General features: G+C 34.9%; 3 protein-coding genes and 1 non-coding gene across 4 annotated transcripts; all 4 read right to left on the bottom strand.

Moving 5' to 3' along the window:
• Positions 1 to 449: 449 nt before the first annotated feature.
• On the bottom strand, positions 450 to 3,062 carry LOC116123006 (formin-E-like). The gene is made up of 5 exons (XM_031408805.1): positions 2,899 to 3,062; positions 2,095 to 2,207; positions 1,723 to 1,805; positions 1,422 to 1,529; positions 450 to 607 (listed from the first exon to the last, which is right to left on the bottom strand). The coding sequence occupies exons 1-5, from the start codon at positions 3,060 to 3,062 to the stop codon at positions 566 to 568; spliced, it is 510 nt and encodes a 169-aa protein (XP_031264665.1). The 3' UTR covers positions 450 to 565.
• A 27,115-nt stretch (positions 3,063 to 30,177) lies between these two features.
• LOC116123005 (G-type lectin S-receptor-like serine/threonine-protein kinase At1g11410) lies at positions 30,178 to 33,480 on the bottom strand. The gene is made up of 7 exons (XM_031408804.1): positions 32,205 to 33,480; positions 31,992 to 32,108; positions 31,671 to 31,873; positions 31,288 to 31,498; positions 30,950 to 31,187; positions 30,664 to 30,817; positions 30,178 to 30,590 (listed from the first exon to the last, which is right to left on the bottom strand). Exons 1-7 carry the CDS (start codon positions 33,478 to 33,480, stop codon positions 30,288 to 30,290), a joined length of 2,502 nt encoding a protein of 833 aa, XP_031264664.1. The 3' UTR covers positions 30,178 to 30,287.
• Positions 33,481 to 44,430: 10,950 nt separating this feature from the next.
• Positions 44,431 to 46,703, bottom strand: LOC116123004 (G-type lectin S-receptor-like serine/threonine-protein kinase RKS1). Its single transcript, XM_031408803.1, has 4 exons — positions 45,428 to 46,703; positions 45,215 to 45,331; positions 44,894 to 45,096; positions 44,431 to 44,511 (listed from the first exon to the last, which is right to left on the bottom strand). Exons 1-4 carry the CDS (start codon positions 46,701 to 46,703, stop codon positions 44,431 to 44,433), a joined length of 1,677 nt encoding a protein of 558 aa, XP_031264663.1.
• An 11,850-nt stretch (positions 46,704 to 58,553) lies between these two features.
• On the bottom strand, positions 58,554 to 58,660 carry LOC116123013. The gene has a single exon (XR_004126981.1). It is a non-coding gene; the product is annotated as a small nucleolar RNA R71 (small nucleolar RNA).
• Positions 58,661 to 72,089: the final 13,429 nt, after the last annotated feature.

The raw sequence follows: 72,089 nt of genomic DNA, 5'->3' as shown, positions 1-72,089 counted from the left end.
GTAACTAATCTGTAGCATTCATTTCCAAATCTGACAGCAGGAATAGTGTCGTACATGTGAAAAAAGAAAAATAAAAATTAGGGCATCAAACCTTTTCACTTTAAAGATCGACTAACTGCATGTGTAATTGTCTAATATCACTCCTACATTAGTTGATACTTCAAGGGGGTTTTACCTGGAATGAAAGAAGAAAAATGAATGGATTCATGAAGGTTTAATTACTGAAGCACTTCCCAATGGTATGCTCCGGGTTCGTTTATATACTGAAGTCAGATTCGAAGTTATGTTTCAGGAAGGGCTCGACACAGTTTTATACGTATACTATCTGGAGATAGAGCCTAAAGAGTCAAAATTGAAGTAAGTCGTTATGGTTCAAATGGAGGGAGTATAATTTATAGACTCCACAACAAGGATTCGAATGATTAGGCGGTTTATCAACATTCCTTTCCAGTCTTTTCACAGATTAATCAGGTTTGATATTTCCTGTAACTTATTTAACACTTCAGCAAATTGACTCTCTCTCTGTCTTCCTCTGGTGCACATCCTCCAATTGTGGAATAATGATTTAAAGTTTTTCCTTCAAATTTCCACCAGCCTTTCGATCACACTGAAGTCCTCAACCAACACATACAAATTATCAACCACTTAAAAAATTTCACTATATTAACTAAGAAGTATAGTTACAGCATTAGTCTTGTTTCTTCAATCCAAAAGGAACATACATTCACAGGTTGCTCTCCCCCAATGAAGAACATATACTAGCAATTTCAGATTCAGAAAGAGCAATTGCTCTCTGAAGTTGAGCTCTAGAAGTTTTTGCCTCATCTATTTTTCTCCCATATACTGCCAAGCACTCCTGTTCAATCTCCATTATTGTCTGATCCCTTTCAATATCAGGCTCTCCAAATTCATCCCATATTTTCTAATTTCAAAAATAATTAACAGAAAAGACTGCCAACATTACGATCCACCAACAGAACAAACACCAACAAAAATGTTGGAATATAATAGTAGCATCAACCAAGTAAATTCATTCTAAAATACTAAAACTAACAAATGATTTTAAATGGTTTGAATTGTGAGTTAAATTCATTTTCCAAGCTTTCCCATCTCTTTTATAAACAACAAAAGTTTTTTGAATAATGCAAGCTACAAATAAAGGCAAGACAACATTATAATATGTTAAACACTTGGTCACCTTTCTTCTACTGGGAACTCCCCACCAAAAAACAATGAGAAAACCCCAAAAGGCATCAAAAAGATGAGAACACGATTCATCCATGATTATGTGATAACTTCGACCCCAAAAGATGCAACCAAAAAAAAAAAAAAAAAACATAATTATTCAAGATCAACTCAACCAACATGGCAAATAGCCTTGTCATTAGTTAATCATGACCTTATTTCATTAAAATTAATACCTTCTCAGTATTAGAAGCTGAAGCCTCAAGCTGTCCATTCCTCTCCTCCAATGTCTTCTGCAATCTACAAATCTCCTCCTCCATGTTCTTAGCCTTTGTTTCTGCCTCCTGTGAAAAACCATAAACAAATTAAACTCAATTCTAATAAACAATTTCAAACTCACCCCACTTGACCCCACAAACAAAAAGTTCCCCAAAAGGCAAAAATGATTGAATCCAAGGCTTGAACAAAAAGAAACCCTTATGAATTGATCATCAAAACAACACAAAAAGAATTCAAATCAAGAATCAAATTACAAACCTGTCTTGTTAGGTTCTCTTTAACAAAAGACTGCTCTTGAGATGCCAAACGGCTCCTAACCTCCTTCAACAAACAGCTTTCAACTATCTCACAGATTGTAACATTCCACAAATCAAAACCCTTACATGAGACAAAGTGCTTTCTGTAATAGAAAAGCACTTCCGAATAGCAAAAATCCCTTTTGTATTTTTCAGCTAAAATAAGACATAAGTGCTTTATCAAACTTATAACAATAAGTGTGATCCATAAGTTTTAAAATGAAATCAAACCCACCATAAAAAATGCAAAATCAGAAAGTTATAATCAGATTTGAGCATCGAAGCGTTCAAATTATCATAAAAATTGAAGTGTGATTAATGATAAAAGAGGTACCTTTTGAGGACGAAAACTTGGTTATTGGTGGTGGTGGTGGTGGTGGTGGAAGGCGGTTGTTCAGATCGGCGAATGGCGTCGTGGACTTTTTCAAGAGAGGTTTGGGGTTTCGACTGTTTTCCAAATGCAAGCGGGAACTGAGCTCGGATTCCGTCGTATATCTCTGCTTAGTCTTCCATTATTGGCTATATAATTAGAGAGATGGGTCGTGTAACGAAGAAGATAGAAGAGGAAACGTAAGGAGAGTAATTTGAAGGTGAACGCTTCGACTGTTTAAGAGACGGTTGGAACAAAATTTTTTCACGTCATTCGTTGTATAGTTTCTATGCACAGATTCGATATACAACTTTCGATAAGATATCATTTTTCCTTTTAGAATACGCATTAATATCTTATTAAAGGACACATCCGCGTGCTAGGTAATTTTGGAATATCAATGGAAGCATTAATATTTTATTAAATTATTAATAAAGTTATTAATATTTAGAGTAAACAACATGTTCCCACCCGAGGTTTGACGAAATCCAAAAGTAATACCACTGGTTTCATTTATTCCAGATTGCCACCATTAAACTAACAGTGTTAGTCACTGTTGGATTCAGAAGAGGGCAATTACCAAACTGCCCTCCCATCTTCGTCTTCTTCTTCATCTCCCCCTTCTTCTCTTCTGCCGCTTCTCTCTCCCTCCCACAGCCACAGCACAGCCACCACCACGCTCCTCTCTCCCTCCCGAAACCCCAAAGCCACCACCACCACCACCACCCATCGCCATTCCACCCATCTACCGCCATTGCAATCCCTCACCACCGCCCGATCTTTGTCTTCTTCTTCTTCTCCCCCTTTTTCTCTTCTGCCGCTTCTCTCTCCCTCCCACAGCCACAGCCATAGCCATAACCACGCTCCTCTTTCCCTCCCGAAACCCCAAAGTCACCACCACCACCACCACCACCCACCACCATTCCACCCATTTACCGCCATTGCAATCCCTCACCACCACCCGATTTCGGTCCCATTTGGCTCGATCTCGGCTTTGTTGGTCGTCCTCATCATCACCACAAACACCACCACCCTTCCACCTCCAAAACCTCCATTTTCCCCGATAGTGGTAGAGGGGAAGCAGTTGGTGGAGAGAAGAGAGGAAGAAAAAGAGGAGAAGAAAAAGAAGAAGAGGAAGAATCTGGTGGAGAGAAGAGAAGAAGAAAGAGAGAAGAAAAAAGGAGAAGAAGAAAAAGAGAAAGAATCTGGAAGAGAAGAGAAGAAGAAAAAGAAAAAGAAAAGGAAAAGGCAAAAGGAAAAGAGGAGAAGAAGAAGGAAAGCAGTCAACGGTGGTGTGTTGAGAGAAATGGGTTTTGACACTTTTACCCTTAACCTTTTAAAATAAAACAAACAGTGTTAAATTAAGGGTGGGTATCCGGAATAAATCAAACCAAGGGTATTAACCTTGGATTTCGGTAAACCATAGGTGGGAACATGTCGTTTGCTCTAATATTTATTATTAATAATGAACAATATCAAATACCAATTATAATAAGTTACATAAGCGTCAAGTCTAATTTATCAATCTATGCCACCTCATTACCAATAATATTTAACCAAATGTCAAGAATTCATATCATCACCAATCAAATACAATCATGTATTGGATAATCTATAGATGTGGCAAAATAAAAGAATTATAGGTTGTGTTTAGCTTATTATTTCTGTCAATATTCTCAATCTTATTCTCCAAATAATGTTTGACATATTATTCCATAAATATTAGCCTATTTTTTAATTACTTTTAGACTCCATAAGGTTATTAATTTTATTAAATATCCCATAAAAAAAAGTTTAAAAAGTAACAAAAACATTCCTACGATCCATACTTGTCAGATTCTGACAACCATCATCGGTGGTAGCCAGAATCTGTTACAACAGTGAATTACCGACTGGAACTGACCGATAATTCACCGATCTGGCCTTTTTTAAAAGGCCAGATCTGGCCGTCAGTGACGGCCAAAGAAATGGCTGTCGTTGACAGTCAACGACGGCCAAATCTTGGCCATCATTGACCGATAACGACGGCCAAAGATGGCCTTCTTTGGCCTTTTCCGGCCGTCAACGGCCACATATGGCAGTAGATCTGGCCTTTTTCGGCCAGATCCGGCCGGTATGTGTTGTTATGCAATTTTTCGGCCAGATTCCAGCGGTGGTGGCCGGAATCTGGCAATGCGAGTGTTGGGGTTTTTTTTGTCATTTTACATATTTTTATATATTGGGTTATTTATTAAATTAGCAAACTTAGAGAGTTTTTTTATAAATTTTTAAATTTTATCTCGTAATACTCCCATATTCAATTATCTAATATTATCTTCAAAATCCTATCCAAAATAATAAACCAAACGTACCCATAGCTTCTTAAAATAACAATCATATAACTTATGTTTCAGGATATTTTATTTTTATATATATAAGCCTTCAAATTGTGTCGTTTTCGGCTTTAGTGATGCGCTGTTGTTTCAAACAAAATCTCTTTTGCATTCTTGGCCATTGATCTGTGACTAATTCAACTGCTGAAAATCCTCTCGTGGTCAACGGTATAAAAGCAAAAGTTTTTCCAGTTTGCACAGTTCACTTCAATTGTAAAAATTGTGATATAAAATCCTCTGCTAAGGTTCTTCATCTTTTATTGTTCTCTTATGTAAATCGGGTTGTTAATCCACCAAAAATTGTGTTTCTTTTGAGGGTAGAGAATCGGGGATAGATTTCTCTATATGATTTTAAATTTACAGTGACAAGAGAGAAGAGAGATTGTGGTTCTTGCGAGTGAGTGTTTAAGTATGTGATTGAGGATTATAATATGTAATTTCGTGGTAATAATAGTACAGCGAGTTTCTATATTCTGAATCTTAACATGGATATAACTTATTCAATAACAAATGAACCACGATATTCTTCTTTTACTTGCGTTCGGTTGATTAGCTTTCTAATCTTGATTAGACAGCTTCAATTTATAACAGTATGTTTGTCAGACTGTACACTCTTTACTGCCGGTTTTAGTGTTCTATTCCAAAATTATTGACGTTTCCACTACTTGGAAATCTGCTGTGCTGACATGTTGTGCCCTTCTCTGTCTTTCTCTATATATAAAAATGAACGAAATTATGGGTACAGGAAAATTTTACATCGAAAATATATATCCATTTACATATATGCGTAACTTAATTTTTTTATGAATATTTTTCTAATAAATATCCATCTATCAAATATGGACAATCATTAACTAAAAAATATTTATAAAAAAATCGAGTCATACATATACATAAATTAATATATATTTTTGATGTAAAATTTTTAATGTTCGTAATTTTGTTGCGTAAAAATTATATTTCTTCAAATTTGTGATACTCCATCAAAGAAAAAAAAAATGGTTCTTGTCTTATCAAGGTACAAATCAGTGGCCTCACCTCCTCATGGATGTCAGACGTGGTCTTCTGTCAATAAGGTTCGAATTCGGAATTTCTTTAAAATTTTCTTTTGTAGAATTTTAGTGTGCCCACAAAATTTTTTAGTTGTTTTAATGAATTAATGACTTACGTGTATTTATCTTGACATTGACATTTCTAATAGACTTAGAAATTTGTTCTGAACTTTCAAAATATATTCCTTTTTATATCTTCAGCTGCAGATATATTTAAGTTTTAAATTCCCCTTTCTCTCTCTCTCTCTCTCTCTCTCATTTTAATCTTATACATTTTTTTCCAAAATAATTATCGTTTGGCCAAATGCATTTATCGAAGTATACCTTTATCTCCTCCCTCTATTTCCCTCACCCATCATCTCCTCTCTCTCTCTCTTTCAAAAGTCATTTAATACAACAATAACATTACAGACACCAAAAAAATTATACCAAAATTTTGTATCAATCTACGTGTAACACGCATCTAAATTTTTTTATAATTTTTTTCTAGTGAACGTTTGGACGGCCGTTTACTCACATAGACGCCCGTCCATATTATATAGACGGGCGTCCATATACAAGGGACAAACGTCTCCATTTAAAAGACGCCCGTCCATAAATAAAATACAATAAAAAAATTTACAAAACATTATGGACGGCCATTCATAGGTTGTGGACGGCCGTCCCTTAATTTTAGACGGGCGTCCGCAAATACGGAACGCCCGTCCAAACTTAATTTGTTTTAAAAAATAAAATAAAAAATTTGGACGCCCGTCCATAAATTATGGACGGGCGTCCCTTAAGTTTGGACGGATGCCCACAAATAATGGACGCCCGTCCTTGACCCAAATATGAAAAAAAAAAAAAAAAAAAAACTTGGGGACGCTCGTCCACCAATTGTGGACGACCGTCCATCAATTTTGACGACCGTCCCTTACATTTGGACGGGCGTCCATTACATTTGGACGCCCGTCCATACTTTTAATAATAAAAAAAATTTTAAACAAAAACCCATTCTTCTGTTGCAAACATCTTCGTCTTCATTCCCCATCTCCTCTCTTTTTCTTCGTCTTCATTGCCAGTGGTGCGTCCATTTCACTGCCCAAATATGACTGTGGGGTTAGAGTTTTTGATATGGAAAAGTGTCAACTCTCTAAGCATTTCCATTTTCCTTGGCGAGTGATGTAAGTTAGTTACATTCAACAGTCCATCTGTCCATATAGTATGTGGTGCCTTTGTTGACAGGAGGGTTTTGTGCTTCATTTTCGGGGCAATATATGAAGCACTTGCAGGCTGAAGCTTTCAATTGATTTTTTTTTTTTTTTATTTTGTGCTTTTCAGCATACTTCGCTGAGTCCTGATGGTAAACTTCTAATAATTGTTGGAGACAACCCAGAGGGTATGTTGGTGGATTCTACACTGGAAAGGTAATTATCTATACTGTTGTCCATATATCTTTTTCCCTTCCTTTTTTCATTTATTTTTCTGGAAGCTGATAAAAAAATGACTTGGTGTCTACTGGTGCATGATACTAGATCCTGCAAATAGAAATTAAGCTTTACTGATTTATATTTGTAATTTTCACAGACCGTCAATCAGTTGTCTGGGCACTTGGATTTCTCGTTTGCATCAGCATGGCAACTAGACGAAGAAAAGAAGGAGGAATGAAGACGAAGAAGAAGAATAATGGTTTTTTGTTTAGGTTTTTTTTTTTTTTTTTTATTAAAAGTATGGACGAATGGACGGCCGTCCAAATGTAAGGGACGGGTCCAAATGTAATGGACGCCCATCCAAACATAAATTTATGGGCGGCCATCCCCAAAGTTTTTTTTTTTTTTTTTAACATTTGGGTCAAGGACGGACGTCCATTATTTGTGGGCGCCCGTCCAAACTAATTGTGGACGGGCATCCAAATTTTTTATTTTATTTTTTAAAACAAATTAAGTTTGGACGGACGTCCATTCCTTATGGACGCCCGTCCAAACTTAATGGACGGGTGTCCCGTATTTACGGACGCCCGTCCAAAATTAAGGGACGGCCGTCCACAACCTATGAACGGCCGTCCATAATGTTTTACAAATTTTTTTATTGTATTTTATTTATGGACGGGTGTCCTTTAAATAGAGACGCCCGTTCCTTGTATATGGACATCCGTCCATATATGGATGAGCGTCCATGTGAGTGAACGGTCGTCCAAATTTAATGGACGGTCGTTCACTAGAAAAATATTATAAAAAAATTTAGACACGCATTACACGTAAGCTGATATAAAATTTTGGTGTAATATTTTCGATGTCCGTAGTGTTATTGATAATACAATCATCATTGCTTTTTCTTCTTCCATTTCCCACTCACTGTCAGAGGGAGAAGCAAAGAGAAAAAAATTTTACATTAAAAAATTAGTTTATTAAAAAACGTATAATAACTTACAACTACTTTTATTTCGAAAACGGAGGGTGTATTTGACTGTCATAAATTATATAGCTTGTTATGTAACACTTAGAACATTCTCCCTAAGAAATGGATGATGAGAAATTCTTTTGCTTAAGAATTTTTTATTCAGATTCTTTTATGTATATATTTAATTTTATCACAATTTTTTATTAGTTAAATAGAATTTGAATAAAAAATTGTTTAACAAAAAACTTAGAAACTTAGCCGTTTCTTTATTATCCAGTATCTTTACAAGTATGTATTTGATTGTCAAGTATGTACAAGGAAATATGAATCTTATTCTTATAATTACCTTGTTTGGTTTAACCACTTAACCAATGAATCGAAATTTTAATCCCTTAAAAGCTCCATATGGTCATTCCACCCAAAATTGTCAGGAATGGCAATCCATTATTTTATACTTGTTAAATAAAATAAATTGACTTTTCAAAAGAAAAAATAAAAAAATTGAAGGGTATTCTGTTTTGATAATAACAAACTTTTTTCCATCCCATCAACAATCCTAATCACAAGCAAACAAGATAATCCCATTTTATTTATTCATAATTCTTTCGTCCCATTGATTTCTATCCATAATACTTTCATTCCATTAATTTCTAATCCACAAACCAAACATGACTTTAGTTCTTGTGTTCCTTTAAGTTTATTTATTTATTACTATTTAAAATTCTATACAAATTCTTTTTAATTGCATTACCATCATAAAGTCTTTCCCTTTTCTTTTTTCTCTGTCTACCTTAACCACTCTTTTGAAATTTGAACAATAAGCCTTTAATTAAGTTTTTTTTTTCCTATTATTTTTTGGTTGCATTATTGAATCATAGTAGACAATATAGAATGATATTTTTTGTATTTTATTTAGGGTAATTTGTTTACATCAAAGTATAGAAGATGGAAGAGTGTCGTGAAAAAAACTTAGGGAACTCTTCCTCTCAATACATTGTCATTGAGGTACTTTTTTCTTTCTCTTTTTCTCTTTTAAATTTTTTTTTTTGGTATTATTATAATGGACTTTCAAATCTCTTCAATATTAAAACAAAGCTCATTAGGATCAAATTAAAGGTGTGTTTTCTTAACCCTTTGAAACCAAGCTATTTTAAAAAGGCATTTTTAGTGGGCTATAATGTGAAATGTTATAGTATCCAATAAGAATTAGGTTCATTTGGGAACCTTGATTAGATACTTTGGATTTAATAAGAAACCAAAGTCTGTTTTAGAAATTAAAGCTTAAAGTCAAAATTCTTTTAAATTAGTTTTGAAAAAATTATAACAAACTCCCAAAACAATATTTTATGCAAATATTGTGTTTACTTATACATTTAAACGTTAAAAATTTTCATGGTTTATGAATATCAAAGTCCGTTTTTGACTTATTTTCAACTTTTATTCTTGATTTTATAAGGTTACTTTTTTCATTGATTTATATTTTCTAAAATCTTTAAATATTTAAAAATGATCAATTTTCAATTTCAGAATTTATTTTTTATATTTTATTTTATATTAATTTGCTATTTTAGCTGATTAGGTTTTTGTTTTAATTTAAAATCTTTTCAAAGAACGTTAAAACCCAATTTATTTTGTTAAAACCCTTCTTAATTGATTTATTTTGTGAAATCCACTGATTTATTTTATTTAAATTTTATTTCTTCAAAATTCACTGAAAACTGAAAAGCCCATTTTTATTCAAATGATACCGTTTTGCTTATTTTTCTTCATTATTGTAGGACTGAAATCATGTGCTTAGATCGGTGGTTTTACGTAGGGAATTAACTAATAACTATTACGAGAAACAGTTTCCGAAACGACACTTTCCGTTTCTTGTTTTAACGTTCTTTTAATGGTTTCGAGTTTCATAAAATTCTCAGATTCGATATATAAAATCCGACATAGACACCACAATACCACGTGATTTAAGCTGCTTGTGTTGACTAATTGATTTTTGGGTCGGCTTCTGGTTGAAAACTAAACACGTTTATTAATTGAGTTAGGTTCAGGTAGATGATTCTCAATCTGTGAACCTGTTTATGACAAGATTAATAATATTAATAATTATAATCTTAATAATAATAAAAAAAAAAATGGCATAATTGAAATTTAAAAAAAAAAAAAAACATATATAATTAGTTAAAATTTTAAAAATAAAATACATTAAGACAAATTGAAAATGAGAAATATAATTAAAACGAAGTTTGTTAAACTTTATGCTATTTTATTATGACAATATTAATCAACTTACTATATTGGTTATAATTTATAGGTATGAATAATATACATATACACATATATAGTTACCTTGCAGTTACCAAGGTAACTTCTTGGATTTGGATGTGAGCAGTTACCACTTTCCTCATAGGTGGGTTCCATCATGGATGTCCCATCGGAGGTGTTTAACATCAACTGTATAAAGAAAAAAATGACTAAACAGACTAAAGGGTGTGTTAGAAGATTGAATGACAACATAGAAATCATACATATTAATATTTGTGGACCGTTCACTCATTGTTTAAATGGTTAGAGATATTTTATCTCTTTCATTGATGACCATTCAAGATATATGTATCTCTATTTCTACATCATAAAGACGAAGCATTAAATTCTTTTAAGATATACAAGACAGAAGTATAGAAACAAAGGGAAAAAATGATCAAAATTGTAAGATTAGATAAAGGTAGAGAATATTACGATAAAACCATAGAATATGGCCAATCACCCTATTAGATAGCATATGGCCAATCACCTTGTTAGTTTGCATAGTACCTTTAAGAGCAAGGTATTCAAGCACAATATACTATGCTTGGATCGCTAGATCAAAATGGCATTGCTGAAAGAAGGAACCATACTCTCATGGACACGGTTATAAGTATGATATGCAACTTTGATTTAAATTCAAACCTATGGAGTGAAGCTATTAAAACAACTGTATACATTTTGAACAGGGTACTATTTAAAGCAGTTCCTAAAACTCCATTTGAGTTATGGAAATGATGGAAACTTAGTTTGAGACACACTTGAGTGTGGGGTTGTCCAGCTGAAATAAGTATATATAATCCACAACTTTGAAAATTAGACTTAAGGCAATCAATGGATACTTTATTGGTTATTCTGAAAAATCAAAGGGTTACAAGTTCTATTGTCCCTTAAATTCCTTAACAATTGGGAATCAAAGGTTGCTAAGTTTCTAGAAAATGACAATAACACTGAGAGTGTTCAACCTTGAAACATTGATCTCAATGGTTCAGAGGCAACTGAAATTTCTCCTACAACTGAAGGTGAAGGATTAATCCTTTTACCTGTGGCTCGTGAATAAAAAATTCATGATACATCACCACGTCAAGAGCAAGTTGTTGTCAAACCAGTTGTTCAAATTCAAGAAAATGAAAATTTGGAACAAGGTTTAAGGAGATCTTCAAGAACTAGAAAGTCAACAATCTCTCCAAATTATCAAGTATATCTCCAAGAATCAGAAATAAATGTGGGTGTTAATGAAGATCCAACATCTTTTTTGAAAGCAATGAAATGTAGAGATTCCATTTCATGGTATAATGCCATGAAAGATGAAATGGAATATATGGCAAAGAACCAAGTTTGGGATCTTGTTGGTCTACATAAAAATACTTCCACTGTTGGGTGTAAGTGGGTCTACAAAACAAAACATGACTCACAAGATAGATTTTGATCCGCCTACAGGTTAACTTCCAGTAGATTCTCCCACATCTAATGATATTCCACCAAGATCCTCTGTTTTGACTCTAGAGCCAGTACCTAGGGTTGCGAAAATCCGGTTAACCGAACCGGTTTGGTCTTTTTTTGAACTAGACCAGAAAACTGGGTCAAGCAAAAATGCAAACTGAAACCGAACCGGTTTTGAACCAAACCGAATAAGAAATCTGGTTAATTAGTTTTGAACCAGTTTTTAAAAAAATCACATTTAATTGCTAATTTTGTGTTGGTTGGTGCAGAGTCTATAGACTACAGTCCATTTCCTAACGCAAATTGCAATGTTCTCCATTCACTAAATTATATTTTGCACTGTAGACTACTTTCTAGACATCTCAATTAAATTACCAGTAATAAACCAAGAAATTTTATTTTTGCCACGCAATTAAAAATGGCTAAACAAATCAGAGTAAAGATATGCTACATCATTCAATCAACTAGAACAAGTAAAAAAATTGGATATTTTCAATTGTTTATCCTCTCCTTATCTTTTCAACTACAAGTTGAAAAATAGAGCACTTTTCATATAAGCCTGTGCCCTCTGGAAAATTTCTTTAATCCAAATGAAAACACCTCAATGTTTCAGCTTCAAATTCAAATCTGAAGGTTGAGGATCATGTATTCCAAGATGCTTGGTAAAGATTATTAAAAGTGAAGCTCAAAAAACGATGTCATATGGGGCATATGTGTATGTTGACGTTTTAATCTCTTGCACTATGAATCTTGACCATTGCTTCCTCTTCTAATCCAACGGCTGCCATCAATTCCCTTGATCAACAATATATAAACAATTGAATCTCCAGATTGCAATCAACAAGTCGTCTTTTCTTTTGTGAACAATCTGCTCTACTATGGTTTTTCACATTTAGCTTAAATCTTATAGTTTCTTTGAGTGATTATCTAAATCATTCAGTGAGGGTTGATTTTTCTTCAAGTTTAGAGAATCCAGTGTGAGTTTCTCTTAGGATAGAAATTATTCTGTTGTATTTGGGTGGTTAGTGACAGTAAGAGATATTGATCTGATGTTTTGTAATCTGTAAGTATTGAACGATTAGTGTAGTGAGCCCCTTTATTTTGGAGCTCAACATGGAGGTAGTCTATCTAATCTTGGATAGGTGAACCATGGTAAAAATCTCTATGTCTCGTTTATATTTTGTGTGTGTGCAGATTCTTGATTGTGTGTTTTGGTAAGAATAAAATTGATAACAAGGCTTAGATCATAACAATGGTATTAGAGCTCAGGTGTCGTGTTAAGTGAATTTAGAATCTAGGATTTCTTGATTTGACAGTTTCGTGATTTCACGGGTTTGTCAAAATTTTAGGGTTCGTGATCTGTCAACTTCTTAGTTTTCCTAGGGTTAGTTTAATTTCGCGAGTCTTGTTATCAATCTGTTTGAAATTAGAAATCAGTTTTGATTTCTAGGGCTCTCTCTTACTTAAAGTTCAAACATGAGCATTACATGCATGGAGATTGCCCAGTGTGGAAAATTGATTTCAATAGTTGGAAGAAGAAGATGAAAACACTGCTTTGTGAATAAAGTGGTTGTTGCACTGGAGAAAGATTTCATGAAATAGCTAGAAGAAAAGCTCAAGAAGAAGTCAGAAGTCGATGAGGAGGCTTACAATCTCATCATAATGAATCTTTCTGACAACGTGCCGAGGAAAGTGGATGGCCTAGAAACTCCAATCGCTCTATAGGGTAAACTCGAAACCTTATGTGCTTAACAATCTGCTCCTAATCTTACTTTCTTGAAAGGTGCTTTATTCTCATATAAAGTGGATAGTTTTAAGTTTATAGAGGATAACCTTGATGAATTCCTAAAAATGACACTAATATTGAAAGGCACAGATAAAGAGTTAGGAGATACTAATTTACCTATGATACTTTCTAATTCGTTGCCTGAAGAATATCAAGTTGTAAAAAATGCTTTACAATATAGTGGCACTATTCCCAATGTTGAATTAATCGTTGCTGGGTTAAAATCTAGAGAGTTAGAATTGAAAGTCCAAAAAGGAAATGGAAACAATCTGTTTGTAAAGGGTAAGGTGGATTTTGGTCAGTTAGGAAAAAAGTTAGGAAAAGGTTCACAATATAACTCAAGTTTCAATAATAAAAAGAAAGGAAAGGGAAGTAGTAAACTTAAGGGGGAAACAAGAAAATGCTTCCATTCTAATAAAACTGGACATCTTAAGAAGAATTGATATGAAGGGATCAAAAAATAGAAACAAGCTAATACTGAGAGTAATTTGGCATGTATTAGTGATAGTATTGAGTTTTCTGAAGCTCTTACCATGTCTAACTCTGTCTGTGCTAAAGAATAAGTATTAGATTCAGGGTGTTCCTTTCATATGAGTGCTAATAGAGACTAGTTTCAAGAATTTAAAAAGAATGAGCATGAAACTGTGTTTATGGGTAATAATCATTCTTGTAAGGTTCAGGGAATTGGTAACGTAACCATTAAATTGAATGATGGTAAGATAATCATGTTAACTAAGGTTAGGCACATACCTGAGTTGAAATGAAATTTGATCTCATTAGGAACTCTTGATGAGTCTGGTTGCTGTTATAAGACTCATAATGGATGCATCATAGTGTACAAAAATAACAGTATACTTCTTAAAGGAATAAAAAGAAATGGATTATATATACTATGTGGTCATTACTATCTTGGTATCTTGAATTCTGCACTTGTTTCTACTAACATTTCTATAACAGAGAAGTGGCATTTGAGAATGGGCCATATGAGTCAAAAGGGAATGAATATTCTCAATCAACAAGGCTTATTTGGTAATGATTTCATTTCAGCTCTTGAATTCTGTGAAACTTGTGTCATGGGTAAACAACACAGATTGAGTTTCACTCATCTGGCTACTAATTGTCTTAAATATCTGCATGCTGATTTGTGGGGACCTGAAAAGGTTAGGTCACATGGAAGGAATAGTTACTTCTTATCCATTGTAGATGACTATAGTAGGAAAGTGTGGGTGTATCTTTTAAGTCTAAGGATAAAGCCTTAACCAAGTTTAAAAACTAGAAGCTTTTGGTGGAAAACCAAACTGATAAGAGGGTTAAGGCACTCATAATTGACAATGGCCTAGAGTTTTGTAACTCTGAATTTGACAAATATTGTAGTGACCAAGGAATACTTAGGCATAAGACTAAATAACCCCTTAGCAAAATGGTGTGGCTGAGAGGATGAATAAGACTTTATTAGAAAAAGTCAGATGCCTTTTATTCACTTCAGGATTACCTAAAACCTTTTGGGGGGAAGCTTTAACCATTGTAGCTTATTTAGTTAATAGAAGCCCTTCTAGTGCCATAGAGTTTAAATGTCCAAAGGAAAAATGGTCCAATAGATAGAAAACCTAATCTAAGCATCTTAGGGTGTTTGGATGTGTTGCTTATGCACACACAAGTGATGGAAAATTAAAGCCTAGGTTTATAAGATGTGTATTCTTGGGATATCAAGAAGGAACCAAATGTTATAGGTTGTGGGAAAAGGATGTATAGGGGGTTAGAGTCATAATTAGTAGAGATGTAGTTTTCAATGAAAATGTATTTCCTTGCAAATCTACTAACATTAAAGCAGGCACCTCCAAAAGTGATCTTTCAAACTCAAATCAAATTGACACCACTCAAGTTGAGGTGGAGCTAGTAAGACAGCAAACTAAGCTGGTTAATCCCAATGAAGAAACTGAACCAACAGATGAGCCAATGATAGCTGATATTTGTTAGAGTAGGTGCCCTAGAGCCAATCCATTTTGTAAATGTTGACTCTTACAAATAATGTTTATAATTAATAAAAGCATTTTCTACATTATGTAATTTGTATTTATTGTATGTTATAATGTATGTCCTTAGAATGGTAGAACCATGACAAGAGTATCGAGTGTTTCAAATCTCGATCGTGAGGACTTTATGATCACATATGGTGGCCATTCTAAAATTGTCTGTGGCTCTAGTATTATTTTGAATAAGGACATAGATAATACGGTAAGGCTATCATAGTGTTGAACGACCTTGTCAAAAGATTGTGATTAATCTCACTTGTCAAGGTTGTTTATTGACAACTTGGTGCAACGCATGGGTGCTTGTCATATGCAAGTTCATTGGATGAACCTACCAGAGGATTCTACATAGATGGTAACCCCAATGTCTGTAGAATAAATCCTCTAATGAATAGTGGTGCATGTGATCCTTAGACTTGAGATCACTGGAGCACCTTGTGCACCAATTGGTGTAGTTTGATACTAACCCAATGTAGTTCTATTCAGAGCTATCAGAATAGTAGTAATTGGCTACATCGAGAAGTGTATCAAGACTATGGTGGATTGACAAAGGATTCATGACCCACGGGTATGGGAGAAATTAGCTCACTAAGCAATTTGGTAAATGGCAACGACACTAAATCTGTGGCCACATTGGGATTGACTTGTAGCTCAATCCAATCTATTTCCTGTCGTTGGTCCAATAATTGAATACCGAGATATCAAGGATATCCGAGGTTGACACTACTTTTGTACCTCGACCTTGATGAGATAATGGATGATGAAAGGATTGGATTGCACGATAACCATATTGTTGATAGGTAAGCTGTTTTATCAAATCTGAATCTATTGGGTGGCCATGATGCCTTGCTAGAGACCAATCTTGGTCTGTGTTTAGTGAGATGATTGATTGAGTGTCAATCACGCTACTACTTACTACCGATATGATGAGGAGTCTTTGGGTCACATACATAGAAGACAAATTAAGGATAAACAAGTGAGAGAGGTATTTTCATTTTTCAAGATGAAAGGGCATTTTGGTAATCTCACAATACAATTAAATTTGCTAAGGTTGTTGCCTACATTTAATTTCATATGAAAATTAAAATTAGTGAGATTATGTATTTAAATATATAGTTTATATATACAATCTTCATTAATATTAATATCAACAAATATTAATATTATATAATAATATATTTAAATATTATATAAATATTATTATATGATATTAATATTTGTTAATATTAATATTAATGAAGATAATATATATTATATATATAATATATATATATATATATATATATAATATATATTTGAAAAATGCCACGTGAAATTAATTGTGATGGTAATAAATATTGATAATCTATTATGGAATATATTAATTCAAATTTCATAACAAATTGGGTTTTAGATTTGCACTATTAAGTGCAACTAAAAATAAAATCAAAAACACTAGAATTCTAAACCCCTAGCCATCACTCCTCTCTCTCTCTCTCTCTCTCTCTCTCTCTCTCTCTCTCTCACTATCCAAAGTCGTGGTCAACCATTGCTTGTGAAGGAGAATCCTTAATCCTTGCGGTTTCGATTGGCATTTCGAATCGCTAGGTGATCGTTGACCTGTCTTCGTGTGGATATCGAGAGTTCACTCTCGTCTTAGAGTGGGAGCGATTCATATAAAAGGAGCCTCCAAACGCTAGTATGAAATATGCAATGTATTGTTTTAATTTCATTTTATATGCTAATAACGTAAAAACGCAGTATAAGATCTAGGGCTTATGGTTGTTGATGGGGATTATTTTAATTTCCGCTGCATAAACCCCATACAACAACTAATACTAGTATCAGAGCCTTCTTATACCTTTTTACGTTATTTTATAATGTTTGGATGTATTGGGTTTGATTTGTATCAATTAGGATTTTTGCAATTTTGTAAAATCTAAAAAAAAAAAAAAATTGATTGTAAAAACTGTTTTGGTTGATGTGTTGCTAATCTGATTTTTTTGCATTTGTTTGTGATGAATTGAAATCAAATAAAAGTTGATTTTGATCTGTTCTGGATGCTGCCGTGGAGGGTGGCGTGTTGCTGCTATGCGCTGTCATGCACGACAGCAGCGGTAGTGCACAAATGTGCGTTACCGTTGGACAAATTGTGTGCAGTAGCGCACAACAACTTTGTTATTGCACGTTGCTGTGCATGGAGGAATGATGGCCGCATGCTCTAGCATGTGGCCTTGGATTGTGTTGTCGCAAACGGCACAGTAGTAGCCTTGTGCGCCAGCACAAAGGCTGTTGCCGTACGCAGCAGCAGAGTAGGCAAATGCACCGCTGCTGTCCTCTCGTGAGCTGCTGTTTCGTGGCTGCCTCGTGGTGGCTGAGTGCTCCCTGCACTTGGCCTTGGTTGGCACTTGATTTTTCAGCCAAGGGCCTGATCTGGTGCGCGTTTAAACGTGCATCAAATATGAATTTTTTGGGCAGCCCACTTAAAGATGCAATGGGCTGAATTTTGGGCTGTGATAGTGTTTTTAGGGCAATACTTTTAAGCCATAATTTTTCTAAAATGTTACTGCATGTTAGAAGTATTGAGGAGGCCCAATTGAGTGATGCCCGTTAACAAGGGACTAAAATAAAAATTTTAAAACTTGTTGGACTTAACAAAGATATCAAAGGGTAACTTGTAATTTACCAACCAATTTTAAATTTGACTTTTTATGCATGATTATTGTTTGTGAATCTGCATGGTGCATAAGCCTACAAACCTAGTTTTATTGTTTTGGGTTATGTAATTTTAAATAGGGTCTGCGTGTCCTGCCTTTCTGTATATTCTCCATTGTAACTTCTCTCTCTCATCTCACTCCCCTCAAATGTAACTCAAGGATTCTTTTCAATAATGTAAAATGTAATTTTATTTTTGAAAGTTGTGTAATGTTCAAGAAGAATAAGCAAAGGAAAGGAAGAAGGCAAAATTACTTGAAAAATCCTTTTACCTTTAAATCTAGGTTGACCTACCGATTCCTCCAGGTTTGAGGAAATCGGTTTTAGTTAAGGCTATGCACCAACACATTTCCTTAATGCTTAGTATGCATGCTAAGGGTGTATGTTATGACTATAACATGCTAATAGGATAAAATTGGTGAGAAATAAAATAAAAACCTCTCAATTAAAGTATATTAAGTAAATCAATTGAAACACCTTCCATCACCATGGGTTTGACCAAAATGCTTTTTGACGAAACCTTGTTCACTAAAGCGAAGGGTGCACCTCTATCGTGGGAGGTCAAACATCATTGGAGTTTTCCTTAATAGTGATGGGTTGACTTAAATGATGTGTTTTGCTTGTTCGCCAAAGCGAAGGTTGATAAGCACAACATAGGTATAGTAAGAGAAGTACACTTGTTATGTGTACGTGGTGACATGTAATGTCCACTCTATAGATACTGAGAGTTACACTCGAGAACAATGGTTTGAGCCATTGAATTATGTAATTGGTTTGTTGGCTTGGTTTACATTAGAGGTTGGTAGTGGGAGCTATCAACTGGTGTAAGTTAAGTTTGTTGACCTACCTAATCAACCCATTTTGGCTTGTTCACTAAAGCGAAGGTTTGAAGTGGGCTAGATGGGATCTCGATCCATTAGGAAAGCCAACGGGGTTTCTTGAGTTAATAGTGAGGGCTATTGGCTTGAGGAAAATAGTGAGAGTAATTATTTAATAAAAGACCTTATTAAATAATAATAAACATTATAATGAATTTTGTTTTTTTTGCATATGCAGATCTGTTAAAATGAGCCATACCAACCTATCACTACGATCGATAATCGAGACACAAAACAGACTGGATGGATCCAATTTCTCGGACTGGTACCGAAATCTTTGGATTGTTTAGAAGTCCAAAAGGAAATTGTATGTCTTGGATAAGCCTTATCTGGCTGAGCCTACACCTGATACCACTCAGGAGGTCAAGGACACTTATAAAAAGTTCCTTGATGATGTTGATAATGTCCAATGCATTATGCTAGCATTGATGACATCTAAGCTGCAAAAGCAACATGAGAATATGGATGCACATGCCATAATTCTGCACCTCAAGGAGCTAGATCAAAAGAATGTTTGACATGAGAGGTATGAGGTGTCAAAGGCATTATTCAGGAGCCGAAAGGCCGAGGGAGCCCAAGTTGGTCCTCATGTGCTCAAGATGATTGGTTACACAGAAAGGCTTGAGCCTGTGGGTTTTGGTGTGGATGCAAACTTACAAGTGGATTTAATTTTGTAGTCACTACCAGTTTCTTATTCACCGTTCATTATGAACACAATAGTGAAGTCCCTATTAGATCTCCTAAACATGCTGAGGACTACGGAGCAGGACTTAAAAAAGTCCAAACCTGTTTTACTAGTTGCTACTAATAAAGGCAAAGGTAAGGGTAAGGGAAAGGCCAAGGTCTATCCCAAGTCCAAACTCAAAGGACATAATGCTCTACAGTCCAAGGGTAGCATTGGTAAAGGTGGAAAGATAGTTTGCTTCTACTGTGGCAAGCTTGGCCACTAAAGGAAACATTACAAGGTTTTCCTCACAAGTAAGCAGAAGTTAGATGCTTTAACTTTAGGTATGTATATGATTGAGATTAACTTCTCCCCTTCAACATCTTAGGTCACTAACACAGAATGTGGTACTCCTATTTGTACTAATGTGTAAGGACTAAGGTAGAGTAGATTGCTCTCTAAGGGAGAGGTGGACCTACGAGTTGGAAATTGAGCACATGTGGCTACATTGGCTGTAGGATCTTATTGTTTTTCTTTGCCTACGAGCTTATTGTTAGAACTCAATAATTGTTATTTTGTACCTTTCATTTCAAGAAACATTATATCAGTATCCGTTTTGGATGATATGAGATATCGTTTTGAGATTTCTAATGGATTGTTGTCCTTTAGTTTGAATGGTATTCTATGTGGAAATGCAAGGTTACACAATAGATTATATGTTCTAGACTTAAACAATAAAGATAGAATAATACTACACAAACAAGCTTCTCTCACAACCCTAACATGGCAGCTCGCAATTGGTTAGTTCACAATGGGTCTCACATGGGTCTCGAATGGGTCCCACTAATTAATTGCGAGCTGGCCAATTGCGAGTTGCCATGTTAGGAGAGAAAGTTTATGAGAAAAGGGTTGTTGGTGTAGTATTACTCATAAGGTTATTCTCAATAGTCAATATGGAAACAAAGAAAGCTAAACATAGCGATCAAACCCAAACATGCCTCTAGCATTGTAGATTGAGTCATGTTAATTAGACTCGCATTGCAAAACTTCAAAGGGATGAAGTTTTGGACCTTTAAGTTATGCCTTTTAGGTAAGATGACCAAGTTGCATTTCACAGGACAAAGTGAAAGGGCTACTAAATTGTTAGGCATCATCCATAGTGATGTATGTGGTCCACTAATAATTGAAGCCAGAGGTGGATATTCGTATTTCATCACATTTACTAATGACCTTAGTAGATATGGTTATGTCTATCTTATGAGACATAAATATAAAGCCTTGGATAAATTTAAAGAATTCAGGAGTGAAGTACATAATATGTTAGGCAAGAGTATTAAAGCTCTTCGGTCAGATTGAGAAGGTGAATTCTTGAGCTCCGAGTTTTTTGAATACCTGAAGGAGTGTGGGTAGTATTACAACTCACCCCTCCGTATAAACCCCGACATAATGATGTGTCCAAAAGAAAGAATAGGACCTTACTTGATATGATTAGGTCTATGATGAGTTTTAGGCATTATTCTGGGGTTATGCCCTAGAGACAGTGACTCACATACTTAATCGTGTGCCGTCAAAGTTTGTAGATAAGACTCCATATGAACTATGGAGTGGGTAAAAGCCCAACTTGTCTTATCTGAAGATTTGAGGTTGCGAAGCTTATGTCAAGAAATTGACTTCGAACAAGTTGAGCCCAAAATCTAATAAATGCATATTTGTGGGGTATCCTAAGTAGACCAAAGGATATTATTTCTACCACTTAGAAGAGCACAAAGTTTTTTTCGCTTGTATTAGTATCTTCTTAAAGAAGGAAGTTCTTCTAAGAGATACTAGTGGGAGAAAAGTAGAACTCGATAAAGTTCTAGAACCATAGGATACGTTATACGAAGGACGTGATGATGTGCCATAAGAAATGGTTAAACGTTGTGACGAGGTTACTCCACAATATGTGGATCAAAGTGAACCACCTGAAGTAGCACAAGTGCTACGTAGGTTTGGAAGAGTACATCATGAGCTCGAGAGATATGATTTTCTCATGACTTAGTATGGTGACATATTGGTCTACGAACACAATGAACCCAAGACCTACGATGATGCTATATCAGATTCAGATTCCATTAAATGGCTTGAAGCCATGAAATCTGAGATGGACTCCATGTACCAGAACCAAGTGTGGTCTTTGGTGGATCCACCTGAAAGGGTAAAACCCATAGTGTGTAAATGGGTCTTTAAGAAGAAGATTGACATGGATGGCAAGGTGCATACCTATAAGGCACGACCGGTTGCCAAAGGTTTCAAACAAATTCATGGCATTGACTATGAAAAAACCTTTTCATTGGTTGCCATGATAAAGTCTATCTGAATTATGCCTACGATTGCTACATATCACAACTATGAGATTTGGCAGATGGATGTCAAAATAGCTTTCCTAAACAGAAACCTTGAAGAGGATGTGTATATGACACAACTTGATGGTTGTGTTCTTGAGGGACAAGCTGATAAAAAATGCAAGTTGCAGAGGTCCATTTATGGACTCAAGCAAGCTTTAAGAAGTTGGAACGTTCATTTTTGATGAAGTTGTAAAAGACTTCGGTTTCATCAAGAACGAAGATGAGCCTTGTGTTTAGAAGAAAGTAAGTGGGAGCAGTGGCATTCTTGGTGTTGTATGTCGATGACATACTTTTGATCGAGAATGATATATCGAATTTGTAGTCGGTAAAGACTTGGTTATCCAAGTGCTTCTCCATGAAGGACTTAGGAGAAACGTCCTACATTCTCGGAATAAATATCTATCGTGATAGATCATGTAGGTGCTTGGCCTAAGTTTGAGTACGTATATAGACAAGGTACTGAAGAGATTTAGTATGGAAGAATCCAAGAAGAGACTTCTTCTGATGTCACGTGGTGTCTATCTCTCTAAGGATATGTGTCCTAAAACACACAATGAGAGAGATAAAATGAAGAGGATCCCATATGCATCAGCAATTGGATCCATCATGTATGCCATGTTGTGTACTTGGATTGATGTCTCATATGCATTAAGCACTTGTAGTAGATATCAATCGGATCCAAGTGAGCATCATTGGATAGTTGTCAAAAACATCCTTAAGTACCTGAAAAGGACTTAGGATATGTTCTTGGCTTATAAAGGGGAGGATGAGCTCAATATAAGAGGATACAGTAATGCTAGTTTCCAAACGGATAAAGATGATTATCGCTCGCAATCTGGGTTTGTATTTTATCTCAATGGAGTTGCAGTGAGCTAGAAGAGCTCCAAGCAAAGCACTGTAGCAGACTCTACAATGGACACTGAGTATATTGCATTATCCAATGCAGCTAAGGAGACAGTTGGGACTAAGAAGTTCGTCACCGAACTTGGTGTGGTTTCCAACGAAGCGATAGCTCAAGCGAAGGAACCACAGTCTTACTAAAAATCCAAACAATTACTCAGGCGATTTCATCTCATCACACAAATGGTTGAAAGGAAAGATGTATAGATTTACAAAGTACATACTGATGACAATCTCGTAGATCCACAGACTAAGGTTCTATTGCTGCAAAAGCATGAAAGACACTTGAGGTCATTCGATATTAAATGTATGAATGATTGGCTATAGTGCAATTGGGAGATTGTTAGAGTATGTGGCTTAGAGCCAATCCATTCTGTAAATGTTGACACTTGTAAATAATGTTTATAATTAATAAAGGCATTTTCTGCATTATGTAATTCGTATTTACTGTATGTTATAATGTATGTCCTTAGAATGGTAGAACCATGACAAGGGTATCGAGTGTTTCAAATCTCGATCGTGAGGACCCTATGATCACATATGGTAGCCATTCTAGTATCGTCCGTAGCCCTAGTATGATTTTGAATAAGAACACAGATAACACAGTAAGGCTATCATAGTGTTGAATGACCCTGTCGAAAGAAAGTGACTGATCTCACTTGTCAAGGTTGTTTATCGACAACTTGGTGCAACACATGGGTGTTTGTCATAAGCGAGTTCACTAGATGAACCCCTAGAGGATTCCATATAGATGGTAACCCCAATGTTTGTGGAATAAATCCTCTAACGAATGGCGGTACATGTGATCCTTAGACTTGAGATCATTGGAGCGCCTTGTGTACAAATTGGTGTAGTTTAACACCAGCCCAATGTAGTTCTATTCAGAGCTATCAGAACAGTAGTGACTGGCTACACCGAGAAGTGTATCAAGACTATGGTGGATTAACAAATGATTCATCACTCCCGGGTATGAGAGAAATTATCTCACTGAGCAATTTGGTAAATGGCAACGACACTAAATTTGTGGCCATAGTGGGATTGAATTGTAGCTCAATCTAATCTATTTTCAGTTGTTGGTCCAATAACTGAATACCAAGATATTAAGGATACCCGAGGTTGACATTACTTCTATACCTCGGCCTTGATGAGATAATGGATGATGAAAGGATTAGATTGCACAGTAGCCATATCATTGATAGGTAAGTTGTTTCGCTGAATCCGAATCTATCAGGTTGCCATAATGCCTTGCTAAAGGCCAATTTTGATTTGTTTTTAGTGAGGCAATTGATTGAGTGTCAATCGCGATACTACTCACTGCCGATATGGTAAGAAGCCTTCGGGTTACACATATAGAAGACAAATTAAGGATAAACAAGTGAGAAGGGTATTTTCGTCTTTTAAGATGAAAGGAAATTTTGGTAATCTGACAGTGCAATTAAATTTTCTGAGGTTGTTGCCTACATTTAATTTTATATGAAAATTAAAATTAGCGAGATTATGTGTATATGTATATAAATTCATATTTAAATTTGAATTTGAAATAGCCATGTGGAAATACCTTGTGATGGTAATTAAATATTTGATTAATCTATTATGGAATATATTAATTCAAATTCCATAATAGATTAAGATGTTAGATTTGCACGATTTAAGTGCAACTAAAAATAAAATCAAATAACACTAGAATTCTAAAAACCCTAGCCGACCACTCTCTCTCTCTCTCTCTCAAGTTGTGGTCAACCAGTGCTTGTGAAAAAGAATCCTTGATCCTTGCGATTTTGGCTAGCACTTTGAATCGCTAGGTGATCGTTGTCGTGTCTTCGTGTGGATACCAAGAGTTCACTCTCGTCTCAGAGTGGGAGCGATTCACATCAAAGAAAGAGCCTCCAAACGCTAGTATGAAATCTGGACTGTATTGTTTTAATTTCATTTTATATGCTAATAGCGTAAAAATGGAGTACAAGGATCTACGACTTATGGTTGTTGATGGGGATTGTTTTAATTTCCGCTGCGTAAACCCCATACATCAACTAACAATATTCACCAAGGTGCTGAAGATGAAGGTGTAGAGAATGTTGGGAGGTCTCAACATGATGAACTCTCACAATATCAGTTGGCAAGAGACAGAGCCAGGAGAGAAATTAGGCCCCCTGCCAGATACAGTTATGCAGACTTGATTTTCACTGCTTTGATTGCTGGAGTTAAGGTTCAGAGGTCTGAACCTGATACCTATGAAGAAGCCTTGAGTTCTAAGGACAGCAAGAAGTGGTTGGCTGCCATGGAAGAAGAAATGCATTCCTTGAAGGTGAATGGTACTTAGTCACTGGTTCATAAACCTAAAGATTAGAAACTTGTGGAGTGCATATGGTTGTTTAAGCTTAAGGAAGGTATGACTCATCTTGACCCTCCTAGGTATAAGGGTAGATTAGTAGCAAAAGGCTACACACAAAGCCAAGGTATAGATTTCAATGAAATTTTCTCTCCTGTAGTTAAATTTAAAATAATTAGATTAATGCTATTTGTTGTTGCTCATCATGACCTAGAATTAACAATTAGATGTGAAAACTGCTTTGTTGCATGGTAAATTAGAAGAGAAATTTTTCATGAGTCAACCTGCTGGATTTAAAGATAAAAATCTGCCCAATCATGTGTGTTTCTTACATAAATCATTGTATGGCCTTAAGCAATCCCCTAGGCAGTGGTATAAAATATTTGATTCTTTTATAGTTAGCATTGGATTTAGTAGAAGTAAATATGATAATTGTTTCTATTTTGCATTCGCTGTACTTGTTGTTATATGTTGATGACATGTTGAGAAGTGAGTCTAAGTCTAAAATAGATGATTTAAAGGAAAAATTGAATGTTGAATTTGATATAAAAGACTTAGGATGTGCAAAGAAGATATTAGGAATGGTGATAGAAAGAAATAGAAAGTTTAATCAGCCGAAAATTCACCAAATGTCATATTTACAAAAACCTACCTCTAAGTTTAACATGTCTGATTCTAAACTAGTTACTATGCCATTAGCAAGCCACTTTCTTCTAACTAATCTGCAATGTCCCAAGACAGATGCTGAAATGATAAAAATGGAGAATATACCTTATTCTAATGCAATAGGCTCAGTCCTGTATGCCATGATTAGTACTAGGTCAGACCTATCATTTGCAATTTCTTTATTGAGTTGATTCATGTCTAATCTCGAAATTGAGCATTGGATTGCATTGAAATGGTTATTAAGGTATATTAGTAGCTCCTTACATAGCGGTTTGGATTATTGTAAAAGAGGTGATACACTTGATCTTATGGGGTATGTAGACTTCGATTTTGTAGGTGACAGAGATACAAGGAAGTCCACCACATCTTACTATTTCACATTGGGAGGAAATTGTGTCAGTTGGAGTCACAACTTTAACCATTGGTTGCACTATCCACAACAGAGTTTGAATATGTGGCTGTAACTGATGCTTTCAAAGAAGCTATATGGCTACAAGGGATCTTGAAAGAAGCTAAGCTACTGGATGGGTTGGTGACTGTATACTCTAACAGTCAAAGTGCCATACACTTATGAAAAAATTCAGTTTACCATGAGAGAACCAAACATGTAGATGTTAGGTTCCATTTTGTTAGAGATCTCATCACAAGAGGAGAAGTGAATCTGAAGAAGAATCCAACCGACATGGGCACTAAAGTGGTAACAGCTGCTAAGTTCAAGCACTGTTTGGACTTATTGTTTATAAGATAGTATGATGAAGCTGAGAAGGAATAGTTGAATGGCCTGCTGCACTAATGAAGATGTTGTACTAATGGTGGTTTTTGGCTTCAAGGTGGAGATTGTTAAAAGTGAAGCTCAAAAAACGATGTCGTATGGAACGTATGTGTACATCGACGTTTTAATTTCTTGCACTATGAATCTTGACCATTGCTTCCTCTTCTAATCCAACTGCTGCCATCAATTCCCTTGGTCAACAACATATTAACAAATGAATCTCCCGATTGCAGTCAACAAGTTGTCTTCTCTTTTGTGAACAATCTGCTCTACTAAGGTTTTTCACATTTAGCTCAAATCTTGTAATTTCTTTGAGTGATTATCTGAATCATTCAGTGAGGGTTGAGTTTCCTTCAAGTTTAGAGAGTCCAGTGTGGGTTTCTCTTAGGATAGAAATTACTCTATTGTATTTGGGTGGTTAGTGACGGTAACAGAGATTGATCTGATGTTCTTGTAATATGTAAGTATTGAACGATTAGTGCAGTGAGCCCCTCTATTCTGGAGCTCAACGTGGATTTAGTTTATCCAATCTTGGATAGGTGAACCACGGTAAAAATCCTTGTGTCTCCTTTATATTGTGTGTGTGTGTGTGTGCAGATTCTTGATTGTGTGTTTTGGTAAGAATCAAATTGATAATAAGGCTCAAATCATAACAAAAATCATCCTGCATTTAAGGATCAAGGATGCACATATCAAGTTTTATACTATTTAATATGATTTAACTTCCAGATTTGTAATGTAAAACAACTACTATGTATTTTGTTTAATACAATTGTGTATGCTGATAAATGATCCCAAAATGACAGTTGACCTTAATCACTCAACACAAACTTGGAGTTGTCTTTTCATAGTGGTAGATAGTATTAATAGCCCATTTAAGACAGGAAACTAAATGTTGGAGATGGAATTTCAAAAAACTATTAATACTATTTACCAACCCAAACAATATTTTAGCAAAAAAATTAGAACTGGTTCGTTCTATTTTTTACAAAATATAAACAGATGTAGTGTTCTTGTTCAGTTAACCAGAGAAACTTACAACATACTTGAAAATATACATGATATAGATCTGTTTGGATTTTGAAAATGGTGATCGAAGAGTGAAGGAACTCAGCACTAGGTTGGCACTTGGAGACCGCAGCACAATAGCAGGCAAAATATGAAAATGGTTTAGGTTTAGGGTAAAATTAGGTTTTAGGATATTATTTTTAAAAACCAATTTTTTTATCCGGTTATAAAATATGGCTAAATCGTTAACCGAACCGGAAAATCTATTTAGCCATTTTTTAAAACCGAAGCCAAACTAGTTTTGAGAAAACTGATTGTTCTGTTTGATTTCGGTTCGGTTTTCCAATTCGGTTTAGTTTTCATATTTTTTTGCCATCCCTACCAATACCTCCACGTCAGTCCTCTTGGGTCTCTTGACCTCTTGTTTGGACGACTGATTATGTGTGTCCAACCATCCTAGAGCCCTCAGGTACTCCTTATCCCACCTCAAATTATGTCAGTTTTGATTGGCTCTTTCCTACCCACTAGATTTGTGTTAGTAAGATATTTGTCGACAGAGAACCCTCTTGTTACTCTAAACCTATTCAACACTCTCATTGGCATTAGGCCATAGCCAATGAACTCAATGTTCTTGCCCAAAACCACACTTGGGACTTGGTACCTCGTCCTGCACACCGCAAACCTATTGGCTATAAATGGGTCTACAAAATCAAGTTTCATGTTGATGGCTCTATTGAATGCTATAAAGCCTGGTTGGTGGCCAAAGGGTTTTACTCAACAAGAAGGTTTTGATTGTCAGGAGACCTTTTCCCCTATTGCTAAGCATGTTACTGTTATGAAGTTTTGCTTCTATCCGTGGTTGGTCATTGCATCAAATGGATGTCCACATGTGTTTCTTCATGGGGATCTTCATGAGGAGACTTATATGGATCTCCCTCAGGGTATTCGCAGACACGAGGAGAATAAAGTATGTCATCTGTGAAGATTTCTTTACTGTTTAAAACAAGCATCCTGGCAATGGAATGCTAAGTTCACATAAGCACTCACTAGCATAGGTTTCATTTAGTACAAGCATGATTATGCACTCTTCTCTTACATCGAGGTAAATCATTCATTGCTCTCATTATTTATGTCGATGATATCCTGATCATAGGGAATGATGAAGTGGGAATTGGTAACTTAAAAGAGCATCTCAATAAACATTTTCATATAAAAGATCTTGGAGAACTGAAATATTTTTTGGGAATAGAAATTGTGAGATCTCTAGCTAGTACATCTCTTAGCCAACGCAAATATGTCTTAGAGCTCATATCAGACTCTGGATTATTAGCTTGCAAACCAAATGCTATCCTTGTCAAACAAAACACCAGACTCACTATCCTAGAATATGATAGTGGGATATCATCTCCAGATATTGGTCCACCTTTTGAAGATCCGTCACATTATCTAAGACTTGTGGGACGTCTGATTTATCTCATGATGACACGACCAGATATCAGTTATGCTGTTTACATTCTTAGTCAGGTCATGCATGGGCCAAAACAATCTCACATGGACGCAGCTATAAAGGTTCTAAAATATTTGAAAAGATGTCTTGGTCTTGGGCTTCTCTTACCTCGGAATGGAAATTTGGATTTGATAGCTTATTGTGATTCAGATTGGGGTACTTGTCCTATGATGAGAAAGTCTCTCACGGGGTTTTGTGTTAAACTTGAAGGATCTCTCATATCTTGGAAAACAAAGAAGCAATCGACAATTTCTCTTTCATCAGCAAAAGCTGAATATAGAGCTATGGCTAATACCACATGCGAAATCACTTGCATTCTCGGGCTCCTAAAGAACTTAGAAGTTCAGGTTGAAAAACCAATCATTTTATACTGTGACACAAGGCGACGTATGATATCGTAGCAAATCCAATGTTTCATGAGAGACTAGCACATAGAAATCGACTGCACTTTGTAAGAGAAAAAATCCAAGAAGGCATGATCAAGACTATGCACATTCGAACTTCAGAACAGTCAACCTACATTTTTACTAAGTCTTTATGTAATAGACAACGTTCACATTTACTTCGCAAGCTTAAAGTTTATGACATATACAAACCACGAGTTTAAAAGGGGAGTGATGACGATAATCATGGAGTGATTGGAGTGATTGATATTTTCCCTTGAATGAATATTCCATTAGCATAATTAGTGTGATTAGGCCTTTATGGCATGATTGTATTTCCTTTCTTTACTGTTACAAATGTGTATACATTGAACATTGTACAGACACACAAAATACAATTGAATACAGGAAACATTTCTGCATCTCTTTCTCTTCTCTTGGCATGCTCTGGCAGTTTATTTCTGCTTCTCTTGCCTTCTTCAAACTCTGACACAAGCTTCTCCTCTGCCTATATATTAAGGAGTGTTACCCATTTAATCTTGAATCAGATAAATAATGGGGTTCGCCTGATATAGTTTCTGTCAGTCCAAAATTACAAGGAGCTTGCTGTTAGCGCCCTTGAAACATACTAATTGTCACCTCATTTACAGAACCAACTCCTTCACTAGTCGATGAGCCAGCCACAAAGGAGATTTTGTTCCCAATAAAAGCCGGTTGTTTTGGAGAAGGAAGGCCATTGACATTGCCTAACATGAAAATAACTGCGGACATAGTTGGCCGATCTATCGCCTGTTCTTGCACGCACAGGAGCCCAATTTGAATGCATCTCAATACTTCATCAGCAGGATATGATTCACCCAATGCTTTGTCAACTATCTCTATGCTTTTACCTTCATTCCATAGGTTCCAAACCTAACAAAATACAAACTTGTCAACATTTTTGGTTGAAAAACTAAAGGTAAATTAGTTTTATAGTTTCCCTTACATGTCCAACCAAATATGAAGAGGCAGAATCTTCAACAAGAAATTTACTGTTCTTTCTACCGGTGATGATCTCCAACATTAAGATCCCAAAACTATAAACATCAGACTTCACTGAAATTAACCCTTGCATTGCATACTCTGGTGACATGTAACCACTGCAACATCATAATAAGAAAGAAACTACTTACCTTAACAAATGGTGAACGAAGATAGAAATCTTCACTGCACTAATTCGATCCATATGCTGGAAAATAGCTGAGGAAATTTTTTTGAGGGTGGGGACTTACTATGTTCCAACAACTCGATTGGTATTTGCTTCAATTTGATCCCCTCCAAATATCCTAGCCATACCAAAATCTGAAATTTTTGGGTTCATTGTAGCATCCAGTAGAACATTGCTGGCCTTTAGATCTCTATGGATGATTCTGAATCTTGAGTCTTGATGTAGATAAAGGATTCCGCGAGCAATTCCCCAAATAATATCCAAGCGTTTTCCCCAATCCAACAACGAGCTTTGTGTTTCATCTGAATCCAAAATTGAATATTTATGTTAATATCTTTCAAAGAAAGACAAATAACATTCTGAAGTGACGATTCAAGGAATAAATGTGGAAAAAAGACATACAGAAAATAATACAATCCAAGCTTCTATTTGGCAAATATTCATAGATTAACATTTTTTCTTCCGCTTCAATGCTACAACCTAGAATCCTCACAAGATTTCTGTGTTGTAGTTTCGCAATAAGTAAGATTTCATTCTTGAACTCTTCTATTCCCTGTCCAGAGTATTTTGAGAGTCTTTTAACTGCTATCTCCTTTCCATTATGAAGACGACCCTGAAACCATAATTTAGATGTTTTACATTCAAGTTTCTATTGAATTCACAACTGAAAGTCAATATTGAGCTCTCTAGATATATTCAATTCTGTAAATTTTTTTTTTTTTTTTAATATTTACTATTTCTTGGTATGGCCATACAAACAGAAATAGATTAGGGAGATCCATTACCTTATAAACAGAGCCAAAACCACCTTCTCCAAGTTTGTTATCAGTAGAGAAATTATCTGTAGCCGCAACAATGGTTCTAAGGTCAAACATTGGTAAATCTGGATCTCTTGTATTCCCATCTTGTTCTTGAATATCAAAAGAGTCATCTAAGTATGTTGAACTTGCAGCCAAGTTAAATGAAGATGTCCTGTATTTTGCCTTCCCTGCCATCAAACACATGAACAAATACAGTATAATGTTTGACAAAACATTTTGGGCAAAATTGTAAAAATATAAAGCAGAATACAAGAAAAGGAAACGAGTGAAAATAGATTGGCTTACTCTTTTTCTTCCTTCGGAAGAATGAAAACATCAAGGTTATCGTGAAAAGCAATGCCACTAAAGAAAGTATCACAATTGTCTTCTTGGCAAGTAGTGAACCATTCTTCTTATAAAGTGCTGAGCAAAATAAAAACAATGCATATTGATGGTACCAAATGAATTGGTTTCCGACAAAAGATCATAAATAGTTGAAATTTCTAAGTAAAAATGTACCTAACTCAGTTGCATTAACACGAACATAGAAATCTTGACCAGTATTTGTATATGTTCTCGCATCCATCATATTCCCATGATATGTCAAGCATCCAGTAGCTCCTCCCTCACTTTCAGCATATGCACTTGTGTAAGCTAAGCAACTACAATTGCTCAAGCACTTTCTTTCACATTCCTTCAACCCCAAACTCAAGTCCACATGTGTGACATTTGTATCCGGCACCTTCAAACGTGCCACCTTAACAAATCCTTCTCCTTTTTGACACGTGGACATACCTTGCTTTCTTCTGCACCCATCCGAACCGTCTCTGTAGAACCATGATTGTGGATTCTCGGGTTCATACCCAGGTAGGCACGTGCACTCAAAGTCTACATATCCAACATTATACGGGTTACAGTTACTGTTGGCGCCACAATTCCCATAATAATCACACTGCTCCATTGGGGCAGAAGCAAACTGAATCCATCTCTTATCCCATGAGAACCTTTGCGTAACTCCTGACTCATTTAGTACCAATCTTATCCTCACTGAAGAGTTAGTTACACCGTACATTGAGGATAATTCATCTTCGTTATCTTCAAAAGTAGAGAACGAAATTTTACTCCACTGTATTTCAGGTATGCCGATCAATCTTTGACCTGTCCACGAGCCAGTTCGCCATATCTTATCCGGACCCCTGTACAATGACAACTGAGGAAATCCAGTTGAATCGAATCGGTAAGAGTAGTTTCCAGTTCCAGGATCATCTGGGGATTTCCAAGACGTTAAGGACCAATTCACACTTCTTTGTCTGTCCAACCCAAGTTTCATAAACGGAATCAGAGTATTAGTAAGATGATCAAAACCTTGCCATAGTGTCTTCTTGGTGTCACGTTCGACCAAAACAAGATTTCCTGTATCTAAGAGCTGAGCTTTGGTGTTGCTGGTGGATGTGACTGAAACATTTGTGGACCAGACAATAACAGTTTGGTTTTTTTCAGACAGGACAAGGTTTCCGTTGTTGATTGAGAGGACCCCGGATCTATCGTTGATTGGATCATCTCTATTAGCCACCCAAACAATGGCTTTATCAGGATCTTGATAATACCAAATTCCAACATATCGTTTGGTGGACTTACCCGGACTGAAGAATCCAAGAGTAAAGATTTTTTCGGTAGAGTCTATAACCTCACCATCTTTGATAGAGTTGTTTGGTGTGATGGCATTCATGGAAGCAGAGAAGTGAAAAAGTTGAGAGACTAGCAATGTTTTCAGAAACCATATTACACGACACATGATCTTTAAATCATTTGATGCTATGTTATGCTTTGATGAGGATCGAAGTTAGAGGTGTTCTAATCCTTCTTCTTAAGTGTGATGAAGGGTTCTTTACTAGATGCCTATTTCACAAAGAAAACACGTTCTCCCAAAATGTGACACTATGCATAGACAAATTTAATTCCAAATGATTTCTCCAGCTCCAAAATATTCCCACAAAATTGTAACGCCCGTGAGGGTTAATGGAGTGATTTTTCTTTAACAAAAATCATACCAATTTAAAACTTGAACAAATATTAATCTCTTAGTCAAGCAAAACCTAAAAATAATATCCTTAATGGCCTCATGAAACCAAGGGATAACTGAAGCCTTTCGTCAAATCCTCTACGATCTTAAATAAATCCTTACGCACTTGCGATCAGTTGAAATTCACAACAAACTGTAGTAAGTATAAAAGTCAGTAAGCAGACTAGTTTTTCTCACAAAAAATAAAATACATTCAAACTTATAATTAATGCAATATGACTTATGCTCATGTTGCCAAATGTAGATGTATTTTCGTTGAAGTTGTTGACCACTTCAACAATAAAGGGCAAGGTAGACGCATTCAGAGGTTTCGTTGGAGTGTAAGAGGTAGCACCTTCGGACCCGTAGGCAGTTTGGGCCTATTCCATGAAAAGTCGTTGTAGCATTTCTCTAAGTAATTAAATTTCTAATTGGATTTAGGCTCAGGAAAATAAATCCTAATAATATTAGGGTTTTCTCATTAAACATAATATATAAACTTATTATTCTCTTGTATGAGTATGATAGCAAGTCATAGGTAAATACATTCATTGTAACGAGAGAGGTGAGACAATATTCTACTAATATTGACTCTGTTGAATGTAACTCATTTTTTGGATAAACTATGGTAAATCATGTGTGTTTTCTTTCTCTTTACTAATTTGATATTTGTGATTGTTTACTTGTTTGATAACGTATTACTCTCTATTGTTTCAATTTCAAAGGACGACTTAACTAGATCCTTAGACATATTGATCCACTTTTGTGGTTACATGTGGCAAACAAAACGTTTCCTATTCTGCTATTTTAACCTTTCATACTTCAAAGTATTTTTTCTTTTCGGAAACTAAGTCTTAGCTAAATTTCATGACTTTTGACTTAGAACCTCATTAACACAATCAAAACCTTATACAAAATTTTAGGACCTCAAATTATCAGGAGAAATATTATTAACTCCCCCAATTCTTGCCTACTTACTCACTGATCAGAACAATCTTCACTAATCATCCATTCTCTTTCGAATTTTAATAAATTAATGGCAACACCAAAACTTCTCAAATTTTCATGTTTTAGCCAGACATAATCACAGTATGGGAGCAAAGATTACAAGTCGTTTGGAGTTCCAAAGCCCTTTCAAATAAATCATGTTTCGCAAAACTTAAATCTTGTAATTACGAGTTCAACTTTGAAAAATCATTAAATTTCGTATAAAACTCCTATTTAAGTGAAACCGCTTTTATTCGTATGGAAAACGCAGAAATTCCAGTACAGCACCAACAACTTTGAAAATTGATATAAAATAGTACTTTGAATATTTTAGTGAAACGAATTTTGGTAAATTCCTTTAGATTGTTATTTAACATATAAAAATAAGAACACTCAAAATCCACGTCGAATTTCAAAGAAAGTTTCTTATTGGCTTACTGTCATAAAAATTCTGTGAAAAATCATAGTTTAGGCATTAATTTCATAGAGTAATACTACACTTACAAAGAAATTTTACAAAGATTTTTACATAAAGTGATGTGACAAAAAATGAATAGAAAAGTGAATTTAATGAATTTGACTTTTTGTTTCACTCTTCCATTCATATTTTACCACCTCACTTTCTATAGAAATCTTTGTAAGATCTATTTGTAAGTATAGTATTATTGAATTTCATAATAGAAACTTAACCTAAGAGGTCCTTATTCAAAATTATAAGAGACCCAATCTTAATCCAAAACCTGTGGCAAGAAATCCCAAGACCATAGTCCTAAACCATAAAATCCTATGGCTATTCTAATGTAAGATTTAAAGGAATAATAATTGAAGAAGGTTAGCAAATTACCTCATTGACAAGTCTTTCTTGATCCCATTATTCTTCTGTTTTCCTTTTTTTTCTTAAGGGTTATATGATATACGTAAGAAATAAACCTTGGAAGTGTATACACTTAGGCAAGGGTTTCTTCCTCTTCATTTTTCCAGTATAATTCCCATATATATTAATATCTCCCAATTCGTTTAAGAAATATATTATTATTCAGTCGACATAAATGCAATTTTACCTGGGTCAATAGAAAGAAATCCATGAGTGGCCAAGATTAGTCTACGGAATCAAAATTGTCTCCTTTTACTTTTCTAAACAAGAGACGTGCATTAGTCGGCTGTCCTTTTTATCGTTTATTTAAAATTTGATAATAAATGTCAAATGATTCAGACTAAAACTTTTCATGGTAGTTTGATTTTTCCAAAGAGACGTGCGACTTTTAGGCAAAGCATTATTATGCTGTCCTGATTGCAGATTAAATGTGGAGCTGGCATTGTTGAAAAAAGACTATTTTAAAGTTCAACAGGTCAAGTCAACGTTCGTTCAGATATCTAGAAATTACTTTTATTTTGATAAAATATCAGCCAAGATGATAGGATTGAATATTCCCTTATCTTGCTTGAATTCAATTTCATTCACTATAGAAATTGAACTCGCTCTCTAATTATCATTTGGAAGACCAAGAAAAAACAATGACATGATACATAGTCATGTAATGAAAACCCCTTATAGTTAGTAACCAGTATGCTTCATTCTTTCAAATTGCAAGGAATTTCACTATATTCTTATTATATATATTTAAAAAAAAAAAAAAAAAGTTTATATGCCCAGCACATCAGCCTTGAAAGTTCCATCTAAACTCATGATATGAAGAATTGATGACTCCAAACGATAACAATTTTGTACTACGTACAACAACTGTAAAACTTTCTTCAGTTGCAAGAACCTTAACAGGATCGAGAAAACAAAAACAGAGAAATTAAAAGAAAATACCTCAATTCTTATTCAATACTCCCTCGTTTAATTTTAATTGTCCTTTTTAGAAATTTTTTTATTACTTTTTTACCAATTTTACCTTTATTCTATACTCAATGGTTGTGCACATGATCTAATAGTCAACCAATGTATTTTTTCTAGGTTCAATGAGTTCAAGGAGGTGTTTAATATTTTTTTCCTTTCCAAAATTTATTAATGACAATAGTCCTCATATACACTATAAATTCAGTTTCCAGAAAAAAACTTATGTATATCTCCAACAATAGAAAAAATGGACAAAGGTGAAGAGTCCATTTATTTGGATTCTAAACCTTTATTTGATCCTACGATGATGTTTATAGAAAAGAAATGGCTTGATGAAGACGTGTCAATTGTTGGAGAATTTGGACTGAGATTAAGGTCGAGAACAACATTTGCAACATCAACATTAAGATCTAGCAAATGAATTTGTGGCTCTTCTTGTAAATGAATTTTTGGGTCCTCTTGTCAATCTCCATTAATCAACATCAGTATGTATAAAATCCACATTTAAATCTATTTCAAGTAAAGTTATTTGGTGGCTTTTCCTTGTAGCCATTTCAATTATATTATTTTAACATTCAAGAATTATTGCTTCTTTTATAGAACAATTTTTGGTGGGAAATCATAAATATTTGTAATTTTTAGATTGAATTTTTTGGCGGAAAAAGAATTGAAAATTGAAAAAAAAAAATATGAAAAGTATTCCAGGATCTGGAGGGATAGATATAAAGAGACAATATTAATGGATTAATGGAGGGAGAAAATGTTTTGACTTTTGAGTAGTTCAATAAAAGGGTAATTTAGTCATATGCACTAATTTTTTTCTAAAATTGGTAAGTTTCTTAATCTGTGTGCATTAGCTAAAAAGGACAATTAAAATGAAAAACAATTTATAAAAGTATATTTGAATACAAAACATTACAAACAATTTATACAATATTTGCTGAATCTGATTTGGCAATCCTTGTCAAAGAAATCCTATCCACTGAAAAATTTACAAACAAACACAACAGTATATAATAGTAGCCGTTAGATAGTCTTCTTCTTCTTAGTAAAAAATAACCCAATCATCTCCTAGTATCTTTTTGATTTTAGCTTGCAGTGAAGAATCGAAGAACAAGTCTGTATCAACTAAATGCAAAGAGCTTCTTTGTTGAATGTAGCGAGCCTCTTTCTCATAATCAAAACGCTGCCGTTTTTCGTCTTTTAAGCTAACAGACTTTAGACACTGTTAACTCATTCCTTCTTCTTTCCTTTGACATTCAACATCCTCCCTCAAGCAAAGCAAGAGTATCTTGCTGCAGCTTGGAAGAAGAATTTCTCCTTGAAGCCAAAGTCATCCACCTTTCAGAACAACCATCTTGCTAACATGAACATAGAGACTTTCCCTCTTCTGCATTTGCATTCTGTTGATATGAATCCAAACTTTTTCTCCTTTTTGAACTGTTAGTTTGCTAACTCCCTGTTGAAATGTCATCCTGCTGACATAAATCCTGTAAAGTATGCAAACAAGAGATAAGATTAATTTGTCTCTCAATTGAACAAATCTGGCCATTAATAAAGGTTTTGTTAGTAAATATGTCAATTGAAACTTAGAAGGAACAAACTGAACAATAAATTACTAAGCTGCAATCAATTCACGAACATAATGCGCATCTATTTCAATATGCTTGATTCTTGCATGAAAAACTAGATTTTCTGCCAATGCTTTAACACTTAAATTATCACACCAAAGAATGGGAACATAAGATATATGAATTTGCAATTCCTCAAACAAATGTAGTATCCAAGCTAGTTCAGTTGCACCCTGAGATAGATATCTATACTCAGCCTATGTTGAGGACAAAGTAACCATTTTTGGCTTCCTTGAACACCATTGAATCAAATTTCTAGGAAAAAATACACAATAACTTCTTGTAGACTTTCTGTCAAATGGACAACTAGCCCAATCAACATCAGTAAACTACTCCAAATTCAATTTGTTATGCCTTTTGAAATGAATTTTCACAAAGTTGAGTGCCTTTTACATATCTAAGGACTTTTTTGCAAGTTTGCCAATGATTCTAAGTTGGATTCTGCAAAAAATTGACTCAATTTGTTAACTGAAAAAGACAAGTCAGATCTTGTAAGGGTAGATACTATAACGCTCGAATTATACTTCTGTATAAGAAGGGATTTCCAAATGGTTCACTGTCTTTTTTAAGTAATTTGGAACCCAAAGCCATTGGAGTGGTGCTTGGATTAGCCTCATGCATATTTGATTTCTTCAATACTTCTTGTGCATATCTAAATTGATATAACAGTAACCCAGACTCATTTCTTGTCACCTCAATACCAAGAAAATAAGATACCTACCCTATATGCTTCTAATGCAAATTTAGCATTTAAATCAACAATCACTTTCTACATGATCAACTTATTGCTTCTTGTGATGAGAATATCATCAACAAACACAAGTAGATACACCACATCTTTTCATTTTCTGTAAAAGAACAAACTCTGGTCAGATAAAGAATTCTGAAAACCCTAGCCTAATAAAGCTTCTCTGAATTTGTCAAACCAAGCTCTGGGTGCTTGTTTAAGCCCATAGAGAGTTTTATTTAACTTGCAAACATGAAGAGGCTTATGCTAATCTATAAAAACCAGCTGGTTAAGCCATATAGACAGTTTTTGCCAAGTCTCCATTAAGAAAAGCATTATTTATGTCTACCTAATTAATGGGCAAATTAGAGAAAAAATTATTCAAATAGTACAAGCATTAACAATAGGAGAAAAAGTTTCAAAGTAGTTAAGTCCAACAGTTTGTTGAAACCCTTTTGCTACTAATCTTGCCTTGTATCTTTGCAAGCTTCCATTAGCGTTGTATTTCACCTAGAACACCCACTTATTATCAACAATAGTCATGTCAGATTCATATGGAACTAACTTCCATGTGCCATTTTTAACTAGGGCATCATTCCCTAACTGCATTGCATCCTGGTGAGTGCTTGGAAGCGTACTCATACTTTGTGATTTTAAGGGTATGTTGTGTGGGAAAAAGGTTTAATTTGCTAATTTTATTTAATTTTAGTACTTCTTTTGTTTTCTAGAATCACAGGTATGTTTTATGAATTTCAAGTATTTAGGTGCTGAAAAATGAGGATTTCGAGCATGCACGTTGTAGAGTAAAGAATCAAAATCATACAGGAATAAACGGTTTGAGAATTGGAGCTCAAACGAAGAAGTTATGAATATTTGAAGATTGTTCGCAGAGGAGGATTTTTGTGTTGTGGCGTGAGTGAGCATGCTATGCACTAAAATGGGTGTAACTTTAGCTACGCAACTCGAATTGACCTAATTCTAGTGGGGTTTAAAATCTAAGGGATAGCTCTATAACTTTTATTCCTTTTTCATATCTAGTTCAACCAAAAAGATGGATAAACATTGATCCTAAAGTTGCATCAGTGCATAGATGATAAGCAGACGCGGGTTCTAGAACGTGCCACAATATTGCTATGATAACTTGAGCTAAAGACCTCAGATTTGGATTATTCTTGAACCATTGGAAATATGATTCAAAAAGCTACAATTAATATGTTATGGCTTCATCAGATTCATAAATTTTCATGCTAAAAAGTGGAAGTCTTTTGACGCACAATATTCCAACATCAACTATTAAGGAGAAATTGATAGAAAACGGAGAAGCTACCATAAATTCGTCAGCATGAAATGAGAGTTGTGCCACATATTTTTGTAAAGATTTGGAAGTCTAGTTTACCTAGAATTTTACGGTTTGTTATTATGAGATTTCCAGAGGAAGATATTCTTGTTTTAGTACCAAAGGGTTAACACAAGAATCATAATTCTATAAGGACTCAACTTAAGATTAATTGGAATTTTATTCTCCTATTTTGTATAAGATTTTTCCCATTACTTTCCCACAACCCTAGCACTATAAAAGGATGTCTTTAGGTATTTTTTGGGGAGACAAAAACTTTGAGAGAAGTAAGGAGAAGAGACTTAAACTTGGAGAGAATTGGAGGCAAGGAGAAGAGATCTACCTAGGGTTTCATCTTTTTCTCTTGTACTTCATGTTTTTGAAGGGTTTGAGGTTTGATTTCCTTATGAGCATGTGTAACTAATTTCTTTTCTAGGGATCTGATGTAACCTAACAAACCCTTCGGACGTAGGCAGTTTGGGCCTATTCCATGAGAGTCGTTGTAGACTTCTCCAAGTAATTAATTCTAATTAGATTTAGGCTCAGGAAAAGGGATCCTAGTAATATTAGGTTTTTTTTTTTTTTTAATTAAACCTATTATATAAACTATATTTTTTGTATGATTATGATAGCAAGTCTAGGTAAATACATTCATTGTAACGAGAGAGGTGAGACAGTATTCTACTAATATTAACTCTGTGGATGTAACTCGTTTTTTGGATAAACTATGGTAAATCATGTGTTTTTTTCTCTATTAGTTTGATTATATTTGTGTACATGTGGCAACCAAACGTTCCTATCTGCTATTTTAACCTTTCATACTTTAAAGTATTTTTTGTTTTCGGAAACTAAGTCTTAGCTAAATTTCATGACTTTTGACTTAGAACCTCATTAACACAATCAAAACCTTATACAAAATTTTAGGACCTCAAATTATACGGAGAAATATTATTAACTCCCCAATTCTTGCTACTTACTCACTGATCAGAACAATCTTCATTAATCATCCATTCTCTTTCGAATTTTAATAAATTAATGGCAACACCAAAACTTCTCAGATTTTCATGTTTTAGCCAGACATAATCACAGTATCGGATTAAAAATTACAAGTCGTTTGGAGTTCCAAAGCCCTTTCAAAAATCATGTTTCGCAAAAATTAAATCTTGTAGAGAAATGTTAGTTTTACAAGAGGAATAAAAGACAACATACAAAGATAAATCATACCCTTAAAAGAAGGAAAAAAAAAAAAGAGAAAGACAATCTGAAGATTAAGGTAAGATTATCTTTGTATGTTTGTCTTTGTATTCCTCTTTGTAAGAGTAGCTTCTCATCTTGAATTACGAGTTCAACTTTGAAAAATCATTAAAATTCGTATAAAACTCCTATTTAAGTGAAACCACTTTTATTCGTAGAAAACGCAGAAATTCCAGTACAACCCAACAACTTGAAAATTGATATAAAATAGTACTTTGAATATTTTAGTGAAACGAATTTTGGTAAACTCCTTTAGATTGTTATTTAACATATAAAAATAAGAACACTCAAAATCACGTCGAATTTCAAAGAAAGTTTCTTATTGGCTTAGTGTCATAAAAAATTCTTTGAAAAATCATAGTTTAGGCATTGATTTCATATATAAACCTAACCTAAGAAGTCCTTATTCAAAATTATAGGAGACCCAATCTTAATCCAAAACCTGTGGCAAGGAATCCCAAGACATAGTCCAAACCGTAAAATCCTATGGTTATTTAATGTAAGATTTAAGGAATAATAATTGAAGAAGGTTAGCAAATTACCTCATGACAAGTCTTTCTTGATCCCATTATTCTTCTGTTTTCCTTTTTTTTTTCCTTAAGGGTTATGTGATATATGTAAGAAATAAACCTTGGAAGTGTATACACTTAGGCAAGGGTTTCTTCCTCTCATTTTTCCAGTATAATTCCCATATATATTAATCCCATTCGTTTAGAAATATATTATTATTCAGTCGACATAAATGCAATTTTTACCTGGGTCAATAGAAAGAAATCCATGAGGGCCAAGATTAGTCTACGAATCAAAATTGTCTCCTTTTACTTTTCTAAACAAGAGAGTGCATCAGTCGGCTGCCCTTTTTATCGTTTATTTAAAATTTGATAATAAGATGTAAATGTCAATAATCAGACTAAAACTTTTCATGGAGTTTGATTTTTCCAAAGGACGTGCGACTTTTGGGCAAAGCATTATTATGATCTTTCAATGATCCAAGTTTATTGGGGAAAATTCTACGATATCAACTTTAAAATTTTGCATCACGAAGGGTTGATTTTTCGGATTTTTTTTTTACAAAAATAAATAGAAAATGAGGTTCTCACATTGCTGAACTGTAGCCAACCTTTTTGAGTTTGTCCTGATTGCAGATTAAATGCGGAGCTGGCATTGTTGAAAAAAGACTATTTTAAAGTTCAACGGGTCAAGTCAAGTTCCTTCAGATATCTAGAAGCAATTAGAAATTTTATTTTGATAAAATATCAGCCAAGATGATAGGATTGAATATTCCTTATTTGCTTGAATTCAATTTCATTCACTGTAGAAATTGAACTCGCTCTCTAATTATCATTGGAAGACCAAGAAAAAACAATTACATGATACATAGTCATGTAATGAAAACCCCTATAGCTAGTAACCAGAGCTCATTCTTTCAAATTGCAAGGAATTTCACTATATTCTTATATATATTTTTTAAAAAAAAAAAAAAGTTTATATGCCCAGCACATCAGCCTTGAAAGTTCCATCTAAACTCATGATATGAAGAGTTGATGACTCCAAACGAAACAATTTTGTACTATGTACAACAACTGAAAACTTTCTTCAGTTGCAAGAGCTTAACAGGATCGAGAAAACAAAAACAGAGAAATAAAAGAAAATACCTCAATTCTTATTCAATACTCCCTCCGTTTAATTTTAATTGTCCTTTTTAGAAATTTTTTTATTACTTTTTACAAATTTTACCTTTATTGTATACTCAATGGTTGTGCACATGATCTAATAGTCAACCAATGTATTTTTTCTAGGCTCATGAGTTCAAGGTGGTGTTTAATATTTTTTTCCTTTCCAAAATTTATTAATGACAATAGTCTCTACACATATAAATTCAGTTTCCAGGAAAAAACTTATGTATATCTCCAACAATAAAAAAAAATGACAAAGGCGAAGAGTCCATATTTTGGATTCTAAACCTTTATTGATCCTACAATAATGTTTATAGAAAAGAAATGCGTGATGAAGACGTGTCCAATTGTTGGAGAATTTGGACTGAGATTAAGGTCGAGAACAACATTTGCAACATCAACATTAATATGGCAAATGAATTTGTGGCTTCTCTGTAAATGAATTTTTGGCTCCTCTTGTCTATCTCCATTATCAACATCAGTATGTATAAAATCCATTTAAATCTATTTCAAGTAAAGGTATTTGGTGGCTTTTCCTTGTAGCCATTTCAATTATATTATTTTAACATTCAAGAATTATTGCTTCTTTTATAGAACAATTTTTGGTGGGAAATCATAATATTTGTAATTTTTAGATTGAATTTTTTGGCGGAAAAAGAATTGAAAATTGAAAAAAAAATATGAAAAGTATTCCGAGATCTGGAGAGATAGATATAAAGAGACAATATTAATGGATTAATGGAGGGAGAGAATGTTTTGACTTTTGAGTAGTTCAATAAAGGGTAATTTAGTCATAAGTACTAATTTTTTCCTAAAATTGGTAAGTTTCTAATCTGTGTGCATTAGCTAAAAAGGACAATTAAAATGAAAAACAATTTATAAAAGTATATTGAATACAAAACATTACAAACAATTTATACATATTTGCTGAATCGATTTGGCAATCCTTGTCAGAAATCCTCATCTGAAAAATTACAAACAAACACAACAGTATAATAGTAGCCGTTAGATAGTCTTCTTCTTTAGTAAAAAATAACCCCATCTCTCTAGTATCTTTTTATTTTAGCTTGCAGTGAAGAATCGAAGAACAAGTCTGTATCAACAAATGCAAAGAGCTTCTTTGTTGAATGTAGCGAGCCTCTTTCTAATCATCAAACGCTGCCGTTTTGGTCTTTTAAGCTAACGACTTTAGACACTATTAACTCATTCCTTCTTCTTTCCTTTGACATTCAACATCCTCCCTCAAGCAAAGCAAGAGTATCTTGCTGCAGCTTGGAAGAGAATTTCTCCTTGAAGCCAAAGTCATCCCACTTTCAGAACAACCATCTGCTAACATGAACTCAGAGACTTTCCCTCTTCTGCATTTGCATTCTGTTGATATGAATCCAAACTTTCTCCTTTTGGACTGTTAGTTTGCTAACTCCCTGTTGAAATGTCATCCTGCTGACATAAATCCTGTAAAGTATGCAAACAAGAGATAAGTAATTTGTCTCTCAATTGAACAAATCTGGCCACTAATAAAGGTTTGTTAGTAAATATGTCAATTGAAACTTAGAAGGAACAAACTGAACAATCAATTACTAAGCTGCAATCAATTCACGAACATAATGCGCATCTATTTCAATATGCTTTAATATTTACTATTTCTTGGTATGGCCATACAAACAGAAATAGATTAGGGAGATCCATTACCTTATAAACAGAGCCAAAACCACCTTCTCCAAGTTTGTTATCAGTAGAGAAATTATCTGTAGCCGCAACAATGGTTCTAAGGTCAAACATTGGTAAATCTGGATCTCTTGTATTCCCATCTTGTTCTTGAATATCAAAAGAGTCATCTAAGTATGTTGAACTTGCAGCCAAGTTAAATGAAGATGTCCTGTATTTTGCCTTCCCTGCCATCAAACAAATGAAAAAATACAGTATAATGTTTGACAAAACATTTTGGGCAAAATTGTAAAAATATAAAGCAGAATACAAGAAAAGGAAACGAGTGAAAATAGATTGGCTTACTCTTTTTCTTCCTTCGGAAGAATAAAAACATCAAGGTTATCGGGAAAAGCAATGCCACTAAAGAAAGTATCACAATTGTCTTCTTGGCAAGTAGTGAACCATTCTTCTTATAAAGTGCTGAGCAAAATAAAAACAATGCATATTGATGGTACCAAATGAATTGGTTTCCGATAAAAGATCATAAATAGTTGAAATTTCTAAGTAAAAATGTACCTAACTCAGTTGCATTAACACGAACATAGAAATCTTGACCAGTATTTGTATATGTTCTCGCATCCATCATATTCCCATGATATGTCAAGCATCCAGTAGCTCCTCCCTCACTTTCAGCATATGCACTTGTGTAAGCTAAGCAACTACAATTGCTCAAGCACTTTCTTTCACATTCCTTCAACCCCAAACTCAAGTCCACATGTGTGACATTTGTATCCGGCACCTTCAAACGTGCCACCTTAACAAATCCTTCTCCTTTTTGACACGTGGACATACCTTGCTTTCTTCTGCACCCATCCGACCCGTCTCTGTAGAACCATGATTGTGGATTCTCGGGTTCATACCCAGGTAGGCACGTGCACTCAAAGTCTACATTTCCAACATTATACGGGTTACAGTTAATGTTGGCGCCACAATTCCCATAATAATCACACTGCTCCATTGGGGCAGAAGCAAACTGAATCCATCTCTTATCCCATGAGAACCTTTGCGTAACTCCTGACTCATTTAGTACCAATCTTATCCTCACTGAAGAGTTAGTTACACCGTACATTGAGGATAATTCATCTTCGTTATCTTCAAAAGTAGAGAACGAAATTTTACTCCACTGTATTTCAGGTATGCCGATCAATCTTTGACCTGTCCACGAGCCAGTTCGCCATATCTTATCCGGACCCCTGTACAATGACAACTGAGGAAATCCAGTTGAATCGAATCGGTAAGAGTAGTTTCCAGTTCCAGGATCATCTGGGGATTTCCAAGACGTTAAGGACCAATTCACACTTCTTTGTCTGTCCAACCCAAGTTTCATAAACGGAATCAGAGTATTAGTAAGATGATCAAAACCTTGCCATAGTGTCTTCTTGGTGTCACGTTCGACCAAAACAAGATTTCCTGTATCTAAGAGCTGAGCTTTGGTGTTGCTGGTGGATGTGACTGAAACATTTGTGGACCAGACAATAACAGTTTGGTTTTTTTCAGACAGGACAAGGTTTCCGTTGTTGATTGAGAGGACCCCGGATCTATCGTTGATTGGATCATCTCTATTAGCCACCCAAACAATGGCTTTATCAGGATCTTGATAATACCAAATTCCAACATATCGTTTGGTGGACTTACCCGGACTGAAGAATCCAAGAGTAAAGATTTTTTCGGTAGAGTCTATAACCTCACCATCTTTGATAGAGTTGTTTGGTGTGATGGCATTCATGGAAGCAGAGAAGTGAAAAAGTTGAGAGACTAGCAATGTTTTCAGAAACCATATTACACGACACATGATCTTTAAATCATTTGATGCTATGTTATGCTTTGATGAGGATCGAAGTTAGAGGTGTTCTAATCCTTCTTCTTAAGTGTGATGAAGGGTTCTTTACTAGATGCCTATTTCACAAAGAAAACACGTTCTCCCAAAATGAGACACTATGCATAGACAAATTTAATTCCAAATGATTTCTCCAGCTCCAAAATATTCCCACAAAATTGTAACGCCCGTGAGGGTTAATGGAGTGATTTTTCTTTAACAAAAATCATACCAATTTAAAACTTGAACAAATATTAATCTCTTAGTCAAGCAAAACCTAAAAATAATATCCTTAATGACCTCATGAAACCAAGGGATAACTGAAGCCTTTTGTCAAATCCTCTACGATCTTAAATAAATCCTTACGCACTTGGGATCAGTTGAAATTCACAACAAACTGTAGTTAAGTATAAAAGTCAGTAAGCAGACTAGTTTTTCTCACAAAAAAATAAAATACATTCAAACTTACAATTAATGCAATATGACTTATGCTCATGTTGCCAAATGTAGATGTATTTTTCGTTGAAGTACTTCAACAATAAAGGGCGAGATAGACGCATTCATAGGTCGCTGGAGTGTAAGAGGTAGCACCTTCGGACCTGTAGGCAGTTTGGGCCTATTCCATGAAGAGTCGTTGTAGTACTTCTCTAAGTAATTAAATTTCTAATTAGATTTAGGCTCAGGAAAAGGGATCCTAGTAATATTAGGTTTTTTTTTTTTTTTAATTAAACCTATTATATAAACTTATTATTCTTTTGTATGATTATGATAGCAAGTCATAGGTAAATACATTCATTGTAACGAGAGAGGTGAGACAGTATTCTACTAATATTAACTCTGCTGGATGTAACTCGTTTTTTGGATAAACTATGGTAAATCATGTGTGTTTTCTTTCTCTTTATTAGTTTGATTATATTTGTGATTACATGTGGCAAACAAAACGTTTCCTATTCTGCTATTTTAACCTTTCATACTTTAAAGTATTTTTTGTTTTCGGAAACTAAGTCTTAGCTAAATTTCATGACTTTTGACTTAGAACCTCATTAACACAATCAAAACCTTATACAAAATTTTAGGACCTCAAATTATCAGGAGAAATATTATTAACTCCCCCAATTCTTGCCTACTTACTCACTGATCAGAACAATCTTCATTAATCATCCATTCTCTTTCGAATTTTAATAAATTAATGGCAACACCAAAACTTCTCAGATTTTCATGTTTTAGCCAGACATAATCACAGTATCGGATTAAAAATTACAAGTCGTTTGGAGTTCCAAAGCCCTTTCAAATAAATCATGTTTCGCAAAAATTAAATCTTGTAAGAGAAATGTTAGTTTTACAAAGAGGAATACAAAGACAAACATACAAAGATAAATCATACCCTTAAAAGAAGGGAAAAAAAAAAAAAGAGAGAGAAAGACAATCATGAAGATTAAGGGTAAGATTTATCTTTGTATGTTTGTCTTTGTATTCCTCTTTGTAAGAGTAGCATTTCTCATCTTGTAATTACGAGTTCAACTTTGAAAAATCATTAAAATTCGTATAAAACTCCTATTTAAGTGAAACCACTTTTATTCGTATAGAAAACGCAGAAATTCCAGTACAACACCAACAACTTTGAAAATTGATATAAAATAGTACTTTGAATATTTTAGTGAAACGAATTTTGGTAAACTCCTTTAGATTGTTATTTAACATATAAAAATAAGAACACTCAAAATCCACGTCGAATTTCAAAGAAAGTTTCTTATTGGCTTAGTGTCATAAAAATTCTTTGAAAAAATCATAGTTTAGGCATTGATTTCATAATAAACCTAACCTAAGAAGTCCTTATTCAAAATTATAGGAGACCCAATCTTAATCCAAAACCTGTGGCAAGGAATCCCAAGACATAGTCCAAACCGTAAAATCCTATGGTTATTCTAATGTAAGATTTAAGGAATAATAATTGAAGAAGGTTAGCAAATTACCTCATGACAAGTCTTTCTTGATCCCATTATTCTTCTGTTTTCCTTTTTTTTTTCCTTAAGGGTTATGTGATATATGTAAGAAATAAACCTTGGAAGTGTATACACTTAGGCAAGGGTTTCTTCCTCTCATTTTTCCAGTATAATTCCCATATATATTAATCCCAATCGTTTAGAAATATATTATTATTCAGTCGACATAAATGCAATTTTTACCTGGGTCAATAGAAAGAAATCCATGAGGGCCAAGATTAGTCTACGAATCAAAATTGTCTCCTTTTACTTTTCTAAACAAGAGAGTGCATCAGTCGGCTGCCCTTTTTATCGTTTATTAAAATTTGATAATAAGATGTAAATGTCAATAATCAGACTAAAACTTTTCATGGAGTTTGATTTTTCCAAAGGACGTGCGACTTTTGGGCAAAGCATTATTATGATCTTTCAATGATCCAAGTTTATTGGGGAAAATTCTACGATATCAACTTTAAAATTTTGCATCACGAAGGGTTGATTTTCGGATTTTTTTTTTACAAAAATAAATAGAAAATGAGGTTCTCACATTGCTGAACTGTAGCCAACCTTTTGAGTTTGTCCTGATTGCAGATTAAATGCGGAGCTGGCATTGTTGAAAAAAGACTATTTTAAAGTTCAACGGGTCAAGTCAAGTTCCTTCAGATATCTAGAAGCAATTAGAAATTTTATTTTGATAAAATATCGCCAAGATGATAGGATTGAATATTCCTTATTTGCTTGAATTCAATTTCATTCACTGTAGAAATTGAACTCCTCTCTAATTATCATTGGAAGACCAAGAAAAAACAATTACATGATACATAGTCATGTAATGAAAACCCCTATAGCTAGTAACCAGAGCTTCATTCTTTCAAATTGCAAGGAATTTCAATATATTCTTATATATATTTTTTAAAAAAAAAAAAAGTTTATATGCCCAGCACATCAGCCTTGAAAGTTCCATCTAAACTCATGATATGAAGAGTTGATGACTCCAAACGAAACAATTTTGTACTATGTACAACAACTGAAAACTTTCTTCAGTTGCAAGAGCTTAACAGGATCGAGAAAACAAAAACAGAGAAATAAAAGAAAATACCTCAATTCTTATTCAATACTCCTCCGTTTAATTTTAATTGTCCTTTTTAGAAATTTTTTATTACTTTTTACAAATTTTACCTTTATTGTATACTCAATGGTTGTGCACATGATTAATAGTCAACCAATGTATTTTTTCTAGGCTCATTGAGTTCAAGTGGTGTTTAATATTTTTTTCCTTTCCAAAATTTATAATGACAATAGTCTCTACACATATAAATTCAGTTTCCAGGAAAAAACTTATGTATATCTCCAACAATAAAAAAAAATGACAAAGGCGAAGAGTCCATATTTTGGATTCTAAACCTTTATTGATCCTACAATAATGTTTATAGAAAAGAAATGGTGATGAAGACGTGTCCATTGTTGGAGAATTTGGACTGAGATTAAGGTCGAGAACAACATTTGCAACATCAACATTAGATATGGCAAATGAATTTGTGGCTCTCTGTAAATGAATTTTTGGCTCCTCTTGTCTATCTCCATTATCAACATCAGTATGTATAAAATCCATTTAAATCTATTTCAAGTAAAGGTATTGGTGGCTTTTCCTTGTAGCCATTTCAATTATATTATTTTAACATTCAAGAATTATTGCTTCTTTTATAGAACAATTTTTGGTGGGAAATCATAATATTTGTAATTTTTAGATTGAATTTTTTGGCGGAAAAAGAATTGAAAATTGAAAAAAAAATATGAAAAGTATTCCGAGATCTGGAGAGATAGATATAAAGAGACAATATTAATGGATTAATGGAGGGAGAGAATGTTTTGACTTTTGAGTAGTTCAATAAAGGGTAATTTAGTAAAGTACTAATTTTTTCCTAAAATTGGTAAGTTTCTAATCTGTGTGCATTAGCTAAAAAGGACAATTAAAATGAAAAACAATTTATAAAAGTATATTGAATACAAAACATTACAAACAATTTATACATATTTGCTGAACGATTTGGCAATCCTTGTCAGAATCCTCATCTGAAAATTTACAAACAAACACAACAGTATAATAGTAGCCGTTAGATAGTCTTCTTCTTTAGTAAAAAATAACCCCCATCTCTCTAGTATCTTTTTATTTTAGCTTGCAGTGAAGAATCGAAGAACAAGTCTGTATCAACCAAATGCAAAGAGCTTCTTTGTTGAATGTAGCGAGCCTCTTTCTAATCATCAAACGCTGCCGTTTTGGTCTTTTAAGCTAACGACTTTAGACACTATTAACTCATTCCTTCTTCTTTCCTTTGACATTCAAAATCCTCCCTCAAGCAAAGCAAGAGTATCTTGCTGCAGCTTGGAAGAAGAATTTCTCCTTGAAGCCAAAGTCATCCCACTTTCAGAACAACCATCTGCTAACATGAACTCAGAGACTTTCCCTCTTCTGCATTTGCATTCTGTTGATATGAATCCAAACTTTTCCTTTTGGACTGTTAGTTTGCTAACTCCCTGTTGAAATGTCATCCTGCTGACATAAATCCTGTAAAGTATGCAAACAAGAGATAGATAATTTGTCTCTCAATTGAACAAATCTGGCCACTAATAAAGGTTTGTTAGTAAATATGTCAATTGAAACTTAGAAGGAACAAACTGAACAATCAATTACTAAGCTGCAATCAATTCACGAACATATGCGCATCTATTTCAATATGCTTGATTCTTGCATGAAAAACTAGATTTCTGCAATGCTTTAACACTTAAATTATCACACCAAGAATGGGAACATAAGATATATGAATTTGCAATTCCTCAAACAAATGTAGTATCCAGCTAGTTCAGTTGCACCCTGAATAGATACTATACTCAGCCTATCTTGAGGACAAAGCAATCACTTTTGCTTCCTTGAACACCATTGAATCAAATTTCTAGGAAAAAATACACAATAACTTCTTGTAGACTTTCTGTCAGATGGACAATAGCCCAATCAACATCAGTAAGTACTCCAAATTCAATTGTTATGCCTTTTGAAATGAATTTTCACAAAGTTGAGTGCCTTTTACATATCTAAGGACTTTTTTGCAAGTTTGCCAATGATTCTAAGTTGGATTCTGCAAAAAATTGACTCAATTTGTTAACTGAAAAAGACAAGTCAGATCTTGTAAGGGTAGATACTAAAGCTCGAATTATACTTCTGTATAAGAAGGGATTTCCAAAGGTTCACTGTCTTTTAAGTAATTTGGAACCCAAAGCCATGGAGTGGTGCTTGGATTAGCCTCATGCATATTTGATTTCTTCATACTTCTTGTGCATATCTAAAGTATAACAGTAACCCAGACTCATTTCTTGTCACCTCAATACCAAGAAAATAAGATACCTACCCTATATGCTTCAAATGCAATTTAGCATTAAATCAACAATCACTTTCTACATGATCAACTTATTGCTTCTTGTGATGAGAATATCCACATACACAAGTAGATACACCACATCTTTTCATTTTCTGTAAAAGAACAAACTCGGTCAGTAAAGAATTCTGAAAACCCTAGCCTAATAAAGCTTCTCGAATTGTCAAACCAGCTCGAGGTGCTTGTTTAAGCCATAGAGGTTTATTTAACTTGCAAACATGAAGAGGCTTATGCTGATCAATAAAAACCAGCTGGTAAGCATATGACAGTTTTTGCCAAGTCTCCATTAAGAAAAGCATTATTTATGTCTACCTGATTAATGGGCAAATTAGAGAAAAAATTATTCAAATAGTACAAGCATTAACAATAGGAGAAAAAGTTTCAAAGTAGTTAAGTCCAACAGTTTGTTGAAACCCTTTTGCTACTAATCTTGCCTGTATCTTTGCAAGCTTCCATTAGCGTTGTATTTCACCTAGAACACCACTTATTATCAACAATAGTTGTCAGATTCATATGGAACTAACTTCCATGTGCCATTTTAACTAGGGCATCATTCCCTAACTGCATTGCATCCGGTGAGTGCTTGGAAGCGTACTCATACTTTGTGATTTAAGGGTATGTTGTGGGAAAAAGGTTTAATTTGCTAATTTTATTTAATTTTAGTACTTCTTTTGTTTTCTAGAATCACAGGTATGTTTTTGAATTTCAAGTATTAGGTGCTGAAAAATGAGGATTTCGAGCATGACGTTGTAGAGTAAAGAATCAAAATCATACAGGAAAAACGGTTTGGAATTGGAGCTCAAACGAAGAAGTTATGAATATTTGAAGATTGTTCGCAGAGGAGGATTTTGTGTTGTGGCGTGAGTGAGCATGCTATGCACATAATGGGTGTAACTTTAGCTACGCAACTCGAATTGACCTAATTCTAGTGGGGTTTAAAATCTAAGGGATAGCTCTAAACTTTTATTCCTTTTTCATATCTAGTTCAACCAAAAAGATGGATAACATTGATCCTAAAGTTGCATAGTGCATAGATGATAAGCAGACGGGGTTCTAGAACGTGCCACAATATTGCTATGATAACTTGAGCTAAAGACCTCAGATTTGGATTATTCTTGAACCATTGGAATATGATTCAAAAAGCTACATAATATGTTATGGCTTCATCAGATTCATAAATTTCATGCTAAAAAGTGGAAGTCTTTTGACGCACAATTTCCAACATCAACTATTAAGGAGAAATTGATAGAAAACGGAGAAGCTACCATAAATTCGTCAGCATGAAATGAGGTTGTGCCAATATTTTTGTAAAGATTTGGAAGTCTAGTTTACCTAGAATTTTACGGTTTGTTAATGAGATTTCAGAGGAAGATATTCTTGTTTTAGTACCAAAGGGTTAACACAAGAATCTAATTCTATAAGGACTCAACTTAAGATTAATTGGAATTTTATTCTCCTATTTTGTATAAGATTTTTCCCATTACTTTCCCACAACCCTAGCACTATAAAAGGATGTCTTTAGGTATTTTTTGGGGAGACAAAAACTTTGAGAGAAGTAAGGAGAAGAGACTTAAACTTGGAGAGAATTGGAGGCAAGGGAAGAGATCTACCTAGGGTTTCATCTTTTTCTCTTGTACTTCATGTTTTTGAAGGGTTTGAGGTTTGATTTCCTTATGAGATGTGTACTAATTTCTTTTCTAGGGATCTGATGTAACCTAACATGAAGGTTTTATGCTCTGATAATTTTATTGTTCTATTGATTCAATATATTTCTAGTTTCATTCGTTGCACATAATTCAATCTTGATGTTTTGTATGAAATAAGTATGGTAAACATCATATGCTAACTTTGAAATACAAAACAATTGATTGTTTGAGACAAGGTAAGGTAAACATCATATGCAAACCTTTAATAGCTCTTTTGAGTGATTGGATTGTGTTGAGGCAAACATCAGGCTAGATACAATTCGGTTCATATTTTAAGTACTTCTTGTTCTTAAGGGGTTCTTGATTATTAGGCTTTACTACACATCCTAGTGAGTTTAATGGTTAAGAATACTTGGCTAAACTCGAACATCAAATGGTAATATCATAATGATGGAAGATTGAACCATAGGAATTGGATTCAGACAGCAATAAATTAGTTATTAACAGATAATCGGATTGTTATGGTGAAATCGGATACCTAGGTTTTTCTTGCATTCTTTTTTAGTTAATTTTTAATTATGTTATTTAATTCAGTTGGTTAAGAATTTATTTTGTGCCCTTAGTAATTATTTTAATTTTTTAGATTAGAATTTTGTTTATTTTATTTATTTAATTAAGGCATAGTATATTAGGATTAATTAAGTGCTTACAAATCTTTGTGGGATCGACCTTTGCTTTTGCACACTATACTATGATAGCAATTCATGCACTTGCAAGGAATTAAAAATGTTCATCACATCCTTCCATTCTTTATGTTGTAAAGTACTTCTACTAAACTTGGCTCTTTGACACAATCAACAGAAGCATGTAAAGTAAGTGAATATTTACCTGCCTTTGATCTAGTCACCATAGGATGATGATTTTCCAATTTTTCACCTTGAGATGGTGTAGGTGGTAATTGAACCTCCAACTGAATTGTTGGATAATCTGAAGCATTTGAGAATGTTCTTATGTTGGTTTCCTCTGTTGAATTGTTTAAGCCTTTTGTTTGATTGTTTCCATCCTTCTGTGAAGCTTGTGATTTCATCAAAGAGCTGACATCAAATATATTTTGCTTGTTGTCAGCTAGATTAGTTTTTTTGGAGTACCCTGCTCATCAATAGAAACAAACTTGTTAGAATCCTTCAACTCAAAAATTTGTTGACCAATTGAGTTTACATAAAAAGGTAATTGCCAAGCCGATCCTGATTGTCAACTGTGATAGATGACTTTTATTCTTGTTTTAACCAAGAAGAACTTGCAACAAGAGGAAATTTTTCTTCATCAAATGTGACACTTGCTGAAATGTAAATCCTTTCATATGGACTTAGACAAAGATAACCCTTGTGAGATGTGTTGTAACCAAGAAAAACATGTAAAGTATGAAAATTGAGCTTATGTTTGTTATAAGCTCTGATGAATGGGAAACATAAACAGCGAAACACTTTCAAATAAGTGAAATCTAGTGGCTTATGAATAGAACTTCAAATGGTGATTTGAGGCAAATCCTCCAAATCATCATCCACAACAAACGCAAACTCATTATCTGAAGTGGGCCACCAAACCTCTAGCCAGTGAGCCTGCAGCCCCACATTCCCCATCCGATAATGCACCACTTTCTCTCCGAACTTCCCCTCGAACCCTTCAACAAACTGCAAAATCCCATATGACTCCTCCAAAGACAAGTGAATCGATTCAGAAGATTGATTAGAAATAGTAAAACGATAATATAAATGTGGGGATGTAAACTGTCGGTTAAGTAATTAGCAACAGCCAGAGAATAGAGGTAGGAGTGTTATTGAGATGCCTGATCCACTCCAAAAATGTTAAGGAAAAGACTGACCACTACAGGGATAAAAATGGTTGTTGCAATGATATGAGTTCTCTGCGACGATAAAAAAGGTCGTTGAAGCGTGCGTCATGGGTTGTGTGTTGCGCGAACTGCTTTCAGATTTGTTTCAGACAAGTGGTTCTTTTTCAATTGACTTACATTTGCTAAACTAAAATAAACTGATGGTTAGTTTTGTGGTTTTATCTAAATAACTTATTAAAGTTATCTTAATTAGTTATTTTTTTTAGTTTTATTCAGTTATGAAAGTTGGTCAGAGTTATCCCTTTACATGTTTATAGAAAGGGAATTGGAATTGTATTCAGTGTGCAAGTGTGTATATTTTGTATCAGTGATATTTTGAATACAAACGTATTTGTTTCTCTGCAAATTCTAATTTTGTTGTGTAGCCTGTGTGTGAGTTTGTTCTAAAACCAACAAATTGGTATCAAAGTTATTAAGAGCCTTGAGGGATATATATATGCGAGTGTATTAAGTGTTTTTTGAGAGTTGCAGTAATGACTTCAAATTCTTTTTCTCCAAATGCTCCACCTGTGTTCAAAGGTGATCAATATCAGTCACAGGAAATTAAGATGACTTCTTTTTTTTCAAGCTGTTGATCTATGGGAGGCTATTGAAGAAGATTATGAAGTAGAGCCAGTACCAGACAACCCCATTGTTAGCAAATGAAGGTGCACAAGGAGAGAGTTATGAAGAAACACAAAGCAAAGATTGTCTACATTCAATAGTATCAGGAGCATTGTTCACCAAGATTATGAACTTGGAGACAGCATACCAGATTTGGAATTATCTTATGGATGAATTTCAAGGGAATGCAAGAGCAAGGAGTATGCAAGTACTAAATCCCATAAGAGAGTTTGAACTCTGATAATCCTAGGATTATACTATTTTCTACACAATTTTTGTAGGATTTCGGATACTTCATATGAGTTTTGTGCTTGAATTGTTACTTAATTTTGCATATTTTACGTTTCAGGCCAAAACATGTGGTTGGAGCAAAACAGAGCAAAAATGAGTTTTTGGACCCATAATCAAGTGAAATTCAAAAGATCGGGGGAATTTTAAGGTTGATTGGAAGCTCCCTTAGAGTTTGTTCCTATTAGAGATCAAGAAGTTCGAAGATTCAAGTGAAGAAGCAAGCGGAGGGCAGTTCCATAAATTCAGCAAAGAAAATCAGAGGTTCACCGCGGCAAGGTTTTCTCTTCGCCATAGCAAGCTAGCCTCTAGAATCGAGGGTCAACAAAACTCAAGTCAATGTCGCGGCGAGATTTTTTCTTCGCCATGGTGAAAACAGCAATTTTAAGTTTTTGTTAAAATGCTACGTTTTTCTTTATAGTATTAGGTCCTAGGGTTTTTGGTGACTATTTAAGAAAAAGTTAGCTCATTTTGAGGGAGAGGTCGACATTTTGGGAAATAGGGAGAGGAGAAGAAGATTGGAAGAATTTGGGTCTCCAAATTAGAGAAGTTTCTTTTCCCTTTCTTGTTTTATGATGTTGAACTCTGATTTTGTTATTATTTGATGTTTATTTCCATTTTGAACATGAACTAACTTGATTTTGGGTTAGGGCTTTGATGGATCTTTGTTTATAATGATTTAATCTATAATATCTTGTTGTTTTTGGATTATATTGCATGGATTGAGTGTTTATCTTTGTTCTTAATGCATTTGATTGTTGGATTTTTGAATCAAATGAATGTTAAGAATGATGAGACTGAGAAATGATTCATGTGTTAGCTTCTTGGGTAAACACCATAGATTGAGTGAAAACTAGAGATAGACAAACACAATCTATGAAATCTCTATAGGATTCCACATGCTTAAGGGACTTTGAACTATTAAATTTCAATTTGTTAGGTTCGGAAGTTTAATAGGGATAAGTAGTAAATTATAGATTGAGAAGGTATATTCTACAACCTAGGGAGTTTGATCTATAATCCGTGCATGTGAACTTGAAGATAATAGGATTATTAGGTTGAATTGGAGTAACTTAGTGAAATCAAAACCCTAACCTCTCTTCTTGAATTGAATTTCATTGTTGAGTTGCTTTTACTGTGTTAAATTTAGTTGTCTCTTTTGTTTTGTTCTAATTTAGTTTTTAGTAGCTCCCACAAATCCAAAATTTTGTACTCTTCAATTAGTTATAAAATTAGGAAAATTGGTGCTTAGAACTCAATCCTTGTGGGAATGATACTCGATTCATCATTGTATTACTTTTTGTGACTAGTGCACTTGCTAAATATGCATGTTTATGAAAGCATGCATCAAATTTTTGGCATCGTTGGCGGGGATTGATTTTGTGTTAATATTGAAGTTTTCTAGTTTTCTCTAAATCGAAGTTTAATTTTTGTTTGCTTGTGATCTCACTTTCTTTTTCTTTCCTATGTAGTTTATGCGAAAAGCAAGAAATCATCCTATGGTTTCTATTGATCCAAAGATTGAAAGAACCGCAAGAAGACTCATCAGAGAGAGAAGAGAAAGAGAGGTGAGAATCATTGAGATGGCTGAAAATAGAACTTTGAGGGAATTTTCACTTCCACAAGTTGATGGGTGTAGTTTGAGCATAACAAGACCGCCTATTGAGGCGAATAACTTTGAGATAAAGCCAGCTATAATCCAGATGATTCAACAATCAGTACAGTTTGGGGGTGATCCAAAAGAAGATCTGAATATGCACATAACCCGCTTCTTGGAAATCTGTGACACATTCAAGCACAACGGGGTGACAGATGATGCTATTAGATTGCAACTGTTTCCATTCTCATTGAGAGATAAGGCAAAAGGATGCATGGCTAATGTCATTACCCACAGGAACCATCACGACGTGGAATGATCTAACACAGAAGTTCATTTACAAGTATTATCCACTAGCTCTTTCACAATGATAAGAAATGACATTACCTCATTTGTACAAGGCGACCATGAATCATTATATGAAGCATGGGAGAGATTCAAGGAAATGTTGAGGAAGTGTCCACACTAGTGTTTGCTTGTTTGGATGGAAGTCCAAACGTTCTATTCAAGTTTGCTACCAAATGTTTGAACAATGGTAGATACAGTAGTTGGGGGAGCTTAACAGAACAAGATACCAGTGGAAGTTCAAGAGTTACTTGAAGTTTTAGCAAGTAATAACTACCAAAGACCGGATGAGAGATAAGTGCCAAAGAAGTCCATAGGTATTCATGAAGTTGATGTTTACATAGCCATTTTAGCCAACTTGTCGCGCTTCAGAAACAAATAGGAGGTATGCATTTTAATTCCATTCAAACACCTCAAGTAACATGTGATTTTTGTGTAGGTAACCATGCGAGCATTGACTGTAAGTGGAGAACACCTTTGCTTCATCCTCCTCATCATCAAAGCAAGTCAACTATTTGGCTAAGAATCAAAGGCATAGAACAATCCATTCTCCAACACCTACAATCCTGGTTGGAGAAATCACCCAAACTTGTCCTAGGAAAATCAAAACAATCAATTAAATCAAAGGACAGTTTCAAACCATCAATCAGGGTGAACCATCAACTAGTTGAGCAAAAAGTGTCAAAATTGGAGGATATGTTCGAGAAATTCATGCAAGAAACCACAGGTTTTATGAAGGAGATGCGGACAAATTTCAGAAATCAATGAGCATCTATTCGAAACTTGGAGGTGCAAATGGGTCAAATTGCTAAAAAATTGAATGAGAAAGCTCAACGTTCCTTACCAAGTAACATGGTGACAAATCCATGTGAACAAGCAAATGCCATAACTTTAAGAAGTGGAACAATCTTAGAGGAAGTTAAACCAAAAAGGAAGGATGAGAACCCGCCAGAGAAAAAGGAATAATCTAAGGAAGAAGTCGATGAAGAGATCATTGTTGAAGAAAAGCCAACAAGTCCCAGAAAAGAAGAACCAAAGAAGGAAAAGATGTCAAAGCCAAGGAAAGAAAAATTGCCATTTCCTAAAATACCACCAAAGTTGGCACACCACAGTCCTCCAGTTCCTTTCCCTTAGAGATTAAGGAAACAAAATTAGGATAAACAGTTCACTAAATTTTTTGATGTTTTCAAAAAACTGTATATTAACATTTCTTTTGTAGATGCATTGCAGTAGATGTTGAGTTATGCTAAGTTCCTGAAGGAAATTCTTTCAAATAAGAGGAAGCTGGAAGAGGAAGAAACAGTGATGCTTACAGAGGAATGCAACGCCATTTGTAGAAGAAGTTACCACCGAAGCTCAAAGATCCAAGGAGTTTCACTATCCCTTGTGTTATAGGAGATGTTACATTTGATAGAGTTTTGTGTGACTTAGGTGCTAGCATAAATCTAATGCCTTATTCTGTTTTCAGGAAATTGGGGATCGGTGAAGTGAAGCCTACAATGGTTTCTTTGCAGCTTGCCGACTGATCAATCAAGCACCCATAGGGTATTATTGAAGATATGTTAGTCAAGGTGGATAAATTCATATTTCTTGCAGATTTTTTTGTATTTGATATAGAGGAAGACAAAGAGATATCGCTCATTTTGAGAAGACCATTCCTCGCAACAGGTAGAACTTTAATTGATGTACAAGAAGGAAAATTGATATTGATGGTCAAAGATGAAAAGGTAACTTTTAATGTGTTTGAGACCATGAAATTTCATTGGAAGTATAGTCATGTTTCGGCGTTGAAGTGATTGATAGAGTAGTAAAAGACACATTTGAAGAGATCCATCCTCAACTACCTCTAAAAGCATGCATTTCCCAATCCAAAACTACCGAGGAAGATAAGCCAAGGAAGAATGAGTGTGCTAGGTATTTGGAAGCACTTCAACCAATGAACACCATCTAGGATCCAGAATTTGAAGACTTGGACATGAGTAAGGAGAAGGATAAGGCAAAGTTGGAGGAACCTCCCAAGCGTGAATTGAAGCCTTTACCATCTCATCTCAAGTATGTGTATCTTGGTGAATCTGACTCTTTTCCAGTGATTATCAATGCAGACTTGAGTGAATAGGAGGAAGAGAAATTGATTCGGGTATTCAAAGAGCACAAGTCTGCAATTGGATGGACCATTTCAAATATAAAAGGCATTTCTCCATCTTCATGCACAAGATCCTTATGGAAGAAGATATCAAGCTAAGAATGCAACCACAACGACGATTGAACCCTTCTATGAAGAAAGTGGTAAGGAAAGAGTGGTAAAACTCTTAGATGTATGAATCATTTATCCCATTTCAGATAATCTTTGGGTGAGTCCTGTACAAATGGTTCCAAAGCAAGAAGGCATGATGGTGATGAAAAATGAGAGCAATGAGTTGATCCCGACTAGGACAATCATAGGCTAGAGGGTGCATATTGATTTTAAGAAACTGAATGAAGCAACAAGGAAGGATCATTTTCCACTATCATTCATTGATCATATGTTGGAAAGACTAGCAGGGCATGCCTATTACTGTTTCCTAGATGGCTACTTAGGGTATGACTAGATCCCTATTGCTCCTGAAGACCAAGAAAAGACAACGTTCACTTGTCCATATGGTACATTTGCATGTAGATGGATGACCTTTGGGTTGTGTAACGCACCAGCCACCTTTCAATGATGCATGATGTCTATATTTAGTGATATGGTGGAACGGTTTCTCGAAGTGTTCATGGATGATTTATCCATTTTTGGCTCCTCTTTTGAACCTTTCTCTTGTTTTGCAATGATGTCAAGACACTAACCAAGTGTTAAACTGGGAGAAGTGTCATTTTAGGGTTTAAGAGGGCATAGTTCTCGGACATCGAATTTCAAGGAAGGGAATTGAAGTGGATCGAGTCAAAATTGAAGTGATTGAAAAGTTGCCACCTCCAATAAATGTCAAATTTATTTGAAGTTTCTTGGGACATGCGGGGTTCTATAGAATATTCATCAAGGATTTCTCTAAGATTTTTAAACCCTTGTGCAATTTGTTACTTAAAGATGCACCATTTGATTTTAATGATGATTGCATGCATGCTTTTCAAACTCTTAAGCAATTATTAGTATCTATACCTATTATTGCGGTTCCTGATTGGAAACTTCCATTTGAATTAATGTATGATGCTAGTGATTATGCAATAGGGGTAGTCTTAGGGAAAAAAAAGAATAAAGTTTTGCATGTGATACAATATGCCAGTAGAACATTGACTAATGCACAATTGAATTACACTACCACTGAAAAAGAGCTTTTGGTAGTTGTTTATGCATTTGACAAATTTCTCTCTTATTTGCTAGGTGCCAAGGTCATTGTCTACACGGATCATTCAGCGCTCAAGCATCTTTTAGCAAAGCAAGAAGCAAAACTGAGACTTATTTGATGGATTCTACTCCTTCAAGAATTTGATTTAGAAATCTGGGATAAGAAAGGGTCGAAGAATGTGGTGGCAGATCACTTGGCAAGACTTGAGCAAGGGCTGGGCTTCGGAGTCGGACCACCGAAGCTGCCAAAGCAGACAATATCTTGACTATGTTAGGCCGACAATGGGCCAAGGTGCTACAGTGACCCTGGGTATATGCATGTAAAGGGTATCAAAGTTCTATCTAGTTCCCAAATCATCAATGAATTTTATGAAATTAGGCCAATAGAACATGATGATTACCTAGAATTCGAGGCTAAGGACATTAATTTTGAGGATATAATCAGGGTAATAGCAAAGCGAGGTACTTCTTGGGAAATCAGTAAGAAGGGAAGGAGAAAGTTGAAAAAGACTGATTTGACAGTCATGGGTAGAATTTGGCAATACTTCATTTGTGCGAGGCTGGCTGATTCCAGAGACGCATTATAGTTTAGTGGATGCAGATAAAGCTATTTGACTTTATGCCAATGCAATTGGAAAGAAGATGGATGTGGGCGAGATAATAATGGAGAATATAAGGCATGCAGCCAAACCAGTGAGAGCTAGCTATGCCTTCCCGCATCTCATCACAGAGATTTGTATGAAAGTTGGAGTTCAGAAGATAGATGATGAACCGCTTATTCATCCTCCCCAATCCTCGACCAAGTTTATCTCTAGAGACTAAAAGATAAACCTACTGTTGAAGGAGCTAGCTCAAGCTCAAAAAGAGCAAGGTCAACTCCCACTACAACTGCACTTGCACCCTCACTCACAAAAAAAGATCTACTGCAACAAATTCTAGCCAAAGTGAACAGAATGGAGAAAGACTGGTTAGGAGATCAAACCCGAATGTTGTACGAGATGCTATATAAGTGTTGCACTAGTATGGGCATAAATGTGTCCAACTTCCAATGGCAAGATTGGCAAGAAGATGAAGATCAAATCCCTGATGATGCCATGGACGAAGATGACAACGATGAGGGAGAGGATGAAGATGAATGAAGCCTGAGACACATTTAGTTTTATTTTTGTTTTTGTTTTACTTTTGTACAGGGGAACTCATTTTATTTCTTGTTTTTATGTTTATTTTGTTTTTGCATTCTTAAGTTTTAGGTTTAGTTTGCTAAGGTTTGAGAATGAGATGTAATTTTCCCATAATCTATGAGGTTTTCTAACACATTTTGGACCCTTGAGTTTTTATGTGTTTTGATAGATATTGCTGACAAAGAAAACGATGAAGGGATGTCCAGATTTTTCACTCATGTCGATCTTCACGAATTAATCAAGAGAGTATCTCATAATCTTAAGCTTGTTTTTCTACTCCTATGTTCATTATTTGTTGACATTGAGGACAATGTCAATTTTTTTGTTTGGGGGGTAGAGAAAAATTTGAAATTTTTTGTATGTTTTAATTGACTTTTATCTTTGTGTGTTTTATGGTTTAAGTGTTGTGTATGTTGATTTGGTATGTTTGTTGTTATTTTTATTGCCTAGATGAATTGCATAAGTCCATGATGAGATTTTGATTGCTGGAATATTATTTATAGAAAATGTGAAGCATTGCTTCAAGTTTATATTGGTTGACTTGATTTAGCTTGAGGTTTATTGAGTGGTTCAACCACCATGTTCATTCTTTTGGCATGCTTAGAAACATTTTATTTAGCTATGTCAAGTCTTGATAATGTTAGTAGTCTCTAGAACCTAATTGAGGAAATGATTGAGGTAATTCTTCGGAATGTTTGAGCCTTTCTAGTCAACCCATGAATGAATTGTCCCTAGTCACTTGATTGAGCCTATTGATATTTTTGCCTTATTTTTCTTTCGTGTAACTAAATTGTCCAACCCCTTTACCCTAAACACTTCATCATACCCTTTAGGAGAACTCCAGACCTTGTGTATAACATAAAAAAGTTTTGGAGGTGTGTGAATAAGTGATGTATTAAAAAGTATAAGTTTGGGGGTTGTCAAAAAAAGGGCAATAAAAAGGGGCAAGTGAACCCACTTATGATTGCTTTTGGGTTAAAAAAAAAAACCCTCTGTATATAGTTTTAATTAAAGTTCTTGATTTACTTATGCATTTCCAGTACAAAAATAAGAAATCCATAAGTTTGGGGGTTGTAAAAAGGGTTGATACTTTTGGTTGGTGACTGAGAAAGAAAATGGGACCAATGTAGCTCTTTGTGTTAGCATGAGGAAAACTAAGTTCTCTTACTTTGTTTTTCCTATCTTTTCTTTGGAGCCACTCACCCAAGCCTAACGTTACTAGCTTAGAAAGACCTTTCGATCCTTAGCAATGTCTAGCCTACATTAGTGGAGAGTAGTTCGATACTTAGGCTTATGGAGTCTACAACCAATTGATAAAGTTTATATTTCTGCATAAAATAATTTGGGAAGTCGAAAGGTGGATTGAAGTGGGGACTACCTGTTGGAGTAGGTGCCCTAGAGCCAATCAATTATTGTGGAATTGACTCTTTGTAATAATGTTCATTAATCAATAAAAGACATTTTATTCTATATGACGTAAATCATTATTATTGCAATATGTATTGATATATGTCCTTAGAATGGTAGAACCGTGACGAGGGTATCAAGTGTTTCAAATCTTGATAGTGAGAACCTTATGAGCACATATGGTGGCCATTCTAGAAACGTCCGTAGCCCCAGTATTATTCTGAAGTAAGGGCACAGATAATACGGTAAGGCTATCATAGTGTTGAACGACCCTGTCGAAAGGCAGTGATTGATCCACTTGTCAAGGTTGTTGGTGACAACCTGGTGCAACACATGGGTGTCTTGTTGTAGGCGATTACACCGCAGCAAGTTCACTGGACTGACCCACCAGAGGTTTCCATATGGATGGTAACCCTCTGTCTATGGAACAAATCCCTACGAATTGGTGCATGTGATCCTTAGACTTGAGATCACCGGAGCGCCTTGTGACTGAGTGTGTGTTTTGACACTAGCCTAACGCAGTTCTTTTCAAAGCTATCAATACGGTGGTGATTGGTTGCATCAAGGAGTGATCAAACTATGGTAGATTGACAAATGATTCATCACTCCCGGGTATGGGGAAAGTTATCTCACGGCGCAATTCTATATTGCAATGACCTAAAACTATGGCCAAGTGGGATGAGTTGTTGCTCTATCTAGTTTAAATACGGTCTTGGTCCAGAAACTGAATAATAATACGAGATTAACCGAAGGTTGACACTATTTCTATGCCTTCGTCTCGTCGAGATAACGTATGATGAAAGGATCGAATTGCACGGTAACCATATCGTTTGACAGGTAGCTACTTTGCTAAATGTGAATCTATCAGGTGGCCATGATGTCTTGTAGGGGCCAATCTTGGTCTGTGTATAGTGGAACATTAATTGGTTTTAATCGCGATACTATACATTGCCGATATGATGAGGAGCCTATGGGTCACACACATAGAAGATAATTAATAGGTCCAAGAAGAAAGAAGAGCATTTTCGTCTTTTAAGGTGAAAGGGTTTTTAGTAATTTCACAGTGCAATTAAATTTGCTGAGTCGTAGCCTTTATTTAATTTGTTAGAAAATTAATAAGTGAAATTACGTTTAAATGTGTTTCGCACATATTTAAATATATTATCATATGTTTAAATGTTAATATATATTAATATATATTAATTATTTTAATTGAGATAAGATGGAAAATAAAATAATCAAATTGGGAGTGTTTGGCAACATAGGCTTTTGGGTTGAGCCCAAGCCTATTCCGTATGGGATTAGGGCAATTGTTTTTACTATAAAAAAAAAGTGTGTGATTTTTCATTAAGTTTTTTTTCTTTGAAAACAAACACCACAGCCCCTTTTTACACTCCCACGGCGTCCAATTTTTGCCCAAAATCATTCATTTGATTTGTCTTCTTGATTCTTAAGGCTAAGGAGGATCAGCAAATCCCTCCTTATTTTTTTTTGAGATGTGTCTTCGTGTGGACTACGTGGTTCGATCCTACACTTGGATCGGTAGCAAACGTTCAAGATATCGTGGTGGAGCCTCCAAATGTGCGTATGGTTTTTAAAACTCATATTTATTTTTCTGCAGATCTTATTTAATATGAATTGAAAATTATACCCTTGATCTGGCTCATGTAAACGATCTCTACATTAATTTTGTTTTGTTTATGCTACGTATACGGACCGTTTACTAACAGTGGTATCAGAGCCCAGGGTACTGAATTTTACAATTTTATGTGTATGTTTGATAACAGTATTGATGATAATATGTTGCCATATTGAATCTGCGTAAATCTGTCTTGAACATTTTTTAAGAAATCGATTAATTTTTAATTTGTTGATGATCTGCTGGTTTGGTATAATTGATGATGGATTTTGCTGAGATCAATGTGTTTGATTGATAGCAAAATCCGTTTAGAGTGTTTTGGTTACTGTATGAGCAGATCCGGAGCTATAGATCTGTGTACGCTCACCACGGTGATATAAACCATCGCCGCAGCAAGCGTGTTCACGCTGGCGCTAGTGATGAAACCAGCGCTCGCCGCGGCGATATAAAGCCTCACCACAGTGATCTCCTCTGGACGAGCGCTGTTGATGAACCAGGGACGTCTTTGAGACGAGCGCTGTACGAAAACAGCGCTCGCCCCGGTGATATAACCCATTGTCGCGGCGATCGTCCTTGGGATGGACGCTACCAAATCGCCGCGCGAAGGTACGTTAAGGATGAACGTCAAGTAATCAATGCACGCGGCAGTGATCTAACCTCATCGCCACAGCGAGCGCACTTCCGATTGCACAAGGGCCAGAATGTAAAGTTTCAAAACTTTTGGACCAAACTGCAGTTCGCAAATTATCAGGGGGTAAATTAACCCACAAATTTCAAAAATTGATTGTTTTTGAAATGTATGCTTTGTACTTGTTTGTATATTGCATGGTGCCCGGTCCATGAGCCTTAGACCTAAGGGTGAATGTTTTAAAAATATTTTGAGGTATGGTTGTATATTTATTAAATAGGCCTCTGGCTTGCCTTTCTCCTTTTCTCGATGTCCATTCTCTTCTTATCTCATTCCCCTCGAATGTAAATCGAGGTTTCTAAATTTATTGATGTAAAGAATTGTATAATTATTATTGTAAATTTAGAATGATATTTTTTGTAATGTACTTGAAGACGGAGCAAAGGACGAGGCAACCACACTTGAAGACTCAAGTTGTTTATTACAAGACCCTTAGGTGACCCACCGATTCCTCTAGGCTCGAGGAAATCGATTTTAGTTGGGCCATGTACCGGCACATTTTATATTATGTTTAGAATCATGCTAAGTTGAATGTTGAAGAACATGCCAAACAATGTCATTCTAACAAAGATAATAATCTGGTGAGACATAAATAACAAACCCCTCAACTAAAGTATATTAAGTCATGTAAGCCTTCCTCACCATGGTTTTAATCAAACCACTGTTCGTCGAAACCTTGTTCGCCAACGAAGGTTCACTTCTACCAGAGGGAGGTTAAATGCATTGGAGTTTTCCTTAATGGTGATTGGTCGACTTAAAATGACAGTTGCTTGTTCGCCAAAGTGAAGTTGATAAACGCGTGTCATAGGCATAGTAGACAGTACACATATTGTGTGTACGTGGTGACTGTAGTGTCCACTCTACTGATACTGGGAATCACAATTGAGGACATGGCATGTAGTGCCATTAGATTTTGTGATTGGCTTGTTGGCTTTCTCACATTTGAGGTTGATAGTGGGAGCTATCAACTGGTGTAGATTGTTTGTTGGCCTACCTAATCACTCATTTTGGCTTGTTCTCCAAAGCGAAGGTTTGAAATGGGCAGGATGGAGCTCGGTCCACTAGGAAAGTCAACGGGCTTTCTCGAGTTAATGTTGAGGGCTATTGACTTGAGTAAAATAGTGAGAGCTTCGTTTAATAAAAGACCATATAACAATAATAATGAACATGAAATAATAGTTATTTTTCTGCACTTTTAGATTCACTTAAATTGAGCAAAATGATCCCAACATCGCTGTGACAAATCATCGAACTGGGAGGGAAATGGAATGGTGAAGATTTCGTTGCTGGTATAGAAGTATAACAATATACTTCAGTGAAGCGAAGATTATACACCATTGCAAGCTCTATCACCAGAGCCTGCTGATAGTTTATTCATGAGACGGGGTATGTATATTGAACATACACAATGCAAAAGCAGGAATGACTAGATACATTGTGCTTGCATCAATGGCACCATTACTGCGACAGCAGTGCCAGAAAATGGATTTAGCTTCTATTCTTCATTTTCTTCGAAGAAATGAGAAGCATATGGTGTCTCGTTGTTATTCAGATGTAGGATGGAAGAGGGGTACCAAAATTGGCGATCATATACTCAGAGACCAAGTATATGAATAAGCTTGAGATTTTGGTGTGGACTTAATGAAGGTTTATGATAAACCTTATATTACAGTCTTTGCCAGATTCTATTCTCAATTTGTCTATGACTTTATGAGGAAGATAAGAAGAATACCCTTCCCGACTTCTGGATTTGTTGAAGGCTACTGAGTCCATGAAAATGTCAGAAACATTGATGTTGGTTAAGCCAGCTACGTGAAAAGGAAAGGGCTCAGAAGTCAATGGAAAGAACTGTTGCAAAAAGGAAAGGCATTTGTCCTCACTGTGGGAATCCCAGCCACTGGAGGAAACATTGCAAGGCCTTCCTAGCAAAATAGAAAGAATGTCACTTCTTCGTTAGGTACGTTTTAAGATTAACTTCTCCTAACATTAGTTGACACAAGATGGTGTTCTCACATTTGATTGATGTACGGGAACACACGGTAAAGTAGATTGCTCATCAAGGGAGAGGTGGACCTACCAGTTGGAAATGAACACGTGCTGCTGCATTTGCTGTAGATCTTATTGTCTGATTTAGCTGGGACTTGTTTCTTGGAACTTGTGGATTATTATGGTTTTTCTTTAGTTTCTAGAAATTATATTTCTGTGTCCATATAGGACAAATGAGAATATAGTTTACTAATGGATTATTGTCCTTGAGTAAATAATATTCTTTATGGAACTGTTTCTAATAATATGTTCTTAAGAAAGACAACAAGGAATATCTCTAAATACAACTATGCCAACTTTGGCAAGTTGAGCTAACATTCTGAAGGAATGTGGGTAGTATCACACTCACCCCTCCTTATACACCCAACACAAAGGAGTCGGAAAGGAGAAACAGGACCTTACTTGATATTTAGTTTCCATGATGAGTTTTAGTGATTTACCTGCATCATTTTGGGGTTATGCCCTAGAGACTACGACTCACGTTTTGAACCGTGTGCCGTCAAAGTCTGTAGATAAGACTCCATATGAGCTATGGAGTGGCGAAAGCCCAACTTGTCTTTCTAAGGATTTGGGGTTCGAAGCTTATGTTAGAAATTGACTTGAACAAGCTGGGCCCAAAATCATGTAAATGTATTTGTGGGGTACCAAGAAACAGGATACTGCTTCTACCACCTAGAAGAGCACAAAATTTTTTTGTTGCGTTTCTGGGTTCCTAGAAAAGGAATATTTTCTAAGAAGTACTACTGGGAGAAAAGTAGAACTTGATGAAGTTCTAGAACACCAATATACTAAACGAAGGATGGGGATGATGTGCCACAGAAAATGGTTGAGCATCAAGAGGAGGTTACTCCACACTTGTGGATCAAAGTGAACCACCTCAGTGGCACAGGAGCTATGTAGATCTGGGAGAGTACGCCATGAGCTCGAGAGATACGATTATGTAAACCCCGTTATTATTCCGATGCCCTAAGGTATGAAATTTACCTTTTCATGTAATTTTCTTTTTTTGAATGGAAGGTAAAATGGTCATTTACATGTATTTCAAGATGTGGCCATTATAAGTGGAAGGATGATGTCATTGAAGAGAAATGAGGGTAGAATGATTATAAGTTGATTCATAAGGTTAAATGCTAAACGGTACCAAGGGTAAATGGTCTTTTCATACAAAACCATATGATTTAAGTGTCCATAAGTGCACCAAGGGTAAATTAGTCATTTACCTAGTAGAATTACTTATGGTTAAGTGTTTTAAAGAAGTCAAATGGGATTAAATGAGTACTTATCTTTATGTTGTGGTAGAAATGACCAAAACGCCCTTATATGAAATATGCCAATGACCTTTATATCTAACTTTTATTGACCAATCACATTAGAGTATCAATGGAATGAATATTTCCAAGGTTTAAAGAGAGAGTAGTCGGCCTTGGAGACCCCAAATTATCATCTTCTTCTCATCTCTCAAATCCACCATAAAGGCCACTAATCCAAGCTTTTATTCTCAAATTTTCTTAGGATTTCAAGTGATTTTTAGGAGATCACCATCCACCCTTAAAGAACTTCAATTTCAGGGTTAAAGGTGAGTTTCAAAACCCTAGTTTTTCTATTTTTTAGTTAAAAGAGAAATTCATAAGTGGTTGTGTGTGTAAGGTAGAAAGGTGAAACTTTGGAGCCAGGAGGAGTGACCTTTGTGCTTTGAATACTAAGTAAGGAAAAAAATCTCCCTTATGACTACAATTGATAACACCTAGGGTTATGAAACTTACATTATTTATATTAATATGAGTGTGAGGCTATGTTTTGGTTATGGATTGTTTAAATGGGTTGTTGATTGTGTATGTGTGCATGTGAGGTGATTATGCCAATTAAGAGATTTGTAGTTGGACGATGTTTTGGCACTTTTTGATTCTGTAAAAGGGAGGTTTTTATGGCCTTTATACTATAATGATATGGCAATGATATGAATGTGCAAATGAAGGTGACATGGTTAAAATGAATAGAATTCGGATTTGGCTTTTTGAGACTTATACTGTACATACTTCACTGATCAGTCATAACTGAAGTTATAGAAGTCCGATTGAGTTGATTCTTGAAGTTTTAAAATTTTAGAAACAGACGTAAAACTTATGTGTTTTAGGTAAGAACCAGTTCGATTGGAAGATAAGGTAAAAATTGCTTGAAAAGTGATGAACTATATGGCATCCAACTTCTTAATGGAAATTCCCTTTGTTTCTATTCTAATAAACCCCTGAATAATCTTACTATACTGAAATTCCTTGTATTGTATGAAAATTATGATTAAGTTAAGAAGTTTAGTAGAAATATAGTATGACTGAGCATGGAGATGTTAGTCCATATGTTTGCATTCATAATGGTAATGCCTATAGCTTATTTAGTTGTCTTATGAAAAAAATTATGGAATGTTAATGAATGAATTCCTGATTCTGCTTGAGGTATAAACCAAGATCAGAGGAATGGAATTCTTATGGAAACCATGAGTCCTTTGAGGTGACGACCAAAACAAGGTAATGGTTCAAATAATCCGATCGGATAACAAAGACTAATGAAACCATCAAGTATAAGACAAAAGAAATAAGCATGCCATGTACATGATATTTCATAAGTCTATATGTTCTATGTTATATATGTATGATTATGTTATGACTTTTGTTTATGAGAAAAGTCCAAAATGTATGATACGTTTTATGAACTTGTTATGTCAAAGAATGAAGGTCATGTTTTGTAGGTAGGTAAAGTCCTAAGTAATTTACTTGTATAATGAACCTTAATAGTTTATAAATGGCCATATTCCTACTGAGCGATTAGCGCTCACCCCACGAAATGTTTTAAAATGTTTTGCAGGTACGGATTAAGGCATGAAGCTGGGAGAGGATTCCAAGGGACGCTATGAGCATAGGGATGCATTAATGATGACTATTGAATGGTTTTGCTAATATTTATGTGGTAATTATGTTCATATCTCATATGTAGTAATTATGCCATGTCTATAATGGAGTAAATATGTTGTATTAAATAAGGAAATCAAATTGCTAGTAAATTTATAAAAGTGTGTATGTTCTAGTAAGTATTACTATGGATTTCATAATTTACTCCAAGAAAGGAAATTATATTTTTTTATTATACAATGAACTTATTATAGTTAAGAAAAAAATTAAATACATAATCTATATTATGTTTAAACTACAAGTTTATTCTTTAAATAGGATTTTAAAATAAACTTCTTTCTTAGCGTGCGTTTTCTAGGTTCTCAATGGCCA

This window comes from Pistacia vera, unplaced genomic scaffold (assembly GCF_008641045.1).
Source record: "Pistacia vera cultivar Batoury unplaced genomic scaffold, PisVer_v2 Contig1395, whole genome shotgun sequence".
Taxonomy (NCBI): Eukaryota; Viridiplantae; Streptophyta; class Magnoliopsida; order Sapindales; family Anacardiaceae; genus Pistacia; species Pistacia vera.
Note: the sequence above shows the minus strand (reverse complement) of the source record. Positions and strands in the feature narration are given on the sequence as shown.

Coding starts and splice junctions, on each gene's coding strand:
- LOC116123006 (XM_031408805.1), bottom strand. CDS start 3,062: ATGGGTGGAATGGTGGTGGGTGGTGGTGGTGGTGGTGGTGACTTTGGG. Junction 2,208..2,898: donor AAGACAAAGATCGGGCGGTG/GTGAGGGATTGC, acceptor TTTGGAAAACAG/TCGAAACCCCAAACCTCTCT. Junction 1,806..2,094: donor CAAGTTTTCGTCCTCAAAAG/GTACCTCTTTTA, acceptor TCTGTGAGATAG/TTGAAAGCTGTTTGTTGAAG.
- LOC116123005 (XM_031408804.1), bottom strand. CDS start 33,480: ATGTGTCGTGTAATATGGTTTCTGAAAACATTGCTAGTCTCTCAACTT. Junction 31,188..31,287: donor CTTGGATTGTATTATTTTCT/GTATGTCTTTTT, acceptor TTTTGGATTCAG/ATGAAACACAAAGCTCGTTG. Junction 30,818..30,949: donor AATCGAGTTGTTGGAACATA/GTAAGTCCCCAC, acceptor ATGATGTTGCAG/TGGTTACATGTCACCAGAGT.
- LOC116123004 (XM_031408803.1), bottom strand. CDS start 46,703: ATGTGTCGTGTAATATGGTTTCTGAAAACATTGCTAGTCTCTCAACTT. Junction 45,332..45,427: donor TGTTAATGCAACTGAGTTAG/GTACATTTTTAC, acceptor TATTTTGCTCAG/CACTTTATAAGAAGAATGGT. Junction 44,512..44,893: donor GTTTTGGCTCTGTTTATAAG/GTAATGGATCTC, acceptor TTGTTCTGAAAG/TGGGATGACTTTGGCTTCAA.